Source organism: Coffea arabica, chromosome 8e (genome assembly GCF_036785885.1).
Source record: "Coffea arabica cultivar ET-39 chromosome 8e, Coffea Arabica ET-39 HiFi, whole genome shotgun sequence".
In the NCBI taxonomy this organism is placed as follows: Eukaryota; Viridiplantae; Streptophyta; class Magnoliopsida; order Gentianales; family Rubiaceae; genus Coffea; species Coffea arabica.
The window spans coordinates 10,655,948-10,728,036 of NC_092324.1; the positions used below are offsets into that span (position 1 = coordinate 10,655,948).

General features: G+C 35.5%; 1 long non-coding RNA gene and 2 pseudogenes across 3 annotated transcripts; 1 reads left to right on the plus strand and 2 right to left on the minus strand.

Moving 5' to 3' along the window:
• Positions 1–12,022: 12,022 nt before the first annotated feature.
• On the minus strand, positions 12,023–13,384 carry LOC113704505 (uncharacterized; annotated as a pseudogene).
• Positions 13,385–16,682: 3,298 nt separating this feature from the next.
• On the plus strand, positions 16,683–21,995 carry LOC113703303 (uncharacterized). Of its 3 annotated transcripts, none has more exons than XR_003451404.2 (2): positions 16,683–17,057; positions 18,239–21,995. It is a non-coding gene; the product is annotated as an uncharacterized lncRNA (long non-coding RNA). The 3 variants fall into 3 exon arrangements; XR_003451402.2 differs by having other exon boundaries at positions 18,242–21,995; XR_003451401.1 differs by having other exon boundaries at positions 21,522–21,995.
• Positions 21,996–36,612: 14,617 nt separating this feature from the next.
• Positions 36,613–38,118, minus strand: LOC113704506 (aquaporin TIP2-1-like; annotated as a pseudogene).
• Positions 38,119–72,089: the final 33,971 nt, after the last annotated feature.

A 72,089-nucleotide genomic window follows, 5' to 3' on the forward strand; every position in this document is an offset into this window, starting at 1 on the left:
AAAAAAGATGATATAGGTCTCCATCAGGCCCATTACATATTGAGTAGAAGTTTTCCATATGAATACCTCGCTTTTGAAGATTGTCGTAGGAAGGTGGTGAATTATGGATGATTCTCCATCGCAAGTGCTTTGTTTTGCTTGGAATATTAAGGCCCCAGAGCCCAGAGCTTTTTGCAAAAAGACTCCGTCGAAAATGACTAATTAAGGCTACTACATATAATAACAAATTGATGGGAGGCAAAAATTGAAACCTTCCACACCACCAAGACTTAAGTCTTGTATTGTAACCATCAGACCAAAGGCCTGGTGACTTCTCTTGCTAGCCTACTAGTATGATATTTGAATTCATTATCGCATGGTACACGCTTTTAATATAAAACTTACCACTTGCCGAGTAGTGCCAGGTGCACTTGTTATCAATGAAATATGAGTCAGCAAAACTGTCGTTAATAACCACCTAAAACTAAAAAGTTTCTCGTTCCACGGGTTCCCAGTTGCACACACCTGCAAGCTGTGATGTTAAACAAGCTTTTTCAGTCTTGTCAAGCTACAGCACCAATTCGCTCTCCTCAAGCAACGAAACAATCAGGCGCTGACTGTAGGCAGTTCCCAGAAATAACACTTTCCTTGGCTGAAAATCAATTTTGTCGTGCTTGTTGCAAACATAAAACACGTGATTCTAACATGTGACGTATGCTTTTGCTTTTAAGGTGTTTCAACAGTTAAGGTAGATATGGTTTCCAATTAGCCACCGACATGGATAAGAGCCTGGTCTAGGTAGCAAACCGTCACATCTTTGATATGATATCTATATGACGGCATATAATTCTGTTATCCTTTATTGCTAATTTCAGAATTAGTCCCATCCCCACCACGTATCGAATGAATACTACAGTGATCCTCGTTATTCCTACACACATTTTTTGTTTTTTGACTTGTTAAATTTCTTAACCTTTTTTGTGTAAGTTTGAAGCTTACCGGATTTGGCATCGTTGATCCAGCCTCAAGCAAATCTGATCGAGGCTCTTCATTACGATGGTAACAGAGTGATTTTGAGGCAGGGAAGCTTCCCTCACCCTCGGTCCCATTCTACGAAAGGTTCTTCTGCCTCTATCTCGTCACTCGCTCCCCAATGTTTTTAAACTCGGACCGGTCAGTGAACCGGAGAGGTGGCCGGTTCGCGGTTCGATCGGTCCGACCGGTCCAACCGGCCGGTTCAAAGGTTCACTGTTTTTTTTTTTTTTTTTTTTTTTTTTTTTTTTTTTTTTTTTTTTTTAGTGTTAAGTACTAAGCAGGTTTCATTCTACACTTGAACTTTACCAACATAACTTAATTTAAGTTATGATAATAATAAATTTTCTAAAAGTTATACACAAAACATGGAATGATAAATATAATTAAAATATCATAATTCACCACAAGTTTTCATAAATTCATTATAAACATAAATAGATACAATCCAAATGTGCACCAATTATCACAAATAAAAACACAAAAAATAAATAAATTAAATATTGAAATTCTTTTACAACCCTTAAAAAAATCTATAAAAGAGTTCAAGTTAAAACAAACTATTTGAATAGCAAACTTTTATCAGTGGCATGATAAGCAACCACACCACCTTCACAATTTCATCAACTTAAGCTGAAAAAGTTAAAATTTTATTATAAAAATATAAATCTAATTGCTCAAACTAAAAAAAATTAAAATTTTTTTAAAAACAAATATACAGTTAAACTCATAAAAAATTAATTGCTACTAAACATTACTAATTAACATGTTATATTAAATTCAATGATCCTGTACCATTAATTATTTTAAATTCAATTATCAATAGCTTCGATTATGTGCCAACTACCATATTTTTGACCAACCCAATGTTATTATTTGTAATTCCTACCCAATTCCTACACGGATGTGCACTACTTTTGCAAAAATTTCATCCTTAATTAATCGAATAAAAATAAAACAAAAATGAGGGAAACATATGAAAATTGAGGGGAAAAAGAAGAAAATGCAAAAAATCAACTAAAGATAATAATATAGAAAAAAACCTTGAAAAGAAAAAAATTAAACTTACTAAAATGTTGGAAAACAAGAAAAGTTGAAATTTTCAACTTGTTTACAATCTGCTAAAGATAATATCCTGATAATAATGGTGAAGACTTGAGAAAATCTTGTTGTGGATATTTGGGTTAAAAATGGTTAAGAAGAAAAAATTGAAAAAAAAAATAAGAGAAGAACTTGATGTTTTAATATATTTTTTAGTCAAGTAGAATTCTCAACAAACTTAAGTACAGTCTAGCGGTAAGATTGTCATATTTAAACTTGGAGACCCAGGTTCGAATCTTAGCTACACCATTCTTGATATTTTGTTGAAGGATTTAAAAAACCGCCGGTTCACGGTTCTTAACGGTTCGCACGGTTCGTCCGGTTCGTCCGGGTTTCAACGGTTCTCCATGAACTTCCGGCTTTAACATTAGACCGGACCGGTGACATGGCCGGTTCGCGGTCCAACCGGTCGAACCGGCCGGTCCGGTCCGGTTCTGAAAACATTGTCGCTCCCTCAACTCTTGCTCCTGGTCCAAGCCTACCACACTATTTTTTTGGGTGCACTCATCCGATCCCACTATTATTATTATTATTATTATTATTGTTTGATTTAAACTTTTTTATTTATATAGATTTAATAATATTATTAGTAATCTTTCTTTTAAAATTTTAACAAAAAATTACATTATTTTATCATAACATACTTATCTGATACAGATATGTTTATATTATAACACTATTATAACATTTATTTCATAGTATACATCTAAAAATACACATGTATGTTATACTATATTAAAATTAAGGTAGGGTGCAAGGCAGGTGATGAGGTGGAGCTATGCTCTCCCATGAAAAATCACCTCTTCCCCCGGCGCTTCCGCCCCAACCCATCCCAACCCTCGCCCTATTCCTTCTCGCACCTGAGGTGGAGCTATGCTCTCCCATGAAAAATCACCTCTTCCCCCGGCGCTTCCGCCCCAACCCATCCCAACCCTCGCCCTATTCCTTCTCCTACGAGGTAGGTACATGCGGGCACCCGTCTCCTTTATCATCCCTACTCTTCATTGAAAAGTTTCATCAAATATTCAAAAAAACATACATATATATACATACATACATACATACATATATATGTATGTATATGTATATGTATATGTATGTAGTATTCATGTACGTTTGACACCTTGGAACATGGTTTATTCAAACCAGAATTATACTGTACACATCATATAACATTCTAGCATGTTGTTTAATAAATTTTTTGTGTTGTCAAGATAGTAGCTTAGAACAAATGTATGTTTTTGGACCAAAATTAGTATGCCTTTATTAATTCAAGGGTTGATTGTAATTTGCACCCCACAACCATTCGGCAATTGGACTTTGCATCCCAACTTTAAATTTCAGCCGGTCTCTACCTTCAAATTCTTATTTTTTGCACAATTTATAAATCAAGTTAAACCTGATCAAAAACAAAAGAGAGATTATACTTGTTTACCCTCAAATTTTTATCAAACCTCAAAAAATGCCCTCCCTTTACATTCATCTTTTAAATAAAAGTCAAATCCCTAAACCCTACAAATATCCCTCGAAACAAAAGTCCTTTCAAAAATAATCTAAAAGTTCATCAAACAAGAATAGAAATCAAGTCATAATCCATGTCCGAATCTCATAGTTCTCATTAGTCGAATGTCACAATATCAACACCAACCTCTTGATTACCCACCACCACTATCATCATCAACCTCTTAGCGACTACTATCATCATAACTTCTTAAAAGTCATTTTTAAAAAAAGTAATAACAAACAAAGAAATAAAAGAGTATAAGATCTTTAGGAGACAAAAAAACACATTAAAAAAAATCCCACATCCAAATCTCGCTAGAGGAGCAATATCACTGTTACCACTATAACCTTTTTAACTTCTAACGCCTAAGATCCATCGTGATTGTCTTTCCCTATTGCAAAGACAAAACTAATATTTTTTAATCAAAACCATTTTTTTTTCAATTTCAACCATCCAACAACAGATCTTGATTTAAACTCCTCCAACCTCCATTTTTTTGGTCTAAAAAAATTGACGTCATATTCTTTCTAATTCTTAGCAATGGGGCTGTGAAGATCTACTTTGAAACAAGAACCCAAAAGCGTGAAAGAGGGGGAATGAGGGAGGAATGGCCGTATTACAATGTCTTCTCCGGGATTTGGGGTATGGGTCGAGGGGAGAGAGTTGGTTTTGTTACTGTTATTGGGACAAAGATGTATGAGTGTATGATGATGGAGATCTTGACTCGGATTGCCCTATTTTTTCAAGACGGAAACCTTTTTCTTTTGTTAGCTAATTATTTATACAAAGTTTACGGATTTATTATGTGGATTAAAAGAGGAGGCTAATTGGGGACATAAGAAGAGCAAGTATGCAAAATGGTCTTTTTACTTGTCAAATTTAGTGGATTGCAGTAGATTGCCCAAAATTAGAAGTTCAAGGTGTTGATTGCTAAAATTGAAAGTTTGGGATGCAAAGACCGATTGCTAAATAGTTGAGGGGTGCAAGCTACAATTAACCCTTAATTAAATTACTAACAATGTACACTTTATTAGTTGCATGAACCAACGGTACTGTACGTTTCTTATTTAGCTAAAGAAAAATTACGGTGTCCAATGTGAAGAAAATTAATAAATGAGTGACCATTTGCAGCATTTGTTCTTTTGAGAATTAGATTATATGTTCTTATAGTAATTAAACTTTCGTGTTATTCATGTTTTTCACCAATTGGTCGAGTTAATTGATATAAAGTTGATAAATCGGATGTATATCCCATGGAGCAATAGTAAACCACCAATTGAAAATCACAATTGTCCTGACTCAATTTTCCTCGGTGGCTGTTACCGCGACCTCCACTCCACATGCAGTAATAGCCCTAAAATCCCCCCACCATCAAAGTAAAATTCCAGACTGTTGCTTTCAGAGGACAGCCAAATGGCAAACGTCAACGTGGGAGAATTTGTAAAGTTCGGTCTTCCAGATTGCATCGTTTAGATGGTGGTACTAGATAAACCATGGAAAAGAAGGCCACAAATTTGGACCACTAAGAAAATGGATAAGAATGCCAATAGACTTGTGGAACAATATTTTTCTTTTTCTTTCTTTTTCCTTTTAATTCCATTTGAAGTGGTCGATTTTGAAATGGGGTCAAGCGATTGGCCATTATTTCTTTCAATGAAATATAAAATGTAGTGGACTACACATTGATGCATAATAATCTTGGAAAGAAGACAAATTGAATAAAGTACTATAATCTCTTGATGGAGATGGAAGTGAATAGAATATGTAGGAATAAAGCGACTGTCGGTATAATATGCATGGCCAACTGTTTAAACTAAATTAAAAGTCGCTTTCTTTGAATCATGTATGTAAAAATTCGCAAAAACCTGAAAATGAAATGACTAAAAACGCACTTAGCACAGAGGGACAGTCAGTTGGCTGTTTGATGGTAGTACTTGAATTACATACTCCTTCTCTTTGTCAGTTAATAGAGTCAAATCAGTTTTTGTTGCAATCCATACTTGAATTTGAGTTATTTAACCAGTGAGGTTGGCTCAATAGGTACGGGAGTTCTTTTAGAATTCTCTTTATGGTTAAATTCAGAATTCAAATCTCGTACCTTCTAATTCGAAATGAAAAAGGCGTGATGAGAGGTGAGAGGGTAATATATATATATATATATATATATATATAAAATTTGAATTTGATTTATTTATTCTATGAAAAATATACCTGGACATTAATATGAAAATTCTCGTCTAAAATTAAGGGCCTGACAATGCAAGGTTGGTTGGACGGAAATAATAAGTATGCTCCACGACATATCCTTCTTAATTACCATAACTTTTTCTTTTTCTGTATATAACTGCTCTTAATGGATAGCATGGAAAGGATTCAAGAGTTGTATAATTAGATTAATCACAATTTCTTGGTATGTTGTTGCCAAAATAATGGATAGCCAAGACCTTCTGAACCAATTAATAAACATTTTGAATATCTCTTCACTTATTGTCTATTTGTTTTGAAAAGGAAATTTAAGTTCTTTAATGGTGATTGTTTGTGCATGTCTTCTAGGGTAATTCTCCAGGCTTAGAGAGTAAATTAGTTTTAGCAAACACTAATTAACAAAAAAGTATCATTCCCGTCTGACTAGTTCTAATTTTTTTCTTTTTATGGAATTAGATATGGCCAAAAGAGTCTGATACTCAAAAAAGGAAAAAAAAGACAAAAAAATCACTATATCAATGTCTTTGGAAAAAAATGGAAAAAAGAAAGGAGCAAGAAGTTATATATTAGCTTTACATACTTGGAAAGGCAGTTTAATGTTCTCTGTCTCTCTCTCTCTCTTTTTGGCATTTTTCTTTTCTGGATCAAATTTTATAATACTAACAGTATACTAACAGCTGATTGTTATAGGACACTTTTATAAAAGAAATTAAAGGGCCAATAAAATAAAAATAAACATATTGGGGTGGGGGAGGCAAAGTGATATAATTTTTCGTTAAAAATTAATACTTGAATAGAAAATTTCGGGGGGCCGGCATCCCTGGTGGTTTGAATTCTGATGAATTGAAAAGGAAAAAATCAACAAAAAAAGAAAAAGGTGACAAGAAGAAAGAACAATCTTTAAACTGAACTCCAAAAAGCATATGAGAATTAGGCAAGAACTGGCATATAGATTGTATAATAAATCTTTCCTTTTCTAGACTTTAATTTCGTCCTGTGTTGCTTAGAAACTTCTTGTGCTGTATGTATAAGCAGCTCAGATTCAAATATATTAAACTGATAATAACTGTCTTTTGTTGCATTCTCCTTGATAGCTAATGTCTTGATTTTCTCTCTTTGAATCTTCTAAATCCAAACACGTTGAGCTAAATTCTTCTACAAAATCCACCTGGCTCCAAGGGAATAATCACAAATTAATTTCTCTTTTTTGAAGTTTCCAAGTGCTATTCTACAACACACACACATATATTCATAAGTCATGAGTCATGTCAATGTCCTGTTGTGATTTTTTAACTAGTCAAGCAAAAAGGGGCGGCCCCCGGGTTAGATCACCCGGTCTGCGGCTGGAAAACCACTCGCAAGGTCGTGGGATCGAACCTCACCTAACGCCTGGGTGCGGTTGGGGTGGCGCTGTACTCCAGGCGCAGGGGATTAATCGGGCCGCCTTCGGGTCTTGACCCGGACACCCCTGTGTTAGACAAAAAAAAAAAAAAAAAAAAAAAAAAAAAAGCAAAAAGGGGCGAACAGCTAGCTGTTCATGGTGTGGCACAAGTCAATAATGTCACAGGCCTTTCAGCTGCGAAATTGCGAATGGAATAGAAGTTTCCATACTACTATAAAAGTTGAGGTATTCATGCAGATAAATGACAAATGAGACAAGACAATAAAAGCAACTTTTAGAGCAGAAATTTACCCTTCCATCAGTAGCCTATTCTGAAAAAGATTCTGATATCTACATGGTTTCGTTGAGGATTCAAACTTGTATTAGATAGAAAAATGAAACTCTTTATTTGATTGTGTTCTCCAAATTAAGTCAAGTATGTATGACATGTATACCAAATCACCTCATAGAGGTTAGATATATATATATATATTTTTGGCATCGAATTAGGAATTCACTTGTGCATGTAGTGAGGCAAGTAATTTGTGTTCTTATATTCTCGAGCATTAACATATAAAAATTAAAGGGTTATTTTTATTTTGCACCCTTAAACTATAACTTAATTATCATTTTGGTCCTTAAATTTTATTCTGGGAAATTTTGCTTCATCCCATTTTAATCCAACTATTAATGAAATGCACAAAAACAACTTTGGAATAAAAAATGAAATATAAGACGATCGGACTTGGGCTCGATGATCGCACTTTTGACCGCTAAACAGGAAATGGCACAAAGTTTTGCAGCTTTTCAGTCATGTCTATGAGTTGCAAACTATTTTTTATGACATTTACTGTTGTAGTAGGTGGCAAAAATATCAGCATGTGACTTGATGTTGAGCACAATATGGACGGTACGGTTGGCAGGAATTATCTGTACCATGCAGAGGTAACTTGTAATTCACCTTTAATAGGTAAAAAACCAATGTATTTATTCCACCTGTAATGTTCTGTTCTTCCAAGAAATTTAATAAAAGCATAAGAGAGAGAAACAAATTTTGACGTCTAGAGGAGGTTAAACGCACCTTAGGTTTTCGATAGATCTTATCATTATTATAGAATTTAAAATTATTGATTAACAGATTATTGGATTGCAATATGTATAAAAGAGAGTTACAGTGATTTATTTATTAAAAAACAATTGAGAAATTTCTTGTACTTTACAAATTTATTGATAATTTTTCAAATATATTATATGTGTTAAATTACAAATTTGTAATTTTGAGGGCATGTTTAACATATCATTAAGATAGTGATATAAATCAAATCTTACTAGACGATTTTCAATAATCTGTTAATAAAATTTATTTTTATCAAAAAAAATCCCTTAGGTTTTTGGATTTATCTAAGTTGTGAATTAATGTAATTTGACTTGATCTTGTATGCGATATAATTTATGATACTTATGATTACTTACTTGTTTCGAGTAATCCTTCCAAAATAAAAGTTTTAAAGATGATAAAGGAAACAAAGGGTGTGTTTGGACAAGAGATTATTTATCTAAATATATTTACTTACATTACTATTACAATTTTCGACGCACCTTTTTATCTGACAATCTTTAATTTGGACTTTTTCCGCTTATTCCGCGGCACCTTGCCGCCAACACAACATAATTGGCATTTTGCATGTGGTATGTCCCTGGTAATTTTTTGACCCAGCTTGTTTCAATAGAATCTGAACAGGAAAAGGAATATGATTATACTAACGATGGAGGACCACTTATTTGAACTAAACTATGAAAATTATTTGATTTGCCTTCAAGATCCATGCATCATTACAACACATAATATAACTTGGGGTAATATAATTGGGCCATCTAAAGGAACGATTGTATTGTAGCATCATTATAACGATGTGGACATATATTAGTCGTTATCTAGTTTAGTATAAGATGTTACTATTTTTTTTTTTAATAGTAATCTTCAAAAATATTGACAGTGTATAATCATATTAGTTGTGTAGACATATATTTGTTGTATTGTCAGTTTTGAACGAATGATAATTATGTTAAGTTCGAATTTAAAATTTAACTTTTACACATATGTCATAAATTCAACTGTGATAATATATACATTATTATTACATGAAAGTTTCACTCATTTTTTTTGTATGATCTAACTGCCTAAAGTTGATTCTTGTTGAGTTCAGGGGAAATGCTTATAAACATCTTGAAATAAAATTCAAACTTGATGTACCATTCTTTCAGAGTCAATTAAAAGTTTTGGGAAATCTTCAAAAAAGTCTCTCAACATCTAAATTTTCTATCCAAAATTCCATCAACAGGAAATTTTTTATACATAAAAACGAAGAAGGAAGTATTGATTCTCGATTGACCTTAAATACTCTTGAAACAAATTACAAACTACACAGCAAATGCAAAGGATCTTATATCATTCAATGTGAATTATATCATTCAACTTTTACACTGCTTATTTTTCTCATCTTGAAACCAACACAACTGTGCTTTTCATAAGACTTAAGAACAGCAGTCTATTTGATAAGGTGAAAAAGTATTGAAATAGAGTTTTTCCAAATATCTAGGAGTATTAGGAGTTTTGATTGTTTGATAAACAAAAATTTTTCTGTTGATTTATTAAGTGGTGTTGAACTTGTGTGTATTATTTTTCAGCACATTAATCGTAACTCAATACTTAATTCTAATCAAAATCAATAGACTTGTTCAACTACTTTTTTCATCTGTCAAATCTACTCTTATTTGTTAACTACGTTCACAATCCTTCTCCAATGTATCTTAGTGTGTAAAACATGTTATTGTTATTCTTTTATTTGGCAACACACCGTACATGGCCGCATGGGAGTGAATTTTGTTCGTGTATGAGTTCCTGCAAAAAAAGAATTCCACGTCTGTCCTATAATCAATGAAAGGCTGGCTGTAGGTTGAAGAACATGGGAAATCATTGATTGATCGTGGAGAGAGTTCTAGCTATGAAAGGAAGAAGAATATAACAAAATAGGGCAAAAACTTTATGGTTCAATCAATTTGACCCAAAAAGGAAATATGAGAATATTTGGAGCTTCCACCTGATTAAACAAGGCATATAATACTGCAAGCTAATGAGAGAACATATTTTGATAACCATACGGGGAAATCCGGTAAGTTCTATGGTGCTTCTTGATATGAATTAAATATATGAGAGGGATATTGTTTACACTCTACCTATTCCACTTTGAAGTTTGAACTCTCTTTTGAACTTAAAATATTTCATTCTCCTTTTAGAAAGAGATGAGGAATCATTAAAATAATTTCTTTTTCAACAATATTAAATATTCTCCAAAGAAAAAATCATTAGGGAATCTTAAAGCAATGAAAATTAATCAAAACACATATGTCACAACAAATTTTCTTGGCCACTTCTTTGGCTTGTACTTTTTTTCAGCATCAAAAGTCAAAAAGATTCAACGTAGTGGGCCGGTTAAGACATGATATTTTACATGAATACAACTTTTACCCCAAAAGTTTGCCTTAATAGATTCACATTAGGGTTTCCATACGAGGATTCCACTAGAAACATCTGGACTAAACAAACCAAAAAGGCTGTCTTAGATCACACAAGTCACAACCTATTAATTGAATCGTGACAAGGAAAGTTGAGTCCTTTATCCAACAAGAAAAAATTGGTAAGATTAAGTCAAGGCGAGAAAAAAAGCAATAGGCGTGGAATTTTTTAACTCGAAGTTTTCTAGTTTGAGAAGCTATTACATGATTTTATCAAACTTGAGGAAGGAGGAAGGGAATTCCCCGCCTTCGAGAGGGCTATGTGGCTCTGTCGCCGGAAGGATCTCATGTGTTAGTTTTCTTGAAATATAAAGTTTCATCTAGAAATGCTCTAAACTTTAGGGAGCGGGGGTCAATATATACAGTATACTGTCCGCAGATTGCACAAGTCTTGCACATAGAAAGTACCAAAGGAGACAATAGGGTTGAACCCAGCTCTTTTTGGTTCTTAAAAAGAAACAGAAGCTGGGTTTTTTTTTTTTTTTAAAGAGAGAAAATAAGGTGACAGTGGGAGTTTGAGTATGGAAGGTACAATGACCCAAGGTGGGAGATTTACAAAAGAGTAAAGAGCTGGCTTGCACCTTTCCTATTATGACATGTTTGCCAAGATTGGTTGGCTGTCACGTGGCAGGATATTATTTGATATCTTTCTTTATATAATGCATGAGCAGTAGGTGTTAGAAAAATTTGTCATTATTTATTATTCTAATTTTATCCTTTTATTTTATTTTATTTTTATAGTATAAGTGAAAGAATTCAAATTCGGAATCTCTCACTTATATTCTCTCATCCGAAACCACCGAACCAATCTCTCTCCCAATTCTAATTTTATACTTGTATGATAGAGTAATGTACAACCATTTCATATTCCACACTCCCATATTTACATAATACTCTACTATTATCCTTGTGTACTATTACTATATTTATCCCAAGTCTTCCTACTAACTTTAATAAAAAAATCAAAAAAATTCCAATACTTTCTAATTAATTCCTTTGTTGCAACTAATTTGTTATTCTATATTTTTTTTCCTAAAGTATGCACTCACATACAGTGTGTAGATAAACTAGAAAGGGCAAATTATCCATTTGGCCCTTGAACTTTTAGTTTAAGTAAAATTAAGCCCTCTAACTATTTATAGTCAACTTTTAGCCCTTAAACTTGTAAAATTGGAAACCCGTGGCCCTTTTACCTGGTTTATCCGGTTTTGCAACTGAAAAATTAAATCACACGAATGGCAATATGCTTTAAAGGAGGGCATTTTTGTCCGTATATTCTAAGCAAAAAGTGAACAGCTCTATCTTCTTCCCTTTCCCTAACCCAACCTGCCATCGACGGAAGATCAGCCTCCAAGAACCCCAAGACTTACAAATACTACAGTAATGCCATCATTCAAAGATTCAGGGACAACCCCTCCTTCCCCCCCTCCCCCAACAAAAAAAATCACTTTTTCTGAAGTCCGCAAGACCATCGTTGGAGACGTCGGCTCCATTCACGGGGGTTTTTGATTTCTTACAGGTCTGGGGTTTGATTAATTACTCTCCCTTTTCTTCTTCTTCCTCTTCTAATAAAGCTGCCGCTGCCCCCCAACAACTCTCCCACAATGACAGCAAGGACTTCTCCTCCTCCTCCTCCGCCACCAAATCTGCTAAATTCAAGGAGGAAGCATACTCCTCAATTCCAGCTGTGAACACCACAATCTCAAATTTATTACTCATGAACTCCAAAAATTCTTCCATAAATGGCCTCTTTAACACGAAGAAATTCACTCTTTCTCCATCTATCACCAGCCTAACTATGAAATCATACTTTTCTAGAGCAGGGCCCGGCTGGGAATGCACTAGAGTCTTGTCCAAATCAAGAAAGACAGTGTTTTTCTCTGGCGAAACCAGTGGTGGAAGTGCAGAACTTTTTTCGTCATCAAACAGAGCTCTTCTGATGCTACTTTTGGGATCTTCAGAACCGTTTTGAAGTAACTGATACCCCTATTTTCTTGGGCTCTTCTTCTTAATTGGAGTTGAAATGCGCGCTAATTTGGAAAAAATCTTGATGAGGCGGTGGTGGCAAGTGTAAATGGACTTGTTAATCGACGCAAGCACCACTAAAGCAGCGGCGGAGGCATTCTTTACAGGGGATTTTTTCGGTGTTGGTGGCTGTGGTGATGGTGGCGCGAATTTTTTATGGACTTTGTTGGGGTTTTCTTCACAATCTTGGACATAATTTTTGTTGGATTTCGTGGAGAAGATCGAGAAATCAAGACGAAAGGGGAAAGGAAGAGTGGTTAATTGATGCGATTTTTAGTGGGGGAAAGGAGTATATGAGGAAACCAGGAGAGAATAGAGTGGGCAGTTTTAAAAATTTTGCTTAGAGTCGGACTCAGTTATCCCCAATTTGCAGAAGCTTAAGAACTCTAGAAATCTGTGCCTATTTGGTTGGGTTAGGGAAAGGGAAGAAGATGGAGTTGTTCATTTTTGTTTAAAAGATGCGGACAAAAATGCCCTTCTTTCCGGTTGCAAAACCGGATAAACCAGGTAAAAGGGCCACGGGTTTCCAATTTTACAAGTTTAAGAGCTAAAAGTTGACTATAAATAGTTAGAGGGCTTAATTTTACTTAAACTAAAAGTTCAAGGGCCAAAATGGATAATTTGCCCAACTAGAAATATCTATATTTGGTCCGTTTGGATTGACTATTTTAGGGGATTTTTTGAAATATTTTACTGTAATAATGTATATGAAAAACTTTTATTGTAAATGTTTTTAATGATATCTTTGAGAGTGTTTTTGAAATATATATATTTTAGAATATTTTTAAGATTTAAAATTTTAATGAGGAATTTTAAAATTTCAGAAAACTTTACCACCACCCACCGCTACCCGTTTACCCATCCCTCCCTCTTCTTTTCTCCCCTTTTCTCCTTCCTTCTCCTCCATTTCTTCCTCTCGCTTCTTCCTCCCCTTCTCCCTACCCTTTCCCACAAGCCCCTTGCCCTTACCCCTTCTCTAGTCACGACCAATGACCAGATCTGGTCGTGGGCGATGACCATAGAGAGGGTGAGGGGGAGGAGCATTGCGAGAGAGTTTGGGAAGCAGAGGAAGGGAGGAAGAGGGAAGAGGAGGGAGGGGAAGGAAGAAATGGAGGAGAAAGGGGAAGGGAAGAGGGAGGGGGAAGAAGGAGGGGGAGAGAGGCGAGAGGAGAGAAGAGGGAGAGGTGGTGGCGTGCGATTGTGGTTTGTGGTGGTGGGGTGATGGGTGAAGAAAAAAGAGATGGGTTTATTTATTTATTTATTTTAGTGCATTTGAGATGTGTTGTGTTTTTTGAATTGTTTTTGAAGTTAATTTTAGAATTTATTACTGTAGATTTGAAAGACATTAAAAAACTCTGGAATCCAATTATGTTGATAATTAAAGAAATAATTTCTTAGGCAAAATTTTAATAAAAAACTAATGCTATTTCCTTAAAAGCTTGCTGTTTAACTAAATAAAATACATTTGTTTATCTTTTACTACATGATATATATTTGTAAAGTGTGATAAAAGGAAATTGAGTCTTTTATTGATATTTATATGTTCATAATATATATTTACAAATGTAATAATTAATATTTAAAAGTATTCTATTTGTAAATTTGCATATACTATGAAAAATATTTTATTACATATTTTCATAGATATAATTTTACTGATCCATTTGGTTCAACAATCAACTTACCGGTTGAACTAGTAATCCACCCATTTAGTCTTTTTGCAATGTTCCTTGATTGGTCGAGTTTAATAACCATGCTAATTATTGTTCACGGTCCGCTAAAAATTCTTTAATATTTGAAAACCCAGGTGCCCCTAAGATAATTAACCAGATAAAGTACTGCCATGCTAGTTTACTAGTTTACTTCAGAGTTCAGATCTACAAGACCCAATTCCACCATTTTAGCATATCTTACTTGGTCCTCACCCTCAATTTCCCACCTCTCTTCAGAAGACAAAAAATCTATTCATCCACGCGTGCACGTGACTTTACTGTACATTCGCTAGTACTTATGCAATTCCACCTAAATGATAAATCAGGTCCAACAACATCAAACCCGTTTCCTGTCTCTCCAGCCCACACATCCTTGACGAAAAATTCTTACACTGGGACCCAATCGACATAAATTACAAACTTTTAATCGTTGTAGCATGTGCATTGAAACTTCCTAGTCACATTTTCTTTTTGCTAGAGGGAGAAGACCTACTTAATCTTATATATATTTTTTACAAACAATATTGGTAATATATTTCAAAAATATTTTAAATACAATCTCAAATACAACTAATATAAATACCAAAAAAGTTAAAAAATAAAACAAATCCTATCATTATTTCTTTCTCCACACACCACCGTCACCACAACGATCAGTTTCGAATCTTCTGTCCCAAAATTAGTCTCTATCCCCTCTATTTCTTCTTTGTACAGTTGCCACGTTTCTCCAACTTTTTGATAATGCAAATTCAAACAAATCGATAATAATCCGTTGACAAATTTACTCAAAATCAATTAAAACAGATAACTTAAAACTTTTAGACCTTTGGATAAATCAAACGGTTCCAACAACTTAAAACTATTTTTTTCTTTGGATAAATCAAGCAGTGGTTCCCTAATCAGAATTTCTTCAACTCTAGTTTACATAAAGAAGAAGATTGCAAATTTTGGTTTTAAAGAAACTTGTCAACGGATTATTATCGGTTTGTTTGAATTTGTGTTATCAAAAAGTCAGAGACATATGACAACTGTACAAAGAAGGAACACAGAGGATAAAGACTAATTTGGGAATAGAAAATTCAAAGCCACAACCACCACCCACCACATATCACCATTGCTGCCGCCACCCCCTTCCCACCTTGTTCCCCACCATCCCTCTTCACACTCCTTTACTCTCTCTTCCTCCCCTTGTTTCTTCCTTTTTACTCTTTCTTTTCCTCTCCTCCCCTTTTCTCCCCTCTCTTCCTCTTTCTCCCACAAAATACATGAGCCCTTAAGTTTTGTGCTATTTAAACTATAATTGTGCATTACTGCACACCTTTATGATTTTTTTTAAGTATAGGATGCGGCTAAGTCAAGAGAAAGATTTTGACAACTTAACAAATTGGTTCATAATTTCATAATCATATGAATTTTTTTTTTCAAATTCAAGTTTTAAATTGTTGTTGTATCGCATCACTTGGAACTTTTTTTTTTTTTTGAAATTGAATAGCATCACAAAAAAAGAAAAAATAAAAAAATAGCATAAATGAATATTTACTTATTGGATCATTAAATGTCATTAACTCATTTTATTTTACACACTTCAATCTCTAATCTCTATACTTCCCCATTAAAATTAAAATTTAAAAGAAAAATCTCTTACTAATGACATTGTTCTAACAAAAAATATTTCTTGTTTCATGTACGAAGCACAAATCTATTCTCTTTTTTACTCATATAAACATTAATGATTCCATCAACTTACAATTACTATATACACAAAAAATTGCACCTCAAATTTACTCATAATGCATTTACCGCAGGAAGATGTTTGAAAACTTTTTATTGACATTTACCATGTAACTTTTTGTGATATAATTTATGCATGTAAGGATATTTAAGGATTAATTGTGATTTTTAGTGGCTTTTTATTGATTGATATATACAATATATAAATAATTTAAACTAACTAGCATATAATTTTTCGCGTGCCAACTGCCAAGTCTGGTCATACCGAAAATAGAAGGGGGGGGGGGGAAGCTAATTGACATGGCAGAATCCTATTTGTCCTTTGCATTCACATATGACCTCCTCCACGTTGGCACAATCAGGACCGTCCGTTTTTTCTATAAATGACCAAGGCCTCTCCTTGCTCGTAACCCTGGTCTCTATAGATATGGTAGGTTTCGTTCCCATTCTCTCTCTGTCCTCTTTTCTCTCTCTCGTCTCATAATCTCTCTCACACACAACACACACTAAATCATATCAGATCTTCCCCTCCGTCTCTCTCTCTCCCTCTCTCTCTATATATATAGCATAGATTCACGCATTAAACCCGGAGGAAAGCTTGTCCAGAGTGCTACTCTTTTACGGCCGTCTCTAATTCGCTTGGTGCAGGTCGGGAACTGCTTTTCCCACGACGTCGTTGGGTGATTTCTGATGAATGATGTTTCTGGTGAATTGAAGTCCCGCCTTGCATCAACTGAATCAGAGGCCGCAGTAAAAAATTCAGAAAATTTCGTATCGAACAGCGTCGCATCGGATCGTCTAATGACTTTAGGTTTGGATTTGAATATGCTTTTTTTGAATTATTTATTTATATACTGTTGATTGTTTAGGAAATGGATTTTATCTATCTTGATCTAATCGTACAGGTATTGGATTTGTTAGCATTTGATTGAAATAATAGATCTGTGTTTGGTTAATTATGAATTCATTAGATTTGTCAATTTTTTCCTGCAATCGATCCAAGATCTATTTGGTTATATAATATGCACCTTTATATGCATTTTACACAATGTTTTTTGTTGCTGACGCAATTTTTATGTGTTTGGAAAGAAATGATAGGGACTAAGCTAAAGGCAATTGATGAATTGAGTAGCTTGTTCAATGCTAGATATGGATGATTAAGGAAAGAGGATGAAAGACGATTGATTGTTAATAGTTAAAAATATAATTATATTGCAAAAGTAGTTGGTTTCATTTATAGGAAGATATGATGCTTTTGAAGTATCTGGCTACGTTTAGGAATATATTCGAGGAATCACTTTTCCAGAATAAAAAAAAAACTTGAATTCGGCAAAACTGCTGCATCCCTGTCACTCAGCCTTTATTGGTTTTTGGAATTTTTTGAACTGGACAATCTCTCTGTGTCGCTTAGCTTCAGCTGTTTTGATAAATGCTGCCGAGACAGCTGACATCTAATAGTCGGCTTGTTATGCTAATTTTGGTGCCAGCTGTGGTTTGAAACGTCTATTATCAAATGATACCATCTGGATTTGTTTGACCTAACTACAGCTCTCCTTCCTTTTTTTTTTTTTGTTGTTGTCCCGAACTTCTTCCTGTCTTTTCCGCAAGGCTTACTATGCAAGAGTTGGAAGTTAATAATGAACCAATTAGTTGGACCCTAGTTAGAAATTTCAGATATAGGTGCTTTTGTAGCTGCAATTCATCACGTGGAATAGAACACCACAAGTATTCTTTTGTTGGCTGTTTTACATGGACTAGATTTTGTTTATTTGATGTGATCAGCTGGAGCCAGTTGAACTAAGTGGTGAACTGCTGTCAGTAAGATTTTCGGAATTTCAGTTTTTATGTTTGAAATTGCAGTGTTAGTTGTGAGGTACTTGATGTATGATATGTTCTTTCTTTATTTTTCATTTTTTTAAAAGAAATAGTATGACTGCCTTTATGGCATAAATATGTCTCGAGAAACCTCAGTAAATTAAGACTAAATAATAGCAGGTACATATGACAGCCAGATCTAAGGTGGTGAAGCTTGTCGTAATTAGAGCTTTGTTTCTGGAATGTACTTCCGTATCTTGCAAGCTACGTTTACGTTATGAAAGCCTTACTTACCTACTATTGGGTCAATGGTGGAATTTACGTGTTACTGTTCCAGTATTCAGGTTAACTCTGTTTCTTTCATGAAAGACAGTATATTTTCTTGAGTAGTTTCTGCAGTCTTGCGAATCACGAGCTGACTAAAGCCTAAGAAGTCGACACACTAGAGTCACTTCTTTGAAGCACTATGTTTAGGATCTAACTCTCCTCTCATGCAGATGTTTTCAATATTATTGTCAATAATCAGCTGTTGTAGACACAATATCTCTTGCCCTAAATGTGAGTACAAAAGCATAGAATTTTCATCTAGTACATATGAAGCACAAGCCGCACTCTCCTCTATGTAATGTTTTGTTTTTGTTTGTAAATTGTAATATGTTCTTGTCACAATATAACTACCTGTTAACTTCCCTCCCACTGTTCCACATCATTTCAGCGACTTACTTTTTGTGGTTTGCTATTCAAATTTCAAACCATGAAAGAATACTAATTTGGCATTTTTTTGGTAGTAATTAGTAATGTTTAAACTATTCTAATGTGTTTTTCTAAAAGTATCTTTTAGTTGCATCGTAGAGGGTGATAGGTTTTTGAATCGGTATTACTCAAGAGGTTATCATGACATGCATTGACAAAAATAAAATATTTAATTTGTTTCTGTCTATATCGAACTATCCAATATCTTGCCTATATTAGTTGAGTTTAAAATTTTAAAATGGTGGATGGAATGGACCTGTTTCTTTTAAAATAAGGGTGAATCGGATCACAATTATAAAAGGTAGTCTGATGCAATCAACAAGTTGTTCGGTGCATGCACATTCCTTGAAGATGAGCAGATTTGTAGCTGGAGTGTATCAATCAAGAGTTTTTATCCTAAGCATCAATTTACTAGGAATCTAATCAACCAACAATTTCAGGAGTGAAGGTTAGGTCCTTACATTATTCGCAAGAACTTTTTGGTTGTTCTATGTTTTTAAGTTTTTATTTTTATTTCCTTTTTTTTGGTAAGTAATTCCATTATCGAGTTGAATTAGTTTGACTATATTAGGATAGAAAACTAACTGTTGTCCTAGTTATTCTAGAGAGTTTAAGAAGTTATTGCTGTAGATAATACAAAGAGTTGACTTTTAAGAATTTAGTTGCATGATTCTTCTTCCAAAAATCCCCAAGACCTTTTCTTTTTGCTTTCCTGTTCTGTTGTTGCTGTTCACAGGTACTTTTCACAGTTATGAAACAGTTATAACATAATTGCATTCTTCCATATTTGTAGGCAAGATTAATCCTAGCTATCTTGCCCTACATCAAAATGTCAACTACTTCACAGCAGGTTGTTTGCTCTAGAGGCATAACGTGTTTCTAAAATTTGTGAAGGGGCAAATGACACGTTTTGAAGTGGTTGGAACTCCCGTTTGGGGATAATATTACTGGGGAAGTTTACCTTTTGCAATTTGAGACCTTTTCATGTTTTAGCTTTTGAAAAACAGTCTAATTTTTCATTCTTAGTATTAGATTGTTTCTTCTGAAACTTTTAGGCATCCACACATTAATTTATGATTTTCTATGACTATTTTTAATAATGGATCTACCTGCTGTTACTTTTTGAAATTGGAATTTGCATTTTACTCTGTACTGCATTTGTTGAGAATTTTGTTGTCAGACGGCCATGAACATTGTATAGGATAATTCTGCATTATAATTTTAGCTTTGGAGAAAATGCTAGCAGATTTTCCTTTCCTTCCCTTGCAATAAAACTCAAATAAAAAACGTGTTTTGCTGTTTTCTAAAAATGCTTATTGTTTTACAATTTGTGCGGTGAATTAATTTTATCAATTTTATGTTGTTATCTAGGCATTTTTGGGAGGTATTATTTCAAGATTGATGTAGACCACATCCTTCCCTTGCAATAAAACTCATAGAAAATGTGTTTATGCTGCTCTTGAAAAATGTATATTGTTTTACAATTTTTGCGATGGATTAATTTTATCAATTTTATGTTATTATCTAGACATTTTGGGAGGTATTATTTCTAGATTGATGTAAACCACATCCTCTTTTTTTTTTTTTTCTTTTTTCTTTCTAATTAAAAGAACTATGTATATATACACATTTGTATCATATCCTGTCAAGAGTCCTAATCAGTTTTTCGCAGCTTAATTCTATGTGCACGTTCCAATCTAGTGATATCTAGCAGGAAGGATATTAACTTCTAGACTTGCCATTTGAACTGTGTAGAAATTGTGTCATGGTACCAAGGCGAAAACAATTCTCGTTCTCTCTTTGAGGAAAAGAAAAAAAAGGAAACAAATAGGCGTTATGCTGCATATTTGCTATAACTGGATATTTTGCATTCCATTGTTATTCATGGTTAAATACAAATATAGCTTGAGATCTATGGTGTTTTAAATCAACACTTAGAATTGAAAATACATATTGACGTCCTACTCATTCCTTCAGCTCATACTCTGGATATGATATGGTTAATGCTACGAAGTAGGAGTTACCGAGCACAGATATTCCTAGGCTCAATTTGAGGATTGATGGTATTACAAGCTTTTATCCTTATGGGGGAAGAGTTGTCTTTTTGAAGTCTATTCTTTCTTCTTTACTGGCATATGCAATGCAAACTTACCAGCTACCTCTTGCAGTTACTCACCAACCGTGGGTATATAGTTAGTGCTACACGCTTCATACTATAGACCTGACATTCGTAGTCTCTAAACTTGAGGATTAATGGTATTAACTATGAAATCCTTTATTCTTGTGGGGGAAGATTTGTCTTGCTGAAGTCTATTGTATCTTCTTAATCCGGCATGTGCATTGCAAACTTATGGCTACGCGTTGCAGTCACTCACTAACTTAATCATCTTCATTGTGCTTCTTTTGGAACCCCAGATCTATGAATGAGAGTCTTTGGTTAGTGTAATGCATGTCTGTGCTGTTAAGTCTCCGTTGCTTGCGAGTAGACCTGGCAATCATGTCCAAAACCCAACAATCCACCCAACTCACCCACTAATTTCAGATGTTGGGTTGGGTAATTTGGATGTTGGGTCAATTCTGGGTTGGGTAATAAAAACCTAGATATATTTTGGGCGGGTTGGGTATTTGTGTTGGGTATCAATTACCCAACTTCTACTTTCATTTGACAGAGATGTAAAACTTGTTCTTATACTATTGTCTTCTCTAGTTTGTGCAACGGCTGATGGCCAGCCGTAAAGGTGGCATTTGTAGCTCCGAGAACACTTTGTATAGCAAGGGCAGAGGCGCAGAGCGTAAGGGGAGGCTGGGAAATGGTCTACAGCCCAGATTTGACAGCAAATTTTCCCGTGCAACAGAAAATTATTAAAGCTTATTACATGGCTGCTTTATGCATAGCTGCTGGCGGACCATGCATTACACAGTTCTCGTGATCCAAGTTTTGTTGTAGTACTAAGTACTTTATATCCAAAGTTTTCAGCAACCCAAGGAACTGAAAATTGGAAAACTCTAGTCTAATGAATTACTTTATTGAAAATGGTTACCATACGTTTAGGTGTAGTGGCAGGAGGCAACGTTAACTAGCACAATTTCTCAATTTGCAAATTTGGAAGTTATCTTTTAGGATGCAACATGATTCATTTTGTGTTTTATTTCTAATTTCTAATTTCTCCATTTTACAACAGCTCAGATGTGTTATCATGCATGATTTTTTTGTGTTTATTTTTTGGGTCAAAATTTCAGTTTATAACTTTCTTTAAAGTGTGATTGGATTCAAGTAATTTAAACAGTTAGTACATATGTGTATTTGTGAAAGTATATTTGTGTGTATTTTAGTGTGTTTGTATGTGTAAAAATAACGTATTTCACAAGAGCTTAAAAAGTGAGTGTGTGTTTATATCTGTGAGTGTTTTAGTATGTGAAAATATATCTATTTATGTGAAAATGTATTTATATGTGTGAATTTTTTTTTTGTATGTGAAAATATATTTGAGAGAGTTTATGTATCAAAATCTATTATTTAATATATTGGGTCATGGGTTTGAGATAACCCAATATGATCCAGCCCAAAATTAACCCAACCTAAAGTTGGGTGGGTTGGATGTAACCCATTTAAATAAAATCCAACATCAACCCACCCAAAACTCGTCCAATCTGCCCAATTGCTAGGCATACTTGCGAGGGAGCCGGGAGGGGAGGGGGAGGGGGGGGAAAAACAGTGGCTTTGGGATTTCAAGTATTTGAACCGTCTGATATCTTAAATTAGCTTCGCGTCTCTTCCAGGGACCAAGTACTCTGTGAGCTGCTATACCTAAAAACACGATGTTTTAGAATGCTTTCCTGCTGGCTATCTGCAGCAGATTCTTGGGCATGAAAGGGATTGCTCACAATGATGAGAACGGGACTTTCTCGGCAAATAGATAATGGTACTCGGGTTAGACTGTGGGATAATATTTGGGCGATAAGCTGCCCTTTAGAACGCTCTGTTGCAATTAATTCCTCTAGCCTTTCTAATGTATTTCATCTTATAGCCTCAGGTAGTAAAATTAGGCATTTAGATCATCGAGTGGGCATTCCTTTTCAAACATTTTGCTCATTAATAAAGGCCTATATATATATATATATTATGTAAAACACATTTTATTGATATAGAGCTTGAATGTACACAACAGCGGAGAGCCTGCTATACAAATGGTATATCTACTTCCATCTGAAAACTAAGCTACCTCTATCAATGCATTCCTCTAACTTGCAACATAGTTTCGAATCTCGTTTGTCACTTGTCGAACAAGTATCTCAGCATCAACAGCTTTGCCTTGAAAAATCCTGCAAGTTCTTTCCCTCCAAATGCTGTACACTGCTGCCCCTAGGCACAACTTCTTCATTTTGGTAGTAAAACACTCACTCTTTGAATGATGACTAAGCCATTCGATTTTAGTCCTCCATTCATAAGCTCCTCGATATTGCAAGCTATAATGCTGGAGTTTTGATCAAACATAAGCTGTATACTCACATTCAAAGAACAAATGATCACAAGATTCTCTATTGGTACAACATAAAACACAACTTGTATCTGTAACCACCCCCCAGTTATACAAGCTGTCCTTAGTTCTTAGCCTACCCTTACACAGCAGCCATAGGATAAATGAGTACTTTGGAATGCACTTTTTGAACCAAAAATGGTGGTGACACTGCAGATTTAATTGAAAAGGTACCATTCTTACTAGCCAACCATCTTACTGAGTCCTGGATGTCAATTTCAAGGATTGTCTAGATGGGAGATGTACAAAATCCTCAATGGCAGCCGTTCTCCTTCTACCCGTGGGAATCTTCCAATTTCCATTTTCTATAATAGTAGAGACTAGCTTGCAGCTAGCTTCCAAACTGTCTTACTATATCAGGACCATAGGCTGTCAACAAAGGTCCTCTAGGGTGCCAGTTATCATACCAGAGAAAGGTGTTCTCACCGTTATTGATCTCTGAAATAATAAAAGGATGCACTAAAGGCCTTAAGTTGAAATAACTTTCGCCAAAACCAAGAACATGACTGAGGAATAGGAATAGCCCAGAAACATTGATGATTGAGCTTCACACTATGAATCCAAGCAATCCAAAGTGATTCTTTCTTGCATACTATGTCCCAAATATGCTTGATATGCTTGATCAGCAATGCTTTATTCCAACTGGTCAAATCAGGTAATCCTAACCCACCTTGTTGAGCTGGTTTGCTTATTTCCTTCCAACACACTTTAACTTCATGTTTAGCAGAGGTCTCACCTTTCCACAAGAATGCGGTAAGCATGGCTTCAATCTTCTTTATGACAGCTCGAGGTAATAAGAATACACTGCTCCAGTATAGTTGCATACTCGGCAGAATTGACTTTACCAACTGAAGCCTACCAGCACAAGTCAAAGCTTTTGAGCTCTACCCCATAATTTTCTTTTTTATCTTCTCAATAATGGGAAAGCAATCTTTGAATGAAAGCTTTGTGCTTAGCAAAGGTACTCTCAAATATTTGATTGGTAAATGTCCTCTCTTCATCCCCAGAATCTTACACAATTCCATTCCTTCCTCATTGCTAACCCTTGATGGGAAAATCTCACTTTTATGTAGATTTGGTGATAAGCCAAACAAAACAGTAAATTCCAAAAGAACTGAATTCATTATAGTCATTGATCTCGAATTCGCAATTGATAGAAGAAATAAATCATCTGCAAAGATGAGATGAGAAACTCGAAGGGCTTGACATTTAAGATGAAACCGGAATTCAGGTCTCCCGTGGCCTCATCAAACAAGACAAAAAAGACTTCCATTGCTAAAAGAAAGAATATAGAGAAACGGGGTCTCCCTACTTCAAACCTTAAGTATTGGGAAAAAAAACCCAACAAGAGCCCCATTCGTGTTTAATGAAAATCTAGCCATGCATACACCTTTCCTCACCCATTGAATGTATGTTTCAGGAAAATTCATACAATCCATAACAGCAAACAAGAAATCCCACTTTACAGTGCTATAAGCCTTCATCAAGTCTACTTTCACAGCACATTTAGCTTGTCCATTTTTCTTACGATAGCCGTTAACAATGTCGTGCATTTATAGGATATTGTCAGAGATCATCCTTCCTTTGAGAAAAGCATTTTGCCTATTACTGATTAATTCTGGTATTGCTCTTTTCATCCTTTCAGTCAAAATCTTAGAGTAGACCTTATAAACGGTATTGCAACAAGATATAGGTCTATACTCATGCATAGCAGATGGATTAAGAACCTTTGGAATAAGAGAAATAATTGTACTATTCGGAAGAGTATATAGACTGTCATTTCCAAAGCAATGTTTCACAGCTTTAATAAAGTCGGTCTGCACAACACCCCAATTCTTCACAAAAAACTCCACAGGAAAACCATCTTGTCTAGGGTCCGTTTGTTTCGGGTGAAAATATTTTCCAGGAAAATATTTTCCTAATTTCCCGTGTTTGGTTGCACAAAAGTTGCTGAAAACATTTTCCTATGTAAAATATTTTCACTCATCTTATGGAAAACAACTTCCCTTCCAAACTTACTGAAGTTGTTTTCCGAAATGCATGCATCTCGCTTGTAGTATGTTCCAAACTTACTGAAAATATCTTGTAGTATGTTCTTTTTTTTTTTTAGTGTAAATAGGAGGACTCGAACCTAAGATCTCTTCCTTACACTCCCTCCCCCGTACCACCCAACCCAACCCTCCCCCTAGTATATTCAAAATAAAAAAAAAAACCTCATCCTACTCATCCTATGCTAGTAATTAATTATGTATAATAGGGACATTCTTTTCTAGAGAAACTTTCAGCAGTGAGAGTGCAAGATATATGTCACAATAAGCATTGCATGTGATTGATATTTGATACTAAATGACCAGCAATTTGTTTATTGCTTAAGGAGATATTTTTTATTCATATATACATTTCTCCAAGATTTTTTAAAGTTAAACAATGAGATAAATTTTCTTATTTTGCATGGGAAGAAGTATGTAGTTATAATGTGTAAAACGTAAAGATAGAGATAAAAGTGAAAATATTTCAAAAGTTAAACAAACACTAGAAAAATGAAGTAAGAAAATATTTTCAATAACCTAACCAAACACCTGAAAATGATGAAAGGGAAATGATTTTCATGGAAAATTACTTCCACGGAAAATATTTTCCCAAGGAAAACATTTTACTTCCAACCAAACAGACCCTAGGTGCCTTACCTTTGTTGCGTTGAGAATAGTGCTAACTGCACTTCAACATCCGAAACATTTTTTTGAAGTTCATGAATTTGATCACTAGTTAGCTTGTTTACAACAATCTGCTGTAACCTGGTTCCGAGTACCTCAGGGAAAGTCCCTTGTTCTGTAAACAAATCTTGAACAAAACTTGCTGCAATTTTCTTTACCTCCTCATAATCCTCAACTTTATGCCCACTTCCATTCTGGATGGACGAAATACTATTTCTTCTTTGGTGTATCATGACCTTCCTATGAAAGAACTTTGTAATTCTATCCCCCGCCAATAGCCATTTAGTTCGAGATCTGTCCTTGGAAAACTATTCTTCAGCATTCATAAGAGCAACATAAGTAGAGAGACAGTCCTTCTCGGCCATTTGCAAATGCACATCGTAAGGATCTTGTAGTAGTTGCCTCTGAGTAGAATATCAAGCTTTTTTTGCATGCGCAGTTCTTGAACTAATATCCCAAAATTCCTTCTTATTTAACTCTGTTAAAGCCCCTTTTACTTCTTTCAGTTTCAAACAAAAACTTCTCATAGGATCACCTCGGAACTTAGTAGACCATGGCTTTTGCAGCAGCAGAGAAAAATCTTTGTGAAACATCTAAAAACCATGAAATTGGAAAAGCTTAGGTCCAAAATTAAATTGTTGCTTGATAGAAAGCAAACCAGCACAATGATCAGATACATCTGGGACCAAGAACTCATCTTCTTGATGGGGAAATAATTGCATCCATTTCTCATTGCATAAAATTCTATCAAGTTTACAATACAACCTATCTTGTCCAAACCTACCATTACACCAGGTGAGCAAATAGCCTTTATAAGGTAGGTCATCAACATCAATCTGATGTAAACAGTCCTCAAATTCAGAGATTGCTTGCTGGTCTCTCTCCATACTACCAGATTTTTCATAGTCATATCAAATCACATTGAAGTTTCCTATAAGCACCCAAGCATCTTCATGTACAATATTCTGAAGTTGGCAAAAGTTCACTCCGTAAAGCTCTCCTATCCTTATCATTTCTAGCATATACAAAAGAGACAACAAAACTATTTTGCCAATTTAGATGAACCACTTGACAAGTTACAACCTGCTTATGTATGCTTACAGGAGTAACTTGCACTTTGCTAGGATCCCAACAAAACCAAATCCTTTCAACTCCCACAGAAGGTGTGTTACGAACAGAATACCAAGTAGGAAAACACTTTCTATATACACTATCATAGGTCACAGTATGAACTTTATAATCTATAACACCAAACAAATCTAAATGTAAAGTATCTATTTTATTTCTTATAGCTACTTGTTTATGGGGTTGATTTAAACCCCTAATATTCCAGCAAATGAATTCATGTTAAAGGGGTTACAGAAGTTTTACCTCTACCATACCCTTTTTGTAACTCATTTTTCTTCTCACCTCTGCCTCTTCAGCTTTTGTTTCAACTTTAGGAGGCATTTATCAACACAGCAAACAAGTTTAGGCTATGAATCTTCTGAGTTATAGCATGCTGTTCAGTGAGGACAATCTCTACTGCTGAGATTGGAATGACTCTATCGTGCTCATTAGTTGGAGACATAGGATGAATCTCAAAAGTAGTCACCTATTTAGCAACTGATTAAGGTATGTCTATTGGAGGAGTATCCTCTGTTACTACAGTAACATCAGCAATGATTACTTGGCCAGTTGGTTCCCTTCCTTTATCAGCTTTAGGCTTCTAGATTTGTTTTGTTTGAGGTTTTGGTGCACAATTTGCCAAAGTGCGGCCAAACTTACGACAAAAACTGTACTTTGGAGGGATCCATTCATATACTACCTCTTGCATTATCTTATCACCCTATTCACTAGAAATGGATATGCTAAAAGGCAAAGTGCAGTGAACATCAACTTCTACACATACACGGGCATAAGACAGCCTTGACTGATCTGCAATGGGCTTATCAGTACAGAGAGGTACACCAATGTAACTCGAAAACTTGCTTAAACATACAGAAGAGTGATAATGCAGCTTCAAATTTGGAAATTTAACCCAAATAGGTACAGAGTTAAAACTCTTCGATAGTCAAATCCAATGCAGGGGACCGGGGTTTCATAAATATATCATTTTACTATGTAAAGGCAATGGTGTTTGCTCCATGACCTTTTGTTTTAGACTTTTAGCCATCTCATCTTCAAATTGATAAAATGAAAAGTCCAGACTTCAATTTGTTACATCAAATTTGCCCAATTGCCCCATTTTGTATCTGTGAAACGCTTCAAAGCTTGGAAAGTGGGCCTTGAACCCAATACATGTCCAACCAGAGCACTCTTCCATTTCGCCAATCCTTCAGATACATCATCCTCCGTAAAAATTACTCCATCAGCTCCCAGAGGAGAGGGCGAATATGAAAGCCCAATCCCATCGTGGATCACTCCCTTCGAACGAACAATCTCTGCCCAAGAATTGTCCTGCATAGACACCTAGGACCTAAATTTTCAGAACTCGGACCTTTACCAGTAGGAACAGGAAGTCTTCCAGGCCATAAATCTGAAGTGGGGAGCTCCTGGAATTCACTAAGGCTCTATTTGATAACCCATTTTAATACTTAAACTTAATGATTCAGATTTTAACATATTTAGACAGTTTGATAACAAAAAATTCAACAACTAAATTAATTAAGTGACATTGAATTTTGTAGGCAAAACTTGCTTTCAAAATTAAGTAATAAGTTATTAATTTTTCACTGAATTTGATATATACTCAAATTTATTGGATTTAATAGTTAACAATTCAATAATTTTATAGATTCAGATTTCAAACTTCAGATTTTAAATTTCAGATTTTAGTTTTATCAAACGTAACCTAAAAGTCATGTGGACTTGCTTCTTAGCAGAATTTACCTAACTTGAAACTTGCTGAAAACTGGCTAGAGAACCTTGTAATGGAGAACACAAAATTGAACAAACAACTACACGGAACGAGAAAATGCACCGGTAGCTATAAAATGGAAGTGAGTCCGAACAAGATGACTTAATTTTTCAAATGAGCTCGAGAGAGCTCAGCAACGGCAAAAAACCAAATGTGTAGGTCAGTAGTAGCACTTTGCTCTCCTGGCATTTTAGCGGCCCACACAAACAATGTATAAAGGTATTTTTTTATCCATTAATAATAATAATATATTAATAATAATGGTATTCTACTTGGGCTACTCGGTTACCACATCCTAAAGGTATTCTTAAATGGCAGCAGCAGAAGCTTGGCTGTATCAACACTATATTCCCCTAGTTTTAGCAAGTTAGCCTTGGTATCTGTTTGGATTGCTATATTTAAGAGTTTTTGTAAAAAAATGTACTATAACTGTGATACCCCGAATATTAGGAGGTTGGTTGTAAAGAAGATATTAAAGTGCATTTCTTTGGGTTTGATTTAAAACCTTATTTTTCCTAAAATTTTAATCAAAAACCCTAGTTTACTTGTGACTAACCGGTTTTCTTAAATGTCTCATATTTTAATAGAAACCCTAATTTTAATCACTGAAATTGTAAAACCCTCACGTTTTTCTTAAAAATTTCCTTTTATTTGGAAATTCATTATTTATTAAAGCCCTACTACCCAATCGTTCAACAATAAGTGCAAATAAACCTAGAAAGTAGGGTTTTACTCTTCGTTTTCAAGATTGGAGCAAATTAGGGTTTTAGCAATTTTTCGTAGGATGATTTTTCGATACGGAGCAAGGATCAAATTTGGTGATTAAAAGTGACTTTTAGGTGAGAAATAATATGTGATTAGGAGCAATGATATAAGGTTAGTGAATAGGAAGTAAAAACCCTAGTACGTGTGTTTTAAAGAAAAATGGCGCGAACCGACGGGTACCGCGCGTTACCGATTGAACGCACCACTTGACCACCACTTTCTTATCACATGAGCATTAATACTTGAGCAAAATATCCCCCCTCATTGCCAGTTAGCTTGACCGAAAATGTGGACTAAAAATAGCAAGGAAAAGAAAGAGAAAAATGAAAGGTGGTGGTGGCGACACTTGTCGCCACCTAAGGGTTTCTTGACCAAGAGATGGTCTTCCTTCTTATCCCCAATTTTTGCATCTTTTCTCTTCATTATTTCTGCCCTTAGCCGAGACAAGAGAGGAGAGAAAGAGAGAGCAACAACCACCTTCCTTCTTCTTGATTTTAGCCATCCAAATGAGGAATTAAACTTCTAAACCGATTAAAGTGTTAGTTGTGGGCTTGAGAAGTTAGGGGAAACAAGAATTCCAAGAGGAGGTGAAGTATTACTTTTGCAAGCTTCATTTGTTGAGGTATAAGGCTAAACCATGGCTTTGGTTCTTTTATTGTGGTTTAAGTTGTTGCATCATGCATGATTGTGGTTGGATTAGTAGTGAAACAAGTTGTTATGATGATTTAAAGGTGATATATGTGAGTTAGGGTTTGAGGTACTTGCTGCCTATACTTGCTATATGGATGAGATATGTGGTATCTAAGCTTATATAAGTGGTTTTAGTGATGATTAGAGTAAGAAATCAAGAAAGGCTGCATTGAAAACAAAAATTCCAGATTTCTGGAAAAATTTCCCCTCTTTCTGTCCGGTTTTATTGCATCATGTTAGAGGCCGAATTAGCCTTAGCTTAAAACATAAAAGTCGTAGAGAATGGTATTTTATAGTTGCCTACAAAATTTCAGCTCAATCGGAGCAACGTAGCCTGTGAAAAGACCAAAATACCCTCGCTGTTCTAGGTTACATTCCAGAGTTCCGCGTGGACAGTTTTGTCTATTTGGTTGTATTTATTCACTATAATCCGTTCGGATTTAGCCATTTTCTAAAACATGAAAGTTTTAGTACCCTGTCTTAGCTTTTCAACACCACCAAGAACGTCTTAAACAGATCTCGGTAGACTGAGATATGGTCATTTGAATGCAGTACGGTTGATTAGCCAAATAGTTGGAACCAGGTTATATGAATTGGGAATTTGATTAGGTTACACTGAAAATTTGACTAAGTGCTCTTCATGAAAATTGTAGGCCTTCGTCTTAGCTTCAAAATGGTATAAGTTTCACCTCGATCCGATAAGCGTAGCCTCGGATGTGCTCATTCCGCAAAAAAAAGAACCCGTCAAAACTGTCTTTTGTAAACGTCGTTTCCACACTCGTTATTAGCTTGATTTCTTGTTCTTGTATTGTTTTGAGCCTATTGAATGGCTATTGAAATGAAATTGTGTTATGGGTAACCTTGGGTTTGGTTGAGTAAAAGAATGAAGCCATAAATGGTTGGAAAATTAGGTAAACACAAAGGGCGTGCTGCCCAAATTTACGCTCGAGGACTATAGAAATACACTTGCGACTTGGGTAGAGTTGATATGAATATCACTTGAACCATCTAGGGTACTTGAGTCTTCTTGTTCCGAGGTATATAAGTAAGGATTTGGCCGAACTTGTACCCTTGAGAAATGAAATAATGATTGCTCGGAGTATGTTTTCCTTGTACTTTCAACTCGCATGACAATTTCAAGTATAAATGTTACAAAGTTTTACTGTTTAAAAAGCGAGCAAGTGTTTCACGACTACCATCTGAGTGAATTTCAATTTCTTGATTTTTATTGAACGAAGCGTCTAAGTTCCGAATCTTAGTCGATTTTCAAAGTTCTCAAACTGAGTTTTATCGCAGATTTGGACTCCGAACCCGGGGTATAACCTAAAAGTGACCAGTAAAGGCACTATATCTTTTGGTGAGTGCTTTCAAATACCGAATTGAACTTGATACTTGAACTTGATACGTGACCAATATGATTACATGTTATATACGTGAATTGTTAGGGCAAGAGTGTACTTTATCGCACTTGCCCTTATGTGATATATACTTGTTTATTGTTGCAATTGACTTGATATACTTGTTTATGATGCGCGCACTTCCTGAAATTCCAGAAACCCTGCGGCGAGTTACTTAAGTCGAACCGGCAAAGGTTTGGTCGATTGGGTAACGAACCCTGGGTCTCTTGTTTTGTCGAGTGGAGTGATATCTCCTCGACTAATCGGTATACTCGAGTATTACCACCCGTGTTTCTTGAGGATTTTGGGCCCAGCTGGGGGTTTGAACGGTGGACGGAGAGTCGTTTAAGTGGTGTTCTACTGGATTGGTTACTTACTTGAAAGTTGACGGAGTGTCAACTGTTACTTGATCAAGTTCTGGAGATGCAATGGGAATTTGACTCCTGAGAGTCTTCCGTATCCTTATACTTGAAAATGATTATTGTTTATCGGATTGTTGTTCCTTTTGAAAACCAAAAGCACTTTATACTTGCTCATTTGGAAATTTGCTACTTGAAGTGTTAGTGTTCATCTTCATGAATTTGTTAAGCTCGCTCACTTTGAAATTTGCTACTTGAAATATTATTGTCCACTCTTATGAATTTTGATGCCATTAACTTGCTACGTTGATATTCGTACTTTTAAAATGGTCAATTTGTTATTTGGAACCTCACTGGGCTTTTAGCTCATTCCACGCTATTTGTTTTCCTTACAGGGGGTACGAGCGAGGCATGAGATATGTACAGACTAGCGTAGTCTAGTTGTTTTGAGTTTTGTTTTTGTACTCATGCTAGTACCCGACTAGGGTTGATTGTACTCGAAATATAAACACTTTGAAGTTTTTTTTTGGTGTGTAGACACTTTGTATCTGGATTTGAGCAGCAATGTATATATTAAGTTGAAATGGATATGTTATTCATTTTCTATGGATGCACGTTGTTTTGCTTGAGTTATGGGGGAGTGTGTGAGTAAGTCCTGGCGAGAGCTGAGCAGGCGGTCCGCCGAACCCTTTGGTTCGCCTTAGGGGAAGGTGGGGCTGTCACAATAACAATTTGATACATGTGAAGTCAAACAGTAATTGAGAAATGTATTTACGGAAAATATAAAAATTTTTCTGCGGAGACTAACGATCCAAACAATTGTGATCAATCTACATATATCCAATATTCGTTCCTTGGGCATGTGGCAATCATCTTTCAGTTCCTTTGCTCCAAGAACTTGAGATAGAAAGCCGTCCTTTCATCAACCTCTGCTTTAAGGATTTGAGATAGAAAGCCACCTTTCCGTTAACTGAGAGTAATGGAGGTGTCTTTTTTTTTTTTTTTTGTAAATTTTTGATACATATAAAATATCTGAGTATTGGCGGTCTTTTTTGAAATGTCCAAGGACTTTTCGGCTTTCTGAGCTCTGGCTTTGCTGTTGAGTGGCACTTGGGAAAGGACTTGTAGCAACAAGGAACTACAGATAAGATTAATAGTGCATTTGGGAGTTGAGATTTCACTGGAAATGAAGAGAAAGGAAGAGAAAGTTGAGTTTTCTTATGTTTGGGACTTTAAAGTGAGACAAAAAAGAAAAGAAACGAATTGATTTTGAAAGATCCCAAGTGCTACTACAGCGTAAAATATTTTCGACTAAAAATGGGGGGAATGCAAAGGAAAACTGATGCAAGCTTGCAAATTTTTTTTTTCAAATTGCCATTTTATCCTTACAAAATTATTAAATAAAATTTTATTGACATATATATCCAAAATCATTCTAATTCCTTCTATGCTCTCAAACATTCTCAAAATCTCTCTCTTCCTTTCTCTTCTTTTATTTTGTTTCATAACTTTACATTTCTTTAGTTTTCTTTTCTATCCTAAACTCCCAAACAATATTTTTTCTTTTTCATACACCCTCTATTTCACAAATCTCAATCCTTAATCTGTCATAAAGAGATTTTGTAGTCTTACTCGCGTTGTTCAGGGATACTGTTTGACTACCACAAGTTTTGTTTTAGCACAATTTTAGATATTCAATTGTTCTGTTTTTCTACAATCATGCACTCATGTGACATTTTTTTTAAAAATATTTTGGACATTCCAAAAGTTTTGTCATGTTAAAAATGGATAAGCTTTTTGCACTATTTATGTAACTTTTCTCTCTTGTCCTAATCATATCTCTAATTTTATTCAATTTCAAATTGAAGTTTTTTTTTTTTTTTTAAAAAAAAAGGGTAAAGGCGATCACAAATGAAAGGGCCAAACTCCGGGACTACAAAATTCAATCAATGAGTAAGGAGCAGGCTTGTCAACTTTGAGCTTTTGGGCAAGGATTTTTCTGAATCCAGGATAGAGCATAATATCATGCTTCAATTTTCAGCCCAGACTTGACCATTTGGGCTTACAGTATTATGGCCCAAGTTTGGCCCCATCCATGTGTTAAACTTCGGGCTTAAAATGACCCAGGCCTGAATTCAAAAAATTAACTCAGATTTTAGTTTTTTTTTAATATAAAAATTACTCCAGGTAGCACAAAGTTCTCAAACAATAGTAAGCTTAAAAATATCAGTATAATTAATAAAATACATGTGTATCTTTTAACATCACTATGATGAAGAATGTGAAGAAAAAAACTATATACTTTGTTATAGAAGTTATATAGAATATAGATTAAGGTAATATCAGGTTGGAAGCCAAGCCCATTGACATAGAGCTGAGTTGTGGATGCTTTTTTGTTTGGACAAAGACGGAGTCCGTGAAAGGTTGTAAGAAATACGCGAGACAGAGAGCGCGTAATCGGACAAGTTGAAGCTTCTGTTTAGAAGACTTCATTCATTGCGGCGTGCCCATAGTTTATAGTGGATTTGACTCGTAGCCTAACGCAAAGTTCGACGTGGTTCTCTTGTTTTTTTTTTTCAATTTTTGCATTATTTTTCTTATTGTTTTGGAAAAACAAAATGCAAGCTATATATGGGTATACCCTAAAATTTCTTTGGGGGTCTATCATAAACTTTTACACAACTTCATTGAAAATTCCAATAAAATTGAGAGAAATATCTCATCTTTCGAGTCATCGATTTGTGCGTGTCATCCTCACGTAGGGGCCATGTTGAAGAAATCGTTCATAAAAGTTTTCCATTCAAACTACGCTTCCATATTATCCATTTACTTAAGAAGGCTAGCCTGAGTTTCTTGGACCTGGGCTGAAGTCAAGTCCAGTCCTATTGACAATCCTGTTAAGGAGACCATTTGGTACATAGTTGGTAACAATTTGTATTACAACCCATAAAGCTAACGCAGCAGCATTCACATCACTTGCTACAGCGTGCATCCAGTTTAACTTGAGATTAAGGTTACAACTTAAAGTTGACGAATTCCCCAACCTCCAAAACTTCTATGTATTATCTTTTACACTTTTTGCTATTTCAACTTAATTACTCTCACGAGCATGACTTCAAAATAAAATAACTACACTGCTTAATTATTTGAGAATAGATTTCTAATCGAACACTTCCAATACACTGCTTAATTTTTGAAGGTTATATTTCTGATCGACAACTCCCAGTAACCACCAGCCGATATACACAACCTTTTCTTTTTATACGTATATAAAACTTAAGTAACTAAGTTTTGTACTAGTAGTAAGCCAACATTTTGTTCGTTTGCAAAATTAAATAAGATTCAAGGTATTTCTCATTAAAAAATGTTTTTTTTTTAATTTGAGTCAAGTTCTATGTTTTATTAGGTATCTTGTTTGCATCGTTTCTTATTCGCCATGTCAATTAGAGTTATTTGGAATAATTTTAAGGTCTATCTTACATGTGCCCATAGGGCATTCGTTAAATATATTTCAAGTGCCATATTTTTAGAAATGTAATATTGATTAGAGAAAATAAATAAATACAAGGGAGGGTAGGTAAAATTAAATAGGGAAAGTATATAAATTCAAGAGAGGTTAATAATTGTTAATATGCTTATATACATGGTAGGTTAAGTAAATGTCAGGTGTGTTAACAAGTGTCTAATGGACGCTTGTCAGAAAAACCTTAATTTTAAAAGAGTTAAGAAAATTAGGGCCTATAGTGACTAACTGACTATTATTGGGTGTTTACTATTGTCTGTCCTTTTTCATTGTTTGAAAAATTAATAATCTTTATTGTTCTTTTCTTTCACACATATTTTTATATGATTAGTTAAGCCCCTTAATTTTTTTGGGTAAGATAAGTCCCTTAATTCAATAGTCAATACTAGAAGTAAAAATATTAAAGGTCCACACAGTTGCTTGCCACAAGGAAAAAACAAACTAATATTCTATTTTCGGGCCAATGGCCCTTGTTGATTTTCCTCTAAACCCAGAAGACAATAGCGTAGGGGCCCAAGTAAATTAATTACAAACAACTAAACAACATTTAAACAAACTCTGGGAATTAGTTAATTAAGCTTTGCAGCTGCTAGGGGGTTGAATTTGAACTTCAAATTTCAAATCAAATAGATGAAATTGGGAACTAAGACCTTGTCTGCATTGCAAGTAACCATGTAATATGTAATATACATGAGTTAGAAAAATGATTGAAAGATCTGTCTAGGAGAATTTTTCTGCTAAAACTTATAGTCCAAACATGGGCTAAGAAACTAATTACAATGTTGTTGAATTTTTATCCATATAGATTCATCCATTGTAGATTTCTTGTAATCATGTCAAAAAAATACAACCACTAAAATATCTTCTTGAATAAATTAAATCCCTTACAATCAAATTATAGTAATTGGTATTTATAAATTTGTATCCAAAAGACCCGCATCAGTTTATGCTTGCCTCTTTCAGAAAAGGAAAACAAAAGTTGTTCCTTGACAAACACTTTTACCATACAACGAAATCAAATTAAGATGGTCCAATTCTGGGCAACAATTCTGTGTCCAAATAAATCATTCAATGATTATATCCACTAACAGTCCTTAGGATTCCATAGAAATCATGTTTGAATTCTTGTGCATGAAAATGATCATTGGGGATAATCTGCGTATAAACATAGAATGCAACGCAAGCGATAGCAGGCCCTGCCCAAAACACCCAATGGCCATCCCATAAATGGCCTCCTCTCACAACTGCTGGACCAAAACACCTAGCAGGGTTGATCCCTGCGCCGCCATAACCCTTAGCAGCAGTGACCGATGTTGATATGAAGACAAGAAGACCAAGAACAGTTCCAACAATTGCTAAAACCCGAACCAGGCCGATAGAGTTTTTCTGGCGATGATCATACGCCATCCAAAGTGACGCAAACAAGAACACGAAGCTGCAGAAGACCTCAAGCCAAAAAGCCTGGGCAGTCCCGAGGCCTATTGTAACAGGTGATCCCTGCGGACCTGGTGTGACTATTGAGAGAGTGCAACCTCCAAGCGAGAAGGTTCTTTCGATATTACCGCTAACCACAGATTTTAGCGCTAGCGCTCCAAGCACAGCACCTAAGCATTGTGCTATGATGTAGATTATGGCACGAGACATTGAGATAAGGCCAACTAATGCTGCAGAGAATGAGACGATGGGGTTTATGTGGCCTCCAGAGACTGGATGCACAGCTAGCAGTACTATTGTGATCATAATGGCAAGGACAATTGACATAATCAAGTTTGGCATTTGGACATCACTGTCAAGGGTTGATATCACTATGGTATCAATCAAGAAAACTAGAACTGCTGTTCCAAGAAGTTCTCCTACAGATGCACGCCAGACCTGCATCATGTTATCAAGTGAACTTGAATTCAGGTCAAGGAAACAGCAAAGTATATAAGTTGTGCTGTTATTCTTTATAGCATTTGGAACTTGTGACTTATATGTACCATTTGAGTTAGTAGATTTTTTTCTATAGAATAGAATTACTATTCTACTGTGCCTAATGAACACAAAAGGAGCATAAACTGAAATGGAAAGAGGACTACTAACATGTAAGGAAAGAAACTCGTCCAAGCCTAGCCTTTCACTTAGGCTGAAAGATTCTAGCTTCTTTTGCTCCGGTGTCCACTGTTCTGATCTGCAAAATTGTAACAGAATCATTAAGATAGCAATCAGTAACTTTGACAATGAAACTGATATTGACGTAACAAGTAATAAGGTTCTGAATGAAACTGATAAAGACGTAGTTTAGAAAAGACAAATTAAGTGCAAGTTGTAGAAGTTTAAATACTTACTGTGGAGTAGAAGACACAGGCTGTATGCTATTACTGGCGTAGTGGCGTTCTTCTTCCATATTCAGATATACATTTCCAGAATTGGCAGCCATTTATTGTATCAGAGACCCTTAACTTTTGCTACTATATGCGTATCAGTTACTAGCCTACACCATATGCTTTGGACATTTCCAGTATTTATGGCCACAAAGTTGAGAACTAGCGCAAAGCGGTTATCCATGTGACTTGTGCTGCAGCTAAAATTATTGATGTTAATTCTAAACCATTGTACAAGCCTGAATCGTGGAGCATATATTATTCACAACTCACAGGTCAAAGTTATACGATATCTACAAAATCTTGTGCCAGATAGAATCAGAAGTTATATATTGGCCATGGTTCATTACGAAGTTTTATATGCTTGGTGATTTTCGTTATGTCTTGTATACTAATTTAATCCTTTATTTTGGCACTAATAAACTTTTTTATAGAGATAAATAATAATTGTGTTTACATGACGCGATTTTAGGTGGATGTATAACATAAGGCTTTAATTAAAATTGTTTGGAATGCACTAGTGTTTGTGCAAGTTGGCTTCAAATCCTCTGTCCCCAAAGTAGTCTCTGTCCCCTCAATCCCTTATTTGTACAGCTGCCACGTGTTTCTAACATTTTGTTAATCCAAACTCAAATAAATCGATAATAATCGATTTACAAGTTTTGTGAATCCAACCTCGAACAAAATAAAGAAGAGTTTTAGGTGATTTCTACGTTTATGATTAACAAGACTCTTTTTTGTTAAAAAAAAATAAAAAAAGTCTTGAGTTATCTGTTTTAATTGATTTTAAGTAAACTTGTCAATCAATTATTATCAAAGGCTAACTTGAGTAAACTTGAGTGAGTAAAAGACTAGAGACACGTGGCAGTTGTACAAATAAGGGACAGAGGGGACAAATACTACTTTGGGGACAGAGGATTTGAAGCCGTGCAAGTTACTCTTTTAATTATAAGATAAGTTGAATATTAATATTCTATGTTGGCTTTTACGCTAAGACTATATTTTGGGACATCAAAAAAAAGTTTTATGACGTTAACAAAGGAATGGAAGGAGTAGTAAGTCTATTGCTAGTAAACATAAAAAAAGTAATATGATATTAATAATGGAATGGAAGGAGTATTAAGTTTGTTGCATAGACAACGAATTAAGTAAAGGGCATGGCAAAATTATTAGCTGTTGCAATCTTGAAAGCTTCTTGTTATTTCAAGAAAAGCCTAGCAAAATGAGATTAAGATATGCCTTAATCTGTGCGTGAAGAGATATGGAGTTATTCTAATTCCAACTTACAATGATGTTAGTTGAAAATAAATGTACAAGCCTGAAACGAGGAGCGCACATTATTCTCAAGTCAAAGTTACACAAAACCTAAGAAATCTCATGCCTAGAGGATCAGAATTTATATATTGTCCATGATTCATAACGAACTTTTATATACTTGGTGATTTTCATTATGCTTTGCATATTAATTTTATTCTTTATCTCAGCATTAATAAACATTTTATGGAGGAAAGGAATACTTGAGTCAATATGAGGTGATTTTAGGTGGATTTATAACATAACATTCAAATCATATTGTGTGAAATGCATTAGTTTTTATGAAATTTAACTTTTTAATGACAAAATGAATAGATTACTAATATTTTGTCCTTAACTCTCAAACTATGTCTTTACTTTGTGACGTAGAAAAATGAAACTATAACATTATCAATGGAATTAATATTTATGGCACATACAAAAAAAAAAGGTCATCATAAGAGTATTAGCTGCTGTAATATTCAGCTTGTTATTATTCCAAGAAAAGCCAAGGCAAAACAGATTAAGATATGCATTAAAGGGTTCGTGAAGAGACATGGAATTACACTAATGAGTAGATGTATGCGTATTCCTTCTTTTTGCCAACTGTGATTCCTTGATTAATTTCGACTGTTTGGCACATTGAGTATGGTTAAGTGAACACAAAGGTAGCCTCCTTGGCATGTTATCATTCTGGTTTACTCTCGCGTGCTTTCATGATTGTAAACATATGGTCGTCATTGGGATTTGCATTGCTGATATTTTTGTTACAATACTATTCTTTTGAAGAAAAAAATAAAGAAAGAATCTCCAATGTTGGCAAATGAAGGAGTTTGACTAAGTGGATAACAAGTTTTCAACTCCAGAACACAGAGGTAGCTAGGAGGCATTTCATCATTCTGGTTTATCCTTGCAAGCTTTGATGATTGAAGATATATGACTTTCACAGGGATTTGCTTTGCTGGTGACTGATTAAAATACTGTTACATATTTGTAATGTATCAAGAAAGTATCCTCAACTTCAATGACCGCCGTATTATAGGGGATATCAGGATCCCAAACTTGTCGGAAAAAGCTTGTGCACTCTTAGTTCAGATATCTTTTGCTTGGAAAAGATCTGAATCAGAAAACTCGTCTGCCTTCATGGCTTCATCTACTTCTAGTCTTACATGGATTAGAAAAGCACTTATCCATTAGCCCTTTAATTATCTACAACCATTCTGTACAAATCTTTGGTAGTTGAGCGAAGAATCTGCCAAGAATCTTAATCCAAATATTTAACCAACCTGCTCGCACTAATTGGTAATAGTACTCATTATTAGCTAAAAACTGCAATACATGAAAAGGAAAGGTGTGGGACCTGATTTTTAAAGTTATAAATAAAGTTTCAGAGGAGATTGTGAATCTAGTACACTACAAGAAAATCAGCCTTTTGTGACAACAAAAAGTCGTCACTGAAAACCAAATAGTCGTCATTATATGGACATAGTGACAACTTTTTGCATTGTCATGTGGTTGTCACAGATTTTATGTCACAAATGGGTCTATGTGAGGACCCGAAAATTATTTTTATTTTATCTTATTTCTTTGAGTACATTTTCTTTACTTTATTTTATTTCCTTAATTTCTCATATATTTTTATAAGAGAGTCAAGTTTTTAAATCATTTTTCATGTATAAGATAGTGCATGTTAAATTCGTAGTGCATTATGAAAGTGGGATCCGCTAGTGAGGTGTGTGCGATAAATTTTTGCAGATTAGGAGGAGTTTTGTGCAAAGGGATATTATTTTATAAGGTGATAAGAGATAATTAGAGGTTGGCTAGATATTATAGCATTTGAGAGACAATAGGATGAGGATTAACCATAGAAAAGCCACTTGTCACAAAGGCCATGGTTCCTTGACTTTGACTAAGACTTTCTTAACCTTTTATTAACAAAAAAATTGGCCAAAATCCTATCACCTTTCTTCCTCATTTGGCCGACTTTGAGCAAGGAAAAAAAAAAGAGAGAAAACTTCATCTTCCATCACCAATGTTGCTTGAATCCTTGGGTTTTCAACTTAAGCTTGCAATCTAAACCATAAAAGGTGACATCTAAAGAGGATTAAGGGCTTTGGTGGAGTGATTTGGGTGGAAAAAGCACTTGGTTTCCATATCTTCATAGGGTTCAAGGTAACTCTATCAAGAAACTCTCTTTTCTTTTATAACTTGTGTATGAGTAGAGTTAGGGTTTTTGATTTTGGTAGTTTACATGGAAAATTTCATGGTTTAAGTAGTGATTGAAAAATTTCAGCTTTGGCGGTGAAATTTCAGCTTTAATATGATGGTTTGAGTTTGGCTATGATCTAGTAGCTTTATCATGTGAATCTTCTAGCATTTATATGTTATTTTGGCTTGCCTATGGAAAATTTCAGCTTATAGTTCAAAATTTCAGCTTAGGGTTTCAAAATTTCAGTTTTGTTATGGTTGGTTTTGAGCTAGATAATGGTCTATTTTGGGTAGCTTTTTTGGCCTTAGACAAGTGTACTTTATAGCCTATAACTTGTGGTTGTGATTGAGGTTGGATTGCTACGAATATAAGTGTTGAATTTGGAAAGGAAAGTTAAGAAATCAAGGGGAAATTCTGTCCGATTGGGAATCATCTTGGTTTCCTTTAATTGTGGGCTGATTTTGTGGTAAATTTGCCTAAGGTACTCTGTAAAATTTTAAGCCATACTTATGTGTGGAATTTTGGGTGAAATGGAGAGGGTTCCATGGATAACTTTTCCTAATTGCTGGCTGTAACTTTACTTGTGTGGCCGAGTGGATAGTGATGTTTTCACCTTGTTTTTCTCCAACTTTTTATGATAAGTTTTGGCCAAAACCTGTTCCCAACATTGGTTGGGACTTTAGTGTGTTAAACTTGAATAAAAGCTGTGAATTTTGGAAGGTGAAAGCCTCATGATTTTGCTTGTTCCATTGCTGAAATTTCTGGTAGGTAGGGCAGCCTTGTACCCTGCTATCTTTTAGCCTTAAAACCCTTAGTTTGGTAATCTTTTGGATACAATCTTACTCATTTCACTTACTAAAACCTTGAACAACTATGGTGTGTTGAATTGGAGTGAATATCATAACCAAAAGAGGTGCACTACCTTGTTTTTCTTCATTGTTCTGCTGCTGAAAATTTCTGCAGGAAACTCTGTGCAGGTTTGGGAAATTAGTTATAACTTCATGTAGGAAAGTTGGAATTGAGTTCTGTTTGTTGTGTTTGAAACTAGATTCAGAGTACTTTCTACCATGAAAATTTCAAAAATTTTCTCAATTCCTATGAATATTTGTGATTTTCCAAATTTGACTGAATTTTCACACCTGCTCTATTTTTCTACCGGATGAAGCAGCAACTTGAGACTGGAATTTGTCTGAATTGTGGATAGAATCTTACAAATGTGTCTTCTAGGCAATTGTAATACTTTGAGTCTATTTTCCAACAATATAAAGTTTATAAATTTTGGATTTAAGAAACTCGAGATATGATTTTTCAAATAGCATCGTGCAAAACTGGAGAAAATTCTGTTCTTCAAAAGCTGTTCTTGCTTTCATTTCCAACTTCAAGTTGGAGTTGTAGAACCATTTTGAGCTTGGTTTCATGATTAAAGTTCAGATAACTTGGTTGGTTTGGAAGTGTTTTCCTTTGAATATGATAGCTTGGAGTAGTAGATCTCATGGCACTTTACATACGTGATTTTAGGACTTGAAGGTGAGGCTGGAAGTGCTCCTGAGGCAAACACTTAAACTTGTTGCCGTGGTGAGTGTTCCAACTGCATGTTCCAAGCTCATTGTTGCTAGTAATTTGCTAGACTTGATTGACATTTCATAGGCGAGTGTGTACTTTATCGCACTTAACCTAACTTGACTAAACACTTGATATTGCATTCATGTATGTGCAAGTAACTTGATTTGCATGTGACCTGTATCTTGACTTGAAATACTTGAAATGTTTGAAAATGTGACATGCTGGGCATTACTTGTGACTTAGCCATGGCTAGGTGAGTGTATCCTTATTCGCACTCGACCTCTATGAACTTGAAATAATTGATCTTGGGTGCGGACTTGCACGTTTATGTGCATGGTTATAGACCGACTGCATTTCTCTTGTAGCAGTTGAATTGTAGATCGACTACATTCCTCTTGCAGCGGTTGAACTAGGCCTTGGACCCTTATCCGAGACGTTGGGTAAGTGGAAACTTGGGTTACTCATGCGTATGCATGAATGTAGGTAGGTAACGGCTGAACTGAGCCCTCGTTGGACCTCTTGCTTGAGACCAGCTTCAGAGCGGTTGGGTAAGTAGGGTAACCTTGGGTAAAGGATGAAGTTCCTAACCTGTTTACTCCTGACTGGGATTCCTGATTTGAATTTGTGACATTTCTGAATACGGAGCATTTAGTGACAACTAACGTTTCCAATCATTACCTGCGTGAGTGTTGGATAACAGCCAACGACTCTACTCCTGAATACTTGAATACTTGGGGCTCTAAGCCATATCTTGAATATCTAAATATCTGGGGCTATAAGCCCAACCCAGGGTTAGTTGGTCGAATCGAGCAGGCAAGGGCTTGGTCGAGGTGATTGATGAACCTTGGGTATTTCTTTGACATTCGGGCCTGATAAGGAGATGATCGGTAGACGGAGATTGACGTTTAGTGGTGATCTACGGATATTATAATTTCCTGGTTGACGGAGAGTCAACGAACCTCGAACAAGCAGCTGTGGAACCTGCTTCTGAGAACAACCTATATCCTTTTGACATAAATATGTTCTTTACCATATATTAATGCATGATCTATCTGGTTACTGATTACTAAATCATATGTCATGGTCTCCTTGAGTATGACTTGTTTTCCGATATCTTGTGAATAATATCATGTATGCAAGTTTACTCGCCTGTTTTCTTGGAACCTCACTGGGCTTTTAGCTCATCTATGAATTTGTTTTCCTTACAGGAATGAGAACATGAGAGGTTGAATTGGTGAAGGCATAGACTTTGTCTAAGTTTTGTTAGTTGCTCGCGTGAGCACTCCTTAGAATTTCTAGCTTGCTTGTGTAGTTTTGATTTTGTAAATTTGACTCCGTGGCTGTATTCATAGATTGTACGGGCATTTGAGATCCAAAACTGTACACATTGGAGGTTGTATTTGTTATCGCCTTTATTATTGATGTTATTGTTCTAAAATTTCGTAGCGCGTGACCGAGTCCCGGCGAGAGTTGGGCAGGCGGTCTACCAAACCCTTGGGTACGCCCTAGGGGGAGGTAGGGCTATCACAGTCTATGTGATAGCCTTTTGAAGGTCGTCATAGAATTTTGTTATTCAATGATGAGGGAAAAATCGTCACTAACAGATATCATTCTATGATGACTTTTCTTGTCACTATTTCAGCTATATTTTTGTCATAGAAGTAGCAAAAGTCTCACAAATTTGAAGTCTACAGTGACGACCTGAACTTGTTACTATTAGTCCTATTATTCAGTCACCAAAATAGTCCTCACTTAATGAACTTGCATGTTAGTGACAACTTTCGAAGGTTGTCACTGAGCTTTGTTTTGAAGAACTGAAATTGACCATTACGGATATAGTATTGCCATAGCATTACCAACAAATTATAGCTGAACATTCAATTTGACAAAAGGCAAAATTAACGTAGAATGAAACCACAAATTCATATATATGGCCATAGACATCTGTAAATTCATCAAAATAGAAGTCAACCAAAAATATTAGGTCCCAAAGCCCATCAGATCGGTTAAGGACTAATGGCCAATATATATCCTTCCCAAAAAACAGAGTACTAGATTTCTAAATAAAGCATAGATTGTACCACCAATGTCAGACTTCAACCATCTCTGTCATTATATCCAACAGGCTCTTCCTGATCAATATTAAGCTAGATTGCATTGAAAATAAAGTATTGTACGCATTATACTAGACTCTAGTCAGAAAATATGCTATTAAAACCTTACACTACTAAATTAATTTGAATGAATAGTCATACAAAACAAGACTCCAACTACTATCAACTTGATAAGAAGTAAAAGAATCAGTCAAAATAGAGTTTTAGTCAAAATAAAGAGAACATTATCAATTATTTCCAAACAGCTTATTTGTTAGACATATTTGCATAGCCAGCAAATTCGGATTAGGACCATCCATTTATCATTTGAAATGATTCCCAAGGCATTGCATTTTGATATCAGCAGCAGTCTTAATGTATCACAACTAGATTTCCAGACAACTAGGAATTTTTTAATGAGATAGTAGTTGCAATAGAGAATGGAGATATGGGGTATTCATCTCCTCACCTTTCCAATAGTCTGTCATTTGCGCAAGTTTTTCATTTGGGCAATCAACTCCTCGTACAGCCCCCTAGTTTCAAGTTGCTGCTCTTACAAGTTCTTAATTAGCTCCTTTTGGGCATTGAATTCTTTTGCAATTTGTGTAGCTCATTGCTCTGCCGTATCTGCCCTTCTTTGATGCTCTTCAATTTCATTCCTCAAGCAGTCAAGCACAACTGCTTGGCACTTGGTTGTGTTGTAGCCACAAAACTGTCCATGTATGTATCCGAGTTGCTGCTAACAAATTTGCTTTCTACTCATTGAAGTTGTAACTTCCAACTCTTTCATTGTTGCCTAGACAAGTAAGACATTATGGTTTTGGTGTTAAAAGGCATGTCACAAAACAGTTATAAATGAATAAAATAGAATGAAATCTCACACCAAAGTCTCTTTTGCTAGATCATTTATAACCCTCCTATCTTCCTTGATGTACAACTGATCTCAAAACTTCTATCTTTGAAAGCTCACACCCTCCTTCCTCTTCTGTCAAAATAATCAATTTGAGTTAAGTGTGAGAATGCAGAAGGACAAAAAACAGAGAACGTCTCCAAACAACAGAATTGATTACCTTCTCTTCAATAACTCTAGCAAGTGACTTTATTCCCACAGTAGTATGAGTTTCATTCTTGGCACGATTTACTTTGTTACGGTCACTAATTTTCTGTAATATTCAAACAACAAAGCTAATACTAAATATTTGAACCAAATTTTTATTTAGGTAAGACTAATTCAAGTGTGTAACTAGACCTTGAATTCTTCACTTCCAAAGTAGTCACACATCCATTTCCAATCATAAGCTGATACACCTTCAGGAACATGTTCAATTGCTTTCTCCTTTGTCCCAAAAGTTAGAAAATATTTGTGCAACCAATATCGGTGATTCCGATACCAGACGGTCAATTGCTGTAAAAGTCAACTGCCTATTTATAGCAATTTTTGAGGTGGTGTTATCCTCAAATTGAAAATCATCTTGCAAGACAAATACAACTAAGATAATATTTAAATAAAAGTACATAAGAAAATTGCTTGAGTATAAAGATCAAACGATTTGTTCTAGTCGTGATATAAGCAAAAGGATACAAGTACTGTAACCGTCTTGTATATGTTCTCTCTATCTTCTGCTTGCAGATGTGACCATTTGTCAACATTAAACCTCCGAAACTTCCTCAATATAGCCACTCTCACTAATGAAGTACTGAGAGTTCTTTTCTACTATGTGCTGAATGGAAGGATTAACTTCAATGGTTAGAGTCTCCTTATCCTCTCTTTTTCGGGCTAATGTAATGTTTTTAGTATGACCCCTTCTTTTGGCAATGACATAACTATGATTAAACAAAATTTAAGAATAAGTTGACTATATAATAGAAATGATAGCTATAATAGTTGAAACAAAATAAAAGAACTAGAAAAATCATAAAAGAAATTGGTACCACTATTGCTATTTTGAACATAATCAAATCGCACGGTTTCATTGCACCTAATGCATGTGATTCCAAAATTTGAGTAGGTACATTATTTGAACCAGCCGTAAGATTTTGGGGTCACAAAAGCAGCAGTGCCATTTGAGCTTGTACTTGCAGATGGCCCTGTTGCTGATTTGGAGATAGTTGCTTTTGTTGTACTTGTCTTCTAAGTGCTTGCACTCTCGTTCCGAATCCAGCCATTTGAAACCAACAACCATTAACCAAAATTAAAAAACCATTCACTGTTGTCTAAATATATCTTTTTTATCAAGATTAATCGGCAAAAGATAAATCAAACAAGATAACAAAAGTATGGAATTAAATTAGAAGTTGTACTCTTGATACCAACAACTATTAGATTCAAATGTTGAATCGATGTCACCTAATCTGAATCAGTGTCATTGTCACTAAAAATATTCTTATCTTCTTCATTATGACAATTGTCCAGGTCCTTATCTTCGTCGTCATCAATAAAGTCTTCATCAGCTTTTGAATTCCTTTTCTTTGACTGGTCACCATGAATAAGGGATGAATGCACACACTTTAATAGATTGCCATCTTCTCTTGAAATTGGTGGGGGATTATCAAGATGTATTATAATATTGAATTCCCCCTTGTGTTTTCTCCTAATATATCTCCTCAACTACTGCTTCTTTGTCTAAATGTTCATGAACATCATAACAGTTTCTCGGACCGAATCTCTCAACTACAAACCAGTTTCTACCTAATTTCAGGTCCTCAATATAAAATACTTGTTCCATATGCTAAGGAAGGATATAAGCTTGGCCTTCATACCATTTTCTTGGTGAATTGACACTTGAGATACCCCAATCCTTGTCTATTTGCATGCCAAAACTATCATCTATCTTCCATCAATCACACTTAAATAGGACAATATTTTTCTTTCGAAACCAGCACCTCACTTCAATAATTTTTTTTATGACACCATAAAAATCAATGATATTATTACCATACTCATCTTTCACTACGATGGCACTATTTTGTGTTTTTCTCTCTCTTTCATGATCATCAGTGTGAACCTATACTCATTAGCCATACAACCTGTATACATGCAAACTCTATTGCTTAAACCTAAGGCCAATGAGCGAAATTCATCATTGCAAGGCTGAGGACCATATAACACCTGTTCAAGGATTGAGAAAAGTTAACATGATATATTATTTAAACTATAGCTATAAGAAGTCCACATAATTAATAAGTAAATTAGACCCTACACGCTCTTTGAACCATGCAGCGAACTCCTTATCATGCCATTGAATAACATTTTTAGTGCTTTCAGCTTCCAACAAGGTTTTATGCTCACTGGAAAATAAAGTTATATATTAATTACGGTCATCGCCATAAAATATAATCCAATTAAGATTAGTATATTACTTCATGTAGTCCTCGAACTCATCACAGTTATGGAGCAAAAAGGTGTTGATCTTCGCTAGCTCTGAATCAGATGAATATTGATGTTTATACTCTCCAAATGGACGAGCAGAGCATGAAAATATTGATAACTACTTGTGTTTGTCAACTGTGAGGATCCGAATTTTTCTTACTTTTAATTCTATTTTACTGGTCTATTTAATTATTTATTCAACCGTTTACTCTGAATAATTTATTTCAACCATTTTAAATCCATTTACATGAAACAATGTCTCCCTTATGTTTTTAAAATGTTTCGTTAGTAAAAATTAATTTTTCTGCGGTTCGTTTAGCGAGGAATAACGAGTACATATTTTTTGAGACAATATTCGATTCGAGAGTGCAATAATCTTGAAGAATTAAGAATGATTAATAGTAGACTAAGAAAAGTTAATTGAGAGATTAGAGGTGAATGAGTTCCAATTAAGCTTTTATCGCGCGCGAATCGGAAGTTCGCGTATTTCGCGTAGGAACGACTAAGTGGAGATTTGAGAAAGTTATACTAAACTCATAAAAGTGAGTAAATATAGTGTTAAAGGAATTATATTTGAGGATTAGTGCACAAGTGAAACAAACAAGAGAGAAAAGTGGTAGTACGGGATACTATTCGAACCCTATTCAAAGTGGACTTTTGCAAAGCTTTTGGCCACAATTTCTTCAAGCTTCCAAGACAAGATTCACACAACTCAAACCACTCTCTCTCTCCTCTCTTTGGTCAGCTGAAATAGTAAAGGAAAAGGAAGGAAGAAAGCTTCTTCATCTTGCTCCAAATCTTGTTCCATTTCCCTCACAAATCTTCACCCAACTCGTATACTACTTGGAGTACAACTTTAGCTTGGGGAAAGACATCATCTTGTGGAGTTTTCTTGGGAAGTTTTGGTGAAAATTTCTGGTTTCATCTATGGTTCAAGAGGTACCCTTCATCTCCTTCAAATCTTTCCATTTTCTCCAAGAATCATGGTTAGTTTGCATGGGTTTGAAACCCTAAGCAAGAAATAGGCTAGAGGACTTGAGGAGTTTCATTTCTTGTTTTAATCTCTAGGCTAGTGGACTTGATAAGACCTTTAGGTAGCTGCCTTGAGGATTTGTTGCTTGATTATGGTTGTTTATATGTTAAGAGAGTTGATTTCGATTAGAAAGTGGAGAGAAATCGAAGGAATTGGAGAGGAACAAATTGGCCGAAAATTTCTGTCCATGTTGCTCTGTTTTAATTCAAAATTTTGATACTTGTTTGGTTGTGAAATTGATGGATATATGTTTTATATTGTGTGTACAAAGTGTCTTCCAAAAATCATTTGATTTGGTTGCTCAAAACTAGGGTTTTCGAAAAGAAAGAAATCTGGAAATGGTGTCCAGGACAGCCAAATAGTACTTCTTTACTTGAACATATCTCTTTGTACAAAAGTTGAAATCGAGTGCCGTTTATAGCATTTGAAACTAGACATTCATAGCTTTCTAACGGTGTAAAAATCACCTTCTAGTTCGAAATGAGTAAATCGTAGTGATTCAACAAATTTGACAGTCCTGTTGTAACTGTCTGTCCGAGAGGAATGGAGAAGCCGCAACTTGTGGCTCGATTTTCTCTCACTTGTGAACTGATTTTGGAAATGACTCCTTCTGATGAAATGTAGCATTTTGAACCTAGTTTACAATGCCATAAACCACTCTCAATTTGAACTTGTATTGAGTGAGATGTGATCTGATCTAGAAAGTGCAACAAAGCTGGAAACTGGAAAGTTTTTTCCCTTCTTACTAGCCGAATGGTTAGGTTTGTTTTGGGATGTTTTGTTTCGAAAATTTTGATGTCAATTACCCATCAATTGCTCATCAAATGTTTCTGGAACCTTGGTTTCAAAATGGAGTGAATTGGGGTTGATTTCATTGGACAAAACCTTTGAAAAAGAAAGAAAGAGTGGGTTGGCAGATTTGCTTTGAAAATTTCACAAACTTTGGTTTCGTTAACTGCCTTCCTGTGGGATTTTTTGCATAAAATTTGGTAGAGAGGTAGTCCACATATGGAAGTTTAAGTGTACCAAATTTGGTATAATTTCAATACCATTTCGATACCCAAATGATGTTCCAAATATTGCTCTTCAAATCTGGAAATCCACTGAACAGTTTGCAAAATCCAGCCGACTTTAGACTATTATATCTCGATGCTCAAAACTCCGAATTTGATTCCGCTTATTGTTTTTGAAACTTTGTATGGGACTCTTTATGTGTTACAAATTTCAGAGGCTGATTCACTTTCTATAAATTTTTCCGAATTTCCAAACATCGCCAAAAACCAAGACTGGTTCTGTCTTGCTTTCTTTAATTAGCAACTTTGAGCTGAAAAATGAATGCTTTCTATTTGGAATCTTGGGAAAGTGTTTTCATGGAAATTTTAATACTTCGAATATAGTTTCCAATGGTATAAAGTTTTCTATTTTTGGACATACCAAACTCAAGATTCGATTTTCCTAGTTTTGTCGCGTAAAGCTAAAATTTTTCGATTTTATAAGAAATGAACTTTTAAGAACTTTCCATCCTCTTTTGCAGTTGTTGGTCTGTTTTAGGTGTAATTTCTTGGTGGAATACATGGTTCCATTAGAACTTTAAACTTTCATTTTAAATCTTGGTTTCCGAAGGTTAAACCTCTCTTAATGTATTTTCTTGGTTGTTCCACGTTCTTGGTCAATGACACCTTATTTTATACTCGAGAAGTGAACTTCAAACCCTAGCTTTGCCTCGATTCCAGTAATTTTAAATTCCAAAAAGGAAGCATTTTGGCTAAAGTAGTTCTTGGTGAATTGCACTAGTTTTACACTTGAATCTTGGAACCTTAGCTTTGATATTTTTCTGTGAAATGAGTGGAGTTTTGAATATGTTTGATTCCATTAGTTTGGAAGAATGTGAATACTCTTGGTATCCTAAAGTTTGGATGTAAAATTTAAAGTTTTGGGAAATGAAAACCATTTACCCCTTTTCTTGATTTTCGTGTCAAAAGTGAAGTTGGTACTTTCTTTTGGAATTAAGATTTACTTACCGTGACATGAGTCAAAAACGACTTTTGAGTCCTCTTTGAATATTATTCCAATGTTTTAACGAGAAAAGCTCCTTTAACTTGATTCGAACTTGTGACCTTACATGTTCACTTTTAAATCCCAATTTTTGAGGGATTATAACTCATCTAAGACATTGTCTTAATTCTCAAGCGAATGTACTTTCTTCTTGGATGATAAGTGGTTGTGTGTTTATGTGAGTAATAGTTAGTCCCTATTTATTCAGGTGCTCAAGAGGGGTTTGAAAGGAATCCCGCAGCGGACTACTAAAGACTTTACTTGTTCACTTACTTTTGATTTGGTGAATGTCAAGTGCATGTTATGTGGTTAAGTACGTGAATTGTTTTGTATCAATTATGTGAATTTGGAATTTTTTGAGACGAGTATGTACTTTATCGCACTCGCTCTCTTTCAAATGAAAATTATATTCGAATTTGGCTATGTGAATCATACTTGAAACCGTCGATTGGAGCGTTGTCTCATCGACTTATATTCATATGGTTGTGATTCGTATTTGTGATCCGCATTTGTGATTTGTATTTGGAATCGTCGATTGGAGCGTTGTCTCATCAACTTATATTCGTATTCGTATTCTGAGGATACCTAAACTCATAGGCTAACCTTGTGACTCGAGTCGGCATGGGCTTGGTCGAGAAGCTTGGTGAACCATGAGAATATTTGTAAGTTTGATCTATTTGAGAGATCTCGCTTGGCATATTCGAGTAGTATCGCTTTTTTATATGATGAGTGGGCCCGGAATAGGGGTGTAACGGTGAACGGGATTTGTGATGTAAGTGGAGTTCTACGGACAAAATATACCTACCTGGGTGATGGAGTGTCATCACGTGGGGGTATATGATCGAGACTTGACAAAACAAATGGAACCTAACTTCTGAGAACTCCCGTATCCTTATCAAGTATGTTTTATTATTAGTTGTGAACTACTTGAATGTTATAGCTTTATTTCTCGTATAAGTGCTATTGTTATTTGAACTACGTGTTTTGCATGCTTTTCTTGGCCTCACTGAGCGTTAGCTCATCCCATTAGTTTTGTTTTCCTTAACAGGAGGTGAAATGGAAAGAATTATGGAGAAGCCGACTCGATGGCCTTTTGATTAGGGTTTTGAATGTAATTGATTAGATGACTTTTGGAAGTTGTATATTTTGAGGAAAGTGATGTACTTTTGGTAACTTGTGATGTAAGATTTGGATATTTATGTAAGGAAGCGACTTTTCTTTACTTCGACTTTTATTATTGGTTGTTATCCTTTAAGTTGAATTAGAATTGTTTCGAGTCCTGACGAGAGTTAGGCAGGCGTCCCGCCGATACCCTTGGGTTCGCTCTAAGGAGAAGTGGAGCGTCACATCAACTCTTTCATTGTTATGCTCGGGCCTGTTGAATATTGTCTCAACATTATCCAAGTACATAGAGCAAAATGTCAAGCATTCTTTGTCTATGTACCGCTCGGCAATACATCCCTCTGGGCCAGTCTTATTCTGCACATAACTTTTAAGTGTTTCCATTTTTCTTTTTTAATAAAAATACAAAAAATTAGTACTTTATTGTAGCAAGTTAGACATATTATAATAATTGAGTAAGAAAAAAACACTATGTACAATGCCATACCTCTCAAATGGGAACATCCAATGATATTGAGTTGGGCTAGCAAGAATTGCTTCGCCAGATAGGTGAACCAGCATATGTAGCATTATGTTGAAGAAGGCAGGAGGGAATAGTCTCCCTAATTTGCACATAATCATAGGAATTTTACTATCATACTCCTACAGTATGTCCCTATGCAATATTCTAGAACACAACTTTTTGATCAAATCACGTAATTCGAACAGCACTTGTCGAATTACTTTAGTTAAGCTTCCACGAATTGCAAGTGGGAGTATTTTTTGAATGAAAAATGTGAAAGTCATGGCTCTTCATTCCAAAAAGTTGGAATGGCCCATTCTTTATGAATCGAGAGATATTTGAAGCAAAACCATTCAAAAATTTGACAGAATCCAAAAAATCACATACTTTTTTCTTCTCCTCTTTTGTTAGGTGGTAGCAAGCAAGAGACATGATGTAAGAATCGCCATTATGAATCAAGTGCAACTCTTTCTTTTATACCTAACTCCTCCAAATCTTTGCGACATTGCCAATTGTCTTTAGTTTTACCATCAATATCATAATAGTGGCGAAGACACTTTCTGAAACATTCTTCACTATATGCATGACATCTAAATTATGCCAAAATTTTATGTCTGACCAATAAGGTAAGTAAAAAAAGACCACTGTCATTGCGTTTGTGATTCCTTGCCTTGATTTGTTGAAGAGTTTTCCCAAACTGTATTTGAGTCTTTTCTACTTGTTCAAGAACTTCTTTTTCGGATAAAGAAATAATAGGATATCTAAATTCCACTTTACCATCAAATGGCTTTCTTTCTCGACGCCAATGATGGTCAATAGGCAAGAAGCGATGATGCCCTGTGTAGCATAATTTTTTCCTATGTTTCAAATGCATACATGATATTTCTGCTATGCTGATAGGGGGAAACACCTCGAGAGAGTCCACTAAAGAATCCAATAGATAAGTCAGGAATCCAACTCTGACCCATAAACTTAAATCATTAGGTCTCGAGTCCTTACTTACACATTAATTGTTCTTTCTCCGTCTCTCGAACCAATGTAAAATATAATCCTTATTCATGAACCTAACAAATCTCCCCTTCATGAGTAATCTCTCACATTAAACCCAAGTTTACAAGTTCTCCTTCGAACCCACTTTAATACTCAACGCAAGTCCATCTTATAATCTAAGTCACCTTTTCTCCCAATCATGGATTCACTCTTTTTCAATATCTAAACTGCATTCTAGACCCTTGCCAATCTTTGGTTCTTTAGTCTAACACCAACTGGACCCTCTACCAAACTCATGGCGCACCTGGTCCAATACTAGCCAAACTCCTTAGTACTTTGGCACTTCGTTGCACCATGAAGAAGAGAACTAGAGAACTTTCACCGGTCTAACTCCAAGAAGAATCCACTTGTGCATTAGTAGCTCAATCTCACAACTTGAAACTCAGATACCAATTTGATAGGGAAAAACGTCTCGAGAGAGTCCACCAAAGAACTCAATATGTAAGTTAGGAATCCAACTCTAACCCAAAAGTTTAAGCCATTAGCTCTCGGGCCCTTATTTATATATTAACTAATCTTTCTCCGTCTCTTGAACAAATATGGGGCATGATCCTTACTCATGAATCTAACACATGCCTGATGCCTTTTAGTACTCCATACAAATAACATAGCATAGGTGGGGAAGTCATTTATAGTCCAAAGCAAAGTAGCACATAGTGTAAATTTTAGACCTATATGTGCATCATACGTTTCTATACCAGCCCAAAATTCATTCAACTTATCTAGTAGGGGTGCTATGTAGACGCATAACTCATTTTTCGGGGATTTAGGAACAGGGATCGGCATTGACATGAAAAAGAAAGGGTCTTTTATGCATTTCCAGAGAGGTAGATTGTATGGCACAACAAAATGGGTCAAATGCTATAAGTCAATATTATGGTTTCAAAAGAATTGAAACCATTAGTTGCAAGGCCAAACCTGACATTTCTAGGATCATGACCAAAATCTGGATACAATTTATCAAAATATTTCCATGCTTCGCTATCTGCCGGATGCCTCATGATGTTACCATCATCTATACGCTTTTCTTTATGCCACCGTATATCTAAAGCTATTTCCTTGTGGACATACAAGTTTTGAAACCTTGGTTTTAAAGGAAAATAGTGAAGAACTTTTCGTGGAATTTTTGAAACCTTTGCCTTGTAATGGGGCTCTTTGCAATTTGGATTTGGACAAGTTGTAAGGATCGAAAACACCTAAGAGGGGGGTGAATTAGGTAATTTAAAAATTAATCAGGTTATGAGACAATTTTTTGTGTAATATGAAATTTACTCTCTTTTCTAGATGACTACACAATGAACAATTAATCAAGAAAGCAAGATTGCTCGAGAGTAGAAGAGATAATCAATTTAAAATCACAGGACAGTAAGTAGTAAGGAAAGAATGGCAAACCAATTCACTTCCAAACTCCTCTTGAGCTTGAATGTCACTTTATAGAACAAGATTTTTCAAGTTGATCAAATACAGCCAATCTTTGTGTACAAAGGAAGGATCACTTCCTCCTTGCCCTAAACTACACTTGGTTAAGTTAGGAAGTTTTACTATCTCTTTGGATAACCCTCATAAAACTACACTATTGAAGTATTTTTCTCACACAAGAAAAGCTTACACGAAATTCAGACAACTAAAAGTATAAATCTTTTTTGAAGAGTATTTTCTCACTAAAACTACTCTTGATCTTTCGTATTCTCAATGTGCAAAAGTCCTTTGAAAGTAGTTGACCATGCACTATTTATATGAGACCAAAAAGTGTCCCATTAATGCATCCAACAGGTAGAAAGTAGTTGAAAAGTCAACTAGCCGTTGGGAGTATCGGACGTCCAGTACATCCGATACTTGCATCCGATAGAGGTCAGTGAGATTAAGGAAACCTCTTTAATTCTTTCGGACGTCCGGTGTTTCTGATGCTTGCGTCCGAAAGTAGATGATCATTTTGAGAAATTTTCTTCAGTTCTTTCGGACGTCCGGCAACTACAATGCTTTGTGTCCGAAGTTCTGCATATTTTATCAGACGGCCGGTGCTCTGATGCTTTGCCTCTGAACGAGGTCAGTGAACTAGAAGGAATGTCTTAATTCCTTCGGATGTCCGGTGATGAAGTTCTTCATGCGTCCGAAATTACGCAATGATTATCAGACGTCCAGTCCTGTCTTCACAAGTGTCTGACAGATTTCAGCAACTTTTGTCCCTTTCAATTGTACTTGATTTTTGAATCTGATTTACTTCATAGCTGAAAGTATTTCTTGATGAGATATTAGTATCATCCAATTATTTTGTAAATATCAAAAGTTAGGGATTAAGATTCACAATCTCCTCCTTTATTATGATGACAAAACAATGGATGGAGGAAAGGAAAAATGAGCATAAACTCCCCCTCACTCATTGCATTAAAAATTTTAAGTGCTATAATTTTTAAGTGTCAGAATAACTTTTCCTCTGAATAACTTTCCCTTACACATTAATCATTTATACAACATCCCACAACATCCTATTAGATCACAACATCCCATCCATTGCGCCCTTTTTTTGTCATCATAAGATGAGTGTAACAACCAACATCATCAATTATCAGTAATCCAACATCATCAATTCAGCATCAGTAACCACCAATATCCAATCTGATACCACCAAATACACCAGAAATACAATCCACAAAACACAGAGAATTGATACTAGAAATCAGTAATCACAAATATGCCAATCATACAACAATCATTAGCTAAAAAATAGAGAATTTATACCAAAAGAAGTACCAACAAGAGAAATACTAACAAAAGTACATTAGCAAATTTACTACAAACCATCAAAGTTAATTAAGATCCAGTAGTATAGAGTACTTGAGACATCAAAAATACAAAAGATACATCCTAACATGAAGTGCAAATGCCTAAGAGTGCCTAAATGGTGATCTTGGATGATTCAGGCCTTCTTCTTGCAAGGCGAAACTGAGCAGGATCAACCTCATCTTCAGTTTCCTCATCATCATCATCACTAGCTTCAGTTACTAGAGTTTTGCCTTTATCTTGTAGTTGAGAACTTGAGGCATGGGCTTCAGGAGTGGACTCAGTTTGTGGCCCTTTGTCTTGTGGAACAAGAGTTGACTCAGTCCCAAACTCCTTTTGATGCACATTTTCATCTTCTTGAGGGACAGGAGGCACAAGCAGAGCTTTTTTTGTCTATAAAAGTAGCTTGTTGCTCAGTGACATGGTCATCATCAGATCATCTTCAAGAAAGAGAATGTATTGTTTGAATTCCTTAAGTAAGGAGAAGACTTCATGATTGGATGAGGAAAGTTGAGTGGATGATTTTCTAGGATGGATGGTAAATGATAAAACATACTGAGACTGGTCTATGGGAGGTCTATGGGTGACAGGAGTTTCATGACGACTCTTTATCCTAGACTCCAAAATAGACTTCTTGTAGCACCAATGACCATCAAAGAATCTAAGATTTTCTTTCAAAATAACCTTTGGAAAAGATGGAGGATGCACTCTCTTTGGAGACATTCCAGTGAAAGGTATTTTGAAGTGAACAAAAATTGGAGTTAAAAACTTTCCATAGGAGAGTTTCCTAAATCTATCAGTACTGATTTTGAGTAAAAACTTGCACATAACAAAGCCAAAATCAATTCGGACTTTTTCAACAAAGCAATAAAACAAGTAAATCTCCATTTTGTTGGCATCAGTCCTATGACCATCAGTAGAAACTAACAAGTTTGAAATTATTGTAAAGATGATCAGATTTTGAGGACTGAGATCCTCCAATTTTGCTTCAGCAGGTGTGTTAAAGTGTTGTCAGAAGTAAGTCATCAATTTTTCAATGTGAAAATGGTGATAGGTAGAAGGAAACTCTTCATAAGAGAAGAAGTTTAAAATTTTTTCTTTAAAATCATCTTCAATTTTGGTCTTTAAAACCGCATTAACAATATCAGGATTAAATGCAATATCTACTGAGTTGACACGAGAGACAAGATCAATGTGAGAATTACCCTTCCTAAGGTTAGCAAAGAACTGATGAAGCAAATCAGGATAATATGAGTTGGGTAAGGTCAGAATGTGAGACCATTTTTGGAATTCAAAAAGCTTAAGGACTGGTTCAAGATCAAACTTACAGAATTCATAGGAGAGAATGGTTCTTTAAGTGATGAAACCCTTCTGTGAAATCTATTCAAACCTTTCTCTGGCATCATCATCAATAAACTTGGGCAATGCGATTGGCTCTTCCTCAGTTTGAGCAGCAGTTTTCTCTCTGGCAGGACGTTTCTTTTTCCCACCGCGTGTCTCAGTCCTTTTTCTAGGTGATTGCCTGGTGGAAGGCTTAACATTTTCTTCATCTCTGATCCTGGTAGTGCGTCCGGTACTAGTAGGGCCTCCTCTCAATCATACCATGATAATATGCAAGATGATTTTGTTGCAAAAAGTAATGAAGGTTTGTATGAAATGGACTAAGGTAGCAGTTTAGACTACCATGTATGCTTGAATCTATCCAAGAAGGTGAGTTTTGAGTGACTAGGATTTTTGCTGAAAACTGAGATCGATGGAGTGATTGGCAATTAGAAGGATTGTGAATGCCAATGAATGCGCAGAGGAGTTGTGACGGTATTGGGAAGGTCAATTTCTTGGAACTTGTTCTGAGAAGAGACGAATTTGAAATTTTGAAAGTGAGAGAAGAGGAAAGGGTGCGTCCGAGACAACGGTTGGATTTGAACCAAATGAAGGAGAGGGTTTCTTTATAACAGGCTTCTTTTGAGTGTCAGACGGCCGAACGAAGAGAAGCGTCCGACATTACCGTCTGATCCAAAATCTTTCTGGAAAAATGGTTAGAATACTGTCGGACGTCCTTTCATTTGGCATCGGATGTCCGATAAAGTGTGACCAGAGAATTTTTTAGAAATTCTTTTCTAAAATGCCCAATTTTGTTCTTAAAAACACAAACTGATCCAGTGGTAAGACTTTTGTAAGAATATCAGCGATTTGATCTTTTGAGCAAACATATTATACACAAATTTCCTTTTGGACAAGATTATGAATGAAATGATACTTTATGTCTATATGTTTTGTCCTAGAGTGTGGAATGGAATTTTTTGTCAAATTAATGGCACTTGCATTATCACAAACACAAAGGCACACAGTCATACACTAATCCAAAATCATTCAAGGTACTTTTCATCCACAACAATTGAGCACAACATTCACCGGCAGTAACATATTCCGTTTCGGCCGTAGACAAGGAGATAGCATTTTGTTTCTTACTAAACCTTGACACTAAGCAATTGCCAAACATCCACCAAAATCAGCATCCGAAAAATCACATAAAAGAAATTCATGATATTTTGGATACCAAAGACCATAATTCAAGACCATAATTAAGTATCTAAAAATTATTTTCACAACAATTAAGTGAGACCTTTGGACAAGATTGGAAACGAGCACACAAGCAAACAACAAATATAATATTAGGTCTACTTGCAGTTAAATAAAGAAAAATACCAATCATGCCTCTATACTTCTTCTCATTAATTGTTATACCTTTTTCATCATTGTCAAGTTTGGTAGATGTGCACATAGGTGTTCTAACTTGTTTTGAATCCTCCATTCTAAATCTTTTGAGAAGTTCTTTTGTATATTTAGCTTGATTAATGAATGTGCCTTCTCGATTTTGAGTCACTTGGAGCTTAAGGAAGAAGTTCAACTCTCCCATCATGCTCATTTCAAACTCATTTTGCATAATAGTGGAAAAATTCTTGCACAAACACTCATTAGTAGCACCAAAGATAATATCATCCACATATATTTGTACAATTAAAAGATCATTTGAATTTTATTCAGTGAAAAGAGTGGTATCCACAATATCTTTTTTAAAATCATTCTCAACCAAAAAATCACTTAAACGTTCATATCATGCTCTTGCATCTTGTTTTAATCCATACAAAACTTTTAAAAGTTTAAACACATGATTTAGATATGTCTCATTTTCAAAACTGGAAGGTTGGTCAACATAAACTTTTTAATCAATAAAATCATTTAAAAAAGCACTTTTAACATCCATTTGAAACAATTTAAAATCCTTGAAACATGCAAATGCCAAGACCATTCTAATTGATTCTAATCTAGCTACGGGAGCAAATGTTTCATCAAAATCTATTCTTTCTTCTTGAACATACCCCTTAACTACAAGTCTAGCCTTATTTTTCACAACTTTACCTTTGTCATTCATTTTATTTCTAAAAACCCATTTTGTGCCAATAATAGGATGATTTTGAGACCTTTCAACTAGTGTCCAAATTTTGTTTCTTTCAAATTGATTTAGTCCCTCTTCCATGGCTAAAATCCAATTTTTATCTCTCAAAATATCAACAACATTTTTAGATTCAAAGTAAGAGACTAGTGCAAAATTATCCATCAATTATTTAGAAGAGGAACGAATTCTTACCTTTTTGGATAGATCACCAATGATAAGCTCCTTGAGATGATTTTGAACAAGCTTCCAAGCTTTTGGAAGATCCCTAAGTGTGTCAACATCCTTGTCATTTTTTTCCAATGCTTGATTTTCTTGAAAATTATTTTCCTTTAAATTTTCTTCTAGTGGAATATTGTCTTGATCATGAATTGTGAGGTTCTTAACTCCTTCTTGAACACTTACATCATTATCCTCATAACAACTCTTGGAAATATCATTATTAGATTAACAAATGTAACATGAATGGGTTCTTCTATAACAAGAGTTCTTCTATTATAGATTCTAAAATCTCTTTTATTTTCACAATATTCCAAGAAAATTCCTTCATCGAATTTTTTATCAAAATTTTCAAGATATTCCTTAATATTTAAAATGAAACACTTGCAATCAAAAACTTTGAAATATCGAATAATTGGTTTTTTTTTTTATCAAAAATTAACTCATAAGAGGTTTAGTTCAAAATTGATCTCAAGAGAACTCTATTCATTGCATAACAAGCCGTATTTACGATTTCGGTGCAAAAATATTTTGGCAAGTTACATTCACTTAACATAGCTCTTGCGGCTTTTTGAAGGGTTCTATCCTTTCTTTCAACAACACCATTTTGTTGAGGAGTTCTTACAATTGAAAATTCATATGTAATACCATTGTGATCACAAAATTTCAAAAAATCACAAAATTTAAATTTCGAGTCATTGTCACTTCTAATTTTAACAAATTTCAACTCAATCAGATTTTGAACTTTTGCAAATAGGGAAACAAAATTTTTGAAGGCATCATCCTTGTGAGCAAGAAACATCACCCAAGTGTATCTAGAATAATCATCAACAATGACTAAGCAATATTTTTTACCACCCAATCTAGAAATTTGTGTAGGACCAAACAAATCAAGATGTAAAAGTTTCAAAGGTTTTGAAGTAAAAACACATTTTTTAGGTTTAAAGGAAATTTTGATTTGTTTTCCAAATTGACAAGCATCACAGATTTTGTCCTTTTCAAACTTAATTTTTGGCAAGCCTCTTACAAGTTCCTTTTTGAAAATTTCTTTTAACAAATCCATATTGAAATGACAAAATCTTCTATGCCACAACCAAGGGTTTTCATTTGAAACTTTAAAGCATTTAAAACTAGAGGAGTCAACATTTTTAAGAATAACCACATAGATGTCATTTATTTATTTTTCTTTGAAGATAATATTAAATTTTGAGTCAAGAACAAGACATTCATGCTTTTTGAACAATACAAACACATTTCTATCACATAATTGACTAGCACTTAGCAAGTTATAACTCAAATTATCAACTAGAAGAACATTGTGAACAAAGGTTTGACTATTCTTATCAACATCTCCAACTCCAATTGTTTTGGCTTTGTTGTTATCTCCAAATGTCACTTTTTCACTTGATTTTAGTTTGAACTTAATGAATTGAGATGGATCACCAGTCATGTGCCTTGAGCATCCACTATCTATCAACCATTTTGATTCCTTAATGATATTCACTAAATTTACCTACATAAAAGTTCACAAGATAGCATATGGTACCCTTTACTTTTTGGGTCCTTGAAAGTTAGCATTATGTCTAACTATCTACATGCATTTCATGCCATTTCTCATATTTTTTCTTATATAACAATTACTCTTCATGTGATCTATTTGACAACAGAAATTACACATAGTCAAAGAGTTGTTTGTATGAACAGGTTTAACAAACCTTACATGTCTTCTCTTGTAAACAGTAAATTCATTTGCATTAGAATTTAATTTCCTCTCATGAAAGCCATGATGAGGTTTTGATTCATTCTTTTGAAAATGGTTTTGTTTCTTGTGTTGGAACAATTCATTTAGATTATCCATTCTTCTTTTCAAATCACCTTGTTTCCTTTTGAACATTTCACAAAACTTTATTTTTCTATCAATCTCAACATGTAAATCAGTTTCAACCTTTTTGAAGTTATCATTTTCATCTTTTAGACTTTTGTTCTGTCAAAAAAGGTTTGCATTGTCTTGAATAAGAAGATTGATTTTTTGTTTTCATTCCTTATTTCTAGCATAGAATTCTTTCAAACTATCATGCAGTCTTTCAATGGAGGAATTAACATCATCATCAGATTCATCATCACTATCAAGTTGAGAGTTGCAAATGGTTACCTCATCATTATCAATGGTCATGAAAGTCATTTGAGCAGATTTTTCTTCCTCTTCAATATCACCATCTGAGTTGTAATCATTCAATGTGATTTGAAAGTTGTTGAACTTTGGCTTTCATTCAGCCTTTTCTTCTTTCTTCTTCTTTATTGGATACTCACTCATGTAGTATCCGGGTTGGCCGCATTCAAAATATTTGTCAGCTTGCTTTTTATTGGTCTCTTGCTTTTCTTTATTTCTTGCATTGTTGAACTGATTTGGGAATGAATTGTTAGGTCCTCCTTTTTTAAATCTCTTTTTGTTGAGGGTTCTCTTGAAACTTCTTGTGATGAGAGCAAGATCATTGTCATCAACTTCCACATCTTCTCCATCCAAGGAAGGCGAGTCATCTTCATCTTGAGATACTTTTAGAGCAATGCTCCTTCTTACTTTTGCATCCTCTTCCTCTTGTACCTTGGTCTTAAACTTCAATTTATAAGAGGTTAGAGAATTAATAAGAGATTCAATAGGCATAGAATTCAAATTTTTAGCCTCTTCAATGGTAGTCACCTTACTTTCCCACTCCTTGGACAAGGCATTTAAAATTTTTCTATTTTTCTCTTCTTAGGAGTATTTCTTTTCTAGCACATCTAAATCCTTAATGAGATAATTGAATTTACAATACATTTTGTTAATATTTTCATGAGATTCCATCTTAAATGATTCATATTTGGTAAATAAAATAGATTTCTTTTGTGCTCTCACAGTCTCGCTCCCTTCATGGATTTCTCTCAATTTATCCCAGATCTCTTTAGCAGACCTACAACCTTTAATCCTAATGGAGAATATAAAGTACTGTATAACATATTCATAGTCTTGGCATTCAAAATGAGGTGGGTTCTATCATCACCAGTCAACTCTTTTCTGATTTTTGGTCTTGATCTATGAGTGACTTTATCTATTATAGAGGCATCATATGGACTTTTATTAACAATAAATCACAGTTCAATATCAATAGATTGCAAGAAAATAATCATTCTTTCCTTCCAACTCACATAATTGGATCCATTAAATATTGGAGGTCTAGTGACAGATTGTCCTTAAAAAAATATGGCATTGTTGGTTGTCATTTTTACTCCAAAGTCGCTTGAGCTTAATCTCTAGGAGACCAAATTCTGATACCAATTGTAAGAATCGAAGACAATCTAAGAGGGGGGTGAATTAGGTAATTTAAAAACTAATCAGATTATGAGATACTTTTTTGTTTAATATGAAATTTACCCTCCTTTTTAGGTGACCACACAATGAACAATTAATCAAGAAAGCAAGACTGCTCGGAAGTAGAAAAGATAATCAATTTAGAATCACAAGATAGTAAGTAGTAAGGAAAGAATAGTAAACCAATTCACTTCCAAGTTCCTCTTGAACTTGAATGTCACTTTATAGAACAAGATTTTTCAAGTTGATCAAATACAACCAATCTTTGTGGACAAAGGAAAGATCAATTCCTCCTTGCTCCAAGCTACACTTGGTGAAATTAGGAAGTTTTACTATCACTCTGGATAGCCCTCACAAAGCTACACTATTTAAGTATTTTTCTCACACAAGAAAAGGTTACACGAAATTCACACAACTAAGAGTACAAATCTTCTTTGAAGAGTATTTTCTCACTAAAATTACTCTTAATCTTTCGTATTCTCAATGTGCAAAAGTCCTTTGAAAGTAGTTGACCGTACACTATTTATATGTGACCAAAAAGTGTCCCATTAATGCATCAAACGGATAGAAGGTAGATGAAGAGTCAACTAGCCATTGGGAGTATCGGACGTCTGGTACATCCGATACTTGCGTCCGACAGAGGTCAGTGAGATTGAGGAAACTTCTTTAATTCTTTTGGACGTCCGATGTCTCTGATGTTTGCGTCCGAAAGCAGATGATCATTTTGAGAAATCTTCTTCAGTTCTTTCGGATGTCCGGCACCTACAATGCCTTGCGTCCGAAATTTCGCATGTGCTCTGATGCTTTGCGTCCGAACGAGGTCAGTGAGCTAGAAGGAATGTCTTAATTCCTTCGGATGTCCAGTGATGGAGTTTTTCATGCATCTAAAGTTGCGCAATGATTATCGGACGTCCGGTCCTGTTTTCACAAGCGTCTGATAGCTTTCAACAACCTTTGTCCCTTTCAATTGCACTTGATCTTTGAATCTGATTTGCTTTATAGCTGAAAGTATTTCTTGAAGAGATATTAGCATCATCCAATTGTTTTGTAAATATCAAAAGTTATGATACGAAATATGGGCCGCTTATGGGCCATGTTTTGGGCTGCAAGAGATTGAATCTTTTAGTAATAGTTAGTAGTTTATTTTCTAGATTTCTATTTTATTTGCTAGGAATAAATTCGGTCCAAGACCTCATGTTGAGTTGGATCCGATTTATAGAGTCTAGGCTCACTATAACTTAAGTTGGTTAATTAGCTTTTATTGGGTTATGTTGGGCCAGCTTAAAGCTTTCATTGGATCGATTATAAGCTGACCATTAGATAGTGGATTTGAGTAGTGGAATCGGGCCAAAGGCCTAGCCTAGCCGAGTTAGGGTTTTCAAGTCACTTTAGGTTTTCAAGTTGTAAGGCTATATATAGCATAGGTTTTCATTCATTAAAGAACAATTCAGATTTTATAAAATATTCGTGAGTTTATTCACTCTCTCTTGACTCAAGAGAATTTCCTTTGAATACTTGAGAATTAATCTCAAGTTGTTCATCGAACTTATCAATCAAGTAGTCTCCTTGATTGTGGCGTTCTTCTATCTATACTTTTGGTTCACTAAATTTGCTAGTCTTGGGTTAAGGAATCTCCTTAGTTCGTGGCTTGTGATTCTAGAAGGGTCAAAGTTCCGCCAATCAACCCAACTTGGTGTTCGTCTAGATCCGTCCCACATCAGTTGGTATCAGAGCTAGTCGACAACCACCAGGTTATATCCTTCTTTTCTTTGTGTTTCGAGTCACATACTCTTGTTTCAAATCAGTTTGTGTGCCAATTCAAAAAAAAAAAAGTACTGTAGCATCGACTGTTCATCGCTACTGTAGTGATACTGTTCACCGCGCCGCACTGTAGCGATACTGTTCATCGCTACTGTAGTGGCACTGTTCATCCCAAAAAAAAATTATAACTTGTGTTTCTTTCTTATTTTGGTGTCTTGTTATATTGTTCTTGAAGTTTTGTGTTGGTTTAGAGTCAAAAAAAAAAAAAATTCCAGCCGCTAGGGTTTTGTGCCGTCGTTGTGTTCTTGTAACTTGTTTCTTGCATGCAATCTGTCTTGTCATCTCTTGCTACTGTTTTGACCAGATCTTAGTCTTTTCATTGTTTTGTTGAGTCGTTCTGGTTGTGTAAAGCAACCACCAAAAGAAAAAAAAAAGAAAGAAAAGAAACACATGCAAGAGGCGAAAACAAAATTCTGGTCGCTAGTTGTTTCTTAATACCGAAGTGTTTTGAACAAGAGGGCTGGGAATATTGTTTTGTTTTGCATAAAAAGGCTGATTACAATAGTTCTTAAATTCTTGATAACCTTACCTTGCTTCTTGGAACCCTTGATACATATTTTGATAAGGGGGATTGATACTTGAAATCTTGAAACTAAACAAACCTCCATTCTTGATCTTGAGTTGCGGCTGACCTTTGTACAAACACCACACAAAAATCTTGTGTTTTGAAGGTGGGATTTGAAATTCAAAAGAAAGAAAAGCATTCTGGTTGCACAAAAAAAAAAAGAGAAAGAAAGAAAGAGGAACCAGAGTTGGATCACAAGAAATAAGAAACCTTCTTGAAATAGGCAATCTTCTTGACAAAGGAAACCCAAACCGCCTTGGATTTGCTAGGGCAAACCCTAGCCACCACCAAAGCTGTCCACTTCAGACTTCCCTTGCTTGAATTGGGGAAACCAGCCGCCAACACCAAAACACCCATAACCCAAAATCACCCAAGAAACATTGATCCCAACTTCCAAAGAAAATTCGGCCGCATGCAAAAAGTGGGTAAAGTCCTTCTAGGATTCTAAATTTCCGCCATCTTGTTCTTGTGTCAATCGAACCTTGCGTTCTGTCCACACCACAAATTGGTATCTTGAGTCATTTTTGCAGATTGCTAAAAGTGTCCAAAAGGAGTCCGTCCTGATCTAGTCTTAGAGTCCTTGTCGAAGTAAAACTTCCCCAACATTTGAGTCACCCTTTTGAGGACTAAATCAGAAAAAAATTCCAGAAAAAATTCTTGCTTGTATAATTGCTGTTTTGAGTCATCATTTAGTCTTCAAATTTCCAGATTCTCATACACCACTTTTGCGGACAAACTTGGTTGACGTTTGGTTGAACAACTTGAGGGAAATTTCTGATTTCTTCAAGGGGGCAATCAAGGGATTTGAAAGTGAATGGTGAGATCATTAGAGTGTTTTTAAACACTTGAGCAAAACACGAGAGTGAGCGAAACACGTAAGGGAGCGAGTGAGGACTGTTCTACTAATTTTTGTTGAGTTTTGCAGGTAATAAAAGTATGAGACAAACGAATGCTCAACTGGAGCTTCACCATCTTGTGCCTAAAAGAGTAAATACTGTGGCATTGCGTGAGATAACTGAGCAATTGGAAATCATCAAAGCTCAAAAAAATGATTGGTTTTATACACGTTGCCATATCAAGGATAAAGTTTGCAGCTTAGCCATTGATAAGGGTTGTGAAGTTAATCTCGCAAGTACTGTCTTGGTTGAGAAATTGAATCTTCCAACCATTGATCATCTTCGACCTTACAAGTTGCAAAGTGATAGTGGTGATATTTGGATTACTAAGCACACACTTGTTCCTTTTCGTATTGGTCAATACGTGGATGAGGTGTTGTGTGATGTGGTTCCCATTCAAGTGACGCATGTGCTGTTGGGACAATGGTGGATGTTTAATCGAGAAGTCAAATATGATGGATATACTAATAAGTATTCCTTCACATTTAATGGCCGTCGTACCAGGCTTGTGTCGCTTAACTCTAAGCAACTTTGTATTGATCTAGCATACATGAAGAGTGAGCATGAGCGTTATAGTATGAAGAAAGAGCTGGAGGAGAGAATTGTGACTGAAGAGGTAAAATTCGAGGGAGTTGAAAAGGAGAACGAGGTTGAGAATAATGAGGGGAAAAAGTCAGCTACTGAGTATGAAAAAGAGATTAAAAATTCTAAGAGTAAGCTGATTGTGAGAAAGGATGTGAGATCATATGTTTTTTCTAACGATCTTGACTCTACTTTGTTTAGTGTTTCTACTTTTATGCAGGTTAAGCAAGGAAAAATTGAGTTGATCTTGGCATGTTCTATGCCTAAATCCATTGGTGAATATCAAACTTTTCATGGAGTTTGCACCTTAAGTGTTGTCTCTCTTTGTCATCCACTGATGTTCAACGTCAACCATGAGCCTGATTTGCTTGTTGGGAGGAATAATGAAGTTTCAAAGGGAGTTTCTACACTTGAAACTTGTTATACATTTCCTTCTTATTTTGTTGGTGACAATCCTTTCCTCATTGGTCCAAATTCTGATTCCTTTCAACCTGGTTTTATTCTTCAATTTGAGGGTTCAAAAGCTACCTATCTCGATCTTGTTCCATTTGTGCAAGATAGGCCATACCCACAACAACTTGCAATGAATTTTGTAACTTTGCACAATCATGTCCGAGACTTTCCTAGCCTGATTGAGCATCACTATGAAGATCCTTATCTTGTGAATGTGAATGGTAAGCTGTCAAGTGATTTTATACCTATGAATCCTAATCGCGTGATTTATTGTGTAGGTCCAAATTCGACCATTCATGACACAATGCTGATTAGAGAGCTTTGGAGTGGTTGGAGCAAAGCCTTGAGTTTCCCATGGCGGATTGTGAGCATTTTCAAGCTAACCAAGAGACATGTGCACCGAATTACAATAATCATGACGTATGCAAGTATCATCCATTCTAAGAGAGCCAATATGTGGAGATTTGAAGTTTCATACTGCCAACTCTTGTAGTACCATTCATTTCCAAACACGATTTGAGGACAAATCTTTTTTTAAGAGGAGGGGAATGATACGAAATATGGGCCGCTTATGGGCCATGTTTTGGGCTGCAAGAGATTGAATCTTTTAGTAATAGTTAGTAGTTTATTTTCTAGATTTCTATTTTATTTGCTAGGAACAAATTCGGTCCAAGACCTCATGTTGAGTTGGATCCGATTTATAGAGTCTAGGCTCACTATAACTTAAGTTGGTTAATTAGCTTTTATTGGGTTATGTTGGGCCAGCTTAAAGCTTTCATTAGATCGATTATAAGCTGACCATTAGATAGTGGATTTGAGTAGTGGAATCGGGCCAAAGACCTAGCCTAGCCGAGTTAGGGTTTTCAAGTCACTTTAGGTTTTCAAGTTGTAAGGCTATATATAGCATAGGTTTTCATTCATTAAAGAACAATTCAGATTTTATAAAATATTCGTGAGTTTATTCACTCTCTCTTGACTCAAGAGAATTTCCTTTGAATACTTGAGAATTAATCTCAAGTTGTTCATCGAACTTATCAATCAAGTAGTCTCCTTGATTGTGGCGTTCTTCTATCTATACTTTTGGTTCACTAAATTTGCTAGTCTTGGGTTAAGGAATCTCCTTAGTTCGTGGCTTGTGATTCTAGAAGGGTCAAAGTTCCGCCAATCAACCCAACTTGGTGTTCGTCTAGATCCGTCCCACATCAAGTTAGGGACTAAGATTCACACAAGTGTCCAAAATTTCATATTCCTTGCAGAAGAGGACACAATCATTGACATAGGCATTTATTTTTTTAGATTTGAACCCCAAGTCTCAAATAATTTTTTTAGCATCAGAGAAATACTTAGTAACAGAAGCTTCAAGAGGTAGTGCATTCTTGAACACCTCTATCAATGTGTTAAACGACTTTATAGTCCACCTGTTCATCGTTTTACGATGTAGAAGAGTGACTACAAAAGACATCTTTGAGTAAAATTTGTTTCCAAGATATCATACAAAAGACATCTTTGAGGGAGGAGGTCCGTGATCGGGCTTCCAGGATCTTGACTAATGCTACTAGGTTAGTGGATGAGGCGATGGATGTAGTCCAGAACTCTGATGAGGAGGAGGAGGATCCTGAGGAGGAGATTCAACCCGGTAGTCCTACTGTGGACTAGGCCCTAGTGATTGACTACTTGACCTTTTGACCTTTTGACTAGTACAGTTAGAATTAGTTGGGGTGATGCGAGTGCTGAAGCCATTGTATTTTGCATGACTGTGTGGCTTACTTTTGAGGCACTTATTTTACTTTAGTTTTCTGTGACTAAAAGTACTTTCATGGCACCTGTGTGCTCTATTTTGTGATTTTCCCCATAACTTGCTAATTGTATGAACTTGACATGTTAATGAATGTAAATTATTGTTATCTCCAATGTTTTCTTAATTGGCTTTTGTTTCAAGTGTTTTTCCGCTTAATTAATTTATTTCTTGCACTAAGCACACCTAGGATAATGGAAGGACTAAGAGGTGGTCGAGACCGTGGTCGAGGTCGTGGGCGAGGGACTAGACAGGCCCAACCTCATGGTGATAACCAAGGATCGGCAGATGGACCGACCCAGGGACAGGAAAATATAGAGGAAAATCAAGTGGCTACTGCCATTAATAGATGACTGACATCCTAGAACGCTTAGCTGGTAGGCAAGGTCCTGGACCGCTTAATCAAACTGGGGGTTAAGATAGAGGTGAGAATAGAGCCTTGGAAAGGTTCCTGAAGTTTAACTCACCTAAATTCATGGGTGAACCCGACCCGGAAGTAGCGAAAAATTGGTTGGAGAGGATGACCAACATATTCGCTACTTTAACTATACTGAGGATAGGTAAATGAATTTTGCTGCTTTCCAATTTGAGGGACTGGCTCGTGCTTGGTGGGACATGATAAAAGGAAAATGGGAGAGAGCCCAAACCCCTTGGACTTGGGAGAATTTCATGAGAGAGTTTAATGAGAAATTCCTTCCGCCTTTGATTCAAGAGAAGAGGGAGGATGAGTTTATCAAATTGAAACAAGGGACCCTTAGTATAGCTGAGTACGAAGGGAAGTTTACTAAACTTTCTAAGTACACTCCTGAGTTGGTGATCAATGAACGGAGGAGAATAAGACGGTTCGTACAGGGGCTTAATGTGGAAATTCAGGAAGGATTGGCTGCAGCTCAAATATCTACTTTTACTGAGACCCTAGAAAAAGCACAAAGGGTTGAAAATGCAAGAATGCAAGTTAAGGACTTTCAAAATAGGAAAAGAAACTTTTCTAGTCGTACCTCTGGACAGACTAGTAAGAGTTCACAACCTTCTAAAATTGAAAGAGGTATGGGAGGAATAAGGACTGCTGGAACTGCTAGTGGAGCTTCATCCAGATGAGGTCGTAGTGGACCGGTTTGAGCTAAGGGAGCACCTTCTAGTGGTTCGGCAGTGACTCCTCAAGTCACTTGTGGTTATTGCAGAAAACCCAACTACTCCGAGAATGATTGTTGGAGGAAGTTTGGGAGGTGTTTGGCGTGTGGTAGTACGGACCACCAACTCGCGAACTGTCCAAACAAAATAAAGATGGGAAGTAACACTCAAAGGCCTGAGAAGTCAACCTCTAAGCAGACCAGTGCGGGAGGAAGCTGACCTAAGGTACCAGTTAGGGTTTATGTACTGGATCACCAACAGATACTGGATGCTACTGAGGTGGTCGAAGGTACGATTCCTATCTTCCACCGTTTAGTTAGGATTTTAATTGATCCGAGTGCGACTCATTCTTTTGTGAACCCTAATTTCATGAGTAGAATAGACTTAAAGCCAATTAAATTACCTTACGACTTGGAGGTTAAAACGCCTATTGGGGATCAAAGTCTAATCGCTAACTTGGTGTATAGAGATTGTGAGATTTGGGTTGGAGAGACGAAATTACTGGTCGATTTGATAGGTTTAGCGATTAAGGGATATGATGTGATCTTAGGAATGGATTGGTTAGCCCGTTACAACACCCAATTGTAAGATGAAAATCGTAGAATTGTGCATTCCGGGAGAAGCATCCTTGAAATTGGATGTAAGGGGTAGATTAGCCTCGTCTGCACTTATTTCAGGGATTCGTGTTAGAAAA